The sequence below is a fragment of the Physcomitrium patens genome, chromosome 24 (assembly GCF_059467195.1).
Source record: "Physcomitrium patens ecotype Gransden chromosome 24, ASM5946719v1, whole genome shotgun sequence".
In the NCBI taxonomy this organism is placed as follows: domain Eukaryota; kingdom Viridiplantae; phylum Streptophyta; class Bryopsida; order Funariales; family Funariaceae; genus Physcomitrium; species Physcomitrium patens.
The window spans coordinates 10756759-10828847 of NC_143433.1; the positions used below are offsets into that span (position 1 = coordinate 10756759).

General features: G+C 31.7%; 4 protein-coding genes, 1 long non-coding RNA gene and 1 pseudogene across 13 annotated transcripts; 3 read left to right on the forward strand and 3 right to left on the reverse strand.

The window, feature by feature from the left end:
* Nucleotides 1-2157: 2157 nt before the first annotated feature.
* LOC112276616 (serine/threonine-protein kinase BSK5-like) lies at nt 2158-4947 on the reverse strand (annotated as a pseudogene). The gene is made up of 9 exons (XR_016500525.1): nt 4711-4947; nt 4402-4537; nt 4094-4227; nt 3793-3899; nt 3564-3649; nt 3196-3375; nt 2913-3060; nt 2703-2816; nt 2158-2603 (listed from the first exon to the last, which is right to left on the reverse strand). The product of XR_016500525.1 is annotated as a serine/threonine-protein kinase BSK5-like (transcript).
* A 1004-nt stretch (nt 4948-5951) lies between these two features.
* LOC112276379 (uncharacterized) lies at nt 5952-6960 on the reverse strand. The gene is made up of 2 exons (XM_024507650.3): nt 6608-6960; nt 5952-6276 (listed from the first exon to the last, which is right to left on the reverse strand). The coding sequence occupies exons 1-2, from the start codon at nt 6848-6850 to the stop codon at nt 6025-6027; spliced, it is 495 nt and encodes a 164-aa protein (XP_024363418.2). The 5' UTR covers nt 6851-6960; the 3' UTR covers nt 5952-6024.
* A 2859-nt stretch (nt 6961-9819) lies between these two features.
* LOC112276366 (uncharacterized) lies at nt 9820-13003 on the forward strand. The gene is made up of 2 exons (XM_024507613.3): nt 9820-11618; nt 11822-13003. The coding sequence occupies exon 1, from the start codon at nt 10283-10285 to the stop codon at nt 11441-11443; it is 1161 nt and encodes a 386-aa protein (XP_024363381.1). The 5' UTR covers nt 9820-10282; the 3' UTR covers nt 11444-11618; nt 11822-13003.
* Nucleotides 13004-28351: 15348 nt separating this feature from the next.
* Nucleotides 28352-32558, forward strand: LOC141044339 (U-box domain-containing protein 3-like). 7 transcript variants are annotated; one of them, XM_024508925.3, is made up of 7 exons: nt 28663-28804; nt 28978-29154; nt 29471-29523; nt 29806-29907; nt 30426-30550; nt 30844-30956; nt 31168-32558. In XM_024508925.3, the coding sequence occupies exons 6-7, from the start codon at nt 30927-30929 to the stop codon at nt 32125-32127; spliced, it is 990 nt and encodes a 329-aa protein (XP_024364693.2). In that variant the 5' UTR covers nt 28663-28804; nt 28978-29154; nt 29471-29523; nt 29806-29907; nt 30426-30550; nt 30844-30926; the 3' UTR covers nt 32128-32558. The 7 variants fall into 7 exon arrangements, with proteins under 7 accessions (XP_024364692.2, XP_090103148.1, XP_024364693.2 ...); XM_024508924.3 differs by lacking the exon at nt 29471-29523 and having other exon boundaries at nt 28352-28804; XM_024508926.3 differs by lacking the exon at nt 28663-28804 and having other exon boundaries at nt 29151-29271.
* A 9281-nt stretch (nt 32559-41839) lies between these two features.
* Nucleotides 41840-45046, reverse strand: LOC112277008 (glyceraldehyde-3-phosphate dehydrogenase, cytosolic). Its single transcript, XM_024508929.3, has 6 exons — nt 44214-45046; nt 43812-43975; nt 43580-43695; nt 43062-43467; nt 42632-42948; nt 41840-42465 (listed from the first exon to the last, which is right to left on the reverse strand). The coding sequence occupies exons 1-6, from the start codon at nt 44224-44226 to the stop codon at nt 42402-42404; spliced, it is 1080 nt and encodes a 359-aa protein (XP_024364697.1). The 5' UTR covers nt 44227-45046; the 3' UTR covers nt 41840-42401.
* A 5490-nt stretch (nt 45047-50536) lies between these two features.
* Nucleotides 50537-52978, forward strand: LOC149986433 (uncharacterized). Of its 2 annotated transcripts, XR_016500661.1 has the most exons (5): nt 50537-51240; nt 51423-51468; nt 51588-51768; nt 52051-52368; nt 52462-52978. It is a non-coding gene; the product is annotated as an uncharacterized LOC149986433 (long non-coding RNA). The 2 variants fall into 2 exon arrangements; XR_016500662.1 differs by lacking the exon at nt 51588-51768 and having other exon boundaries at nt 50546-51240.
* Nucleotides 52979-72089: the final 19111 nt, after the last annotated feature.

Consider the following 72089-nt stretch of genomic DNA (forward strand, 5'->3'; position numbering starts at 1 on the left):
CAAAGGCAAGAGTGGAAGTTTTGAGAGCCTTGAGGGCAAAGGTTGAGGGCATGGAAGACAGAAAGGTCAAAGACGAATTGAAAAGAAAGACCATAAATATAGTAGTGGTAGAGAAGGAAGATGTGACTAAGATTGCTATATGGAAGTGGATACAATTCAATATATAATTTAACATATAATTTAATATACAATTCAACATATAGTTCAAAAGTTTACATATTTACCTAAATTAAAAAATAGAACACAAAGAAAAAAAACAAGCTATAAGTTTTACCATTTAATGTACAATATAATTAATATAAATGATTTTATTATTATATTTTATTTATTTATTTTTATTTTATTTTTTCTTCTTTTTGATCAAAATTTCTTTAAGAGTGGTTAATTTTCGACTTAAAAATCACAAATTAAACTATAATTTTTTTTTTGTGGCCAACAATGTCAAGATAGAAAGAATTTGCCTTAAAAAATCACTAAGGTTTTGGATGTCTTTAATTGCTCAATCAGGCATCAAGTTTTAAAAAAAAATACCAATTTTATATATAAAGTTATTCTTTTAGGAACAATTACATCAATATATAAGCCCTAAGTATCAAATATCACTAAAAATGTGATAAAAATATTATAAAACCTTGTATATCTTTAAAGTGAAAATTTCTTGAATCTCAATAACTCATATCTTATGATCAAACTCTCCAAAAAAACCAAAATTTTACATAAAGTATTAATATACTTTTAACAACTATTACAACAAATTTCAACTACAAATTTGTTACGGATCTTGAGATATTATCAAAACCCCAATAGTAACTTCAAACCCTTACTAACATATACCTATGTACAAATTTCTTTATATTTCACAAACTAAATATTCAAAATACTATAAAGTCTAGATATATAGCTTTTTAACCTAATAACATATACTTTTGGAAATTTTAAGCTAAAAAATTGTTTGAAAACTCAAGATGTGGCTCCAACCATTACTATCAACAAAACAACTCATTTACTACCTTTGAATTACATGTGCCACCTTTATTACTCTAGAACTTCTTCATACAAATTCCAAATGCAAAAAAAATTTCACTAAAGATGTAGATCTTAAAATCACCCTTGTTTTCGTATTTCTTAATCTCCAAAATCTATCATAAAACTTCTTATAATAATATGACTTAAAAAAATACCTTAACTTTACATAGCTATAACTTCATCATCCTAATTCCAAATCCTCTAAAACTTATATACAAATTGTAATCCAAATCTTAAACCTTACAATTCTTACTTTTGATTCTTGAATGTCTCTTCTAAAGTCACTAAGACTCTTGTTATGATTGCAAGCAATCTGTTGAATTACTATTGGACATAGCCTTTGACCAATAGGGATGAAGATCTTTTCTTTTATCCTTCAACTATTCATACCTTACTTTTATTCCTCTAAATAAGTTTCTTAGAGGTTTGGATCTTTATCTTTGAGCCCCAATCTTCTCTTTAAATTTTATGTTAAATATCTAAATTTCATATAAATTAAATACTATAATCAATATAAGTAAATCTCAAAATAAATATTTTTACATCAACTCTCTTTAAATTAACTTACTAACTATTCTAATATACATGTATTTATAAATATATCATATATTTTAATTAATTTTTACATATTATAAATAAATACAATATAACAATAGCACAAGTTTCCACTAGATAAAATTATCAAGTACTATCAATAAAATAATAAATACTAATTAATAATAATGATTAATAGCATATTTTATCTATGATATGTCTTTTTTCATTAAAAAAATAATTTAAATTCCACACTACATTTTGTTTTTTTAGAAGTTTTAATTAAATAAATATTAGTAATTTATTTTTTGAATTTTATATTTGTATTTATTTATTTATTGACTTTAATAAATATTTAAATATCTTAACATACTTTTATGATTTTTTAATGTAATTTAATATTTTTTTAATATATTTTCACAAGTAGTTCTTTGAACAAAATTAACTACTTTTTTTGTATATTATTTGTGACTATGGCATGGTTTTACCAATCCTACTTCATAGCTGAAAGCTCCACTGTGTATTTTATTTCTTTTTATTTGTATAGTATTTGTATAGTATTTGTATTTGAAAAATATTCTTTAGCTCACAAACATATCTTTCCAAAATAGTTTCATTTGAGTCACACTTGACAACTACACGGGTTCATACAGTATATATGATTTCAAGAATGTCATCAATGTCGTCCTGTGATGGTTGTAACACAGCTCCAGCTCTGAACCGAATTCGGATAAGTACAACAAGCAGGGGCTGACAAACCTTGAACAATGGGAGAGGACGAGAGGCGGGCTTCAATGGTAGTAGTGGTTTTGTTGCTTCATGTCGAGTACAGTCCCTTCTTTCAACATGTTTTTGGCGTCCGTCCCCAAGCCAAGTGTGGACAGTGCTGCCGCTTGCAGGCAGAAGGCGGTTGGCCATTCGGGACGGACATATTCCGCTTGCATGGCATCATGCAGAGCTACTTCGGCTTGCCCGCTCAGCAAGTAAGCTAAGCTGCGGCGAGCGAGGACCGTCGGAGACATCATGGTGCCCACATCCACAAACTGCAACCTAATCCAGGATCAATCACTGTGTGTATGAGAGAAGGAAGCACAATAAATTTTTATCAGCTTCAAGTCGATAACATCGGAGCAGAAGATTACCTGTGTGTAACAATCAATAGCAGTTTTGAAGTCTTTGTCACGAAAAGCTACGTCTCCCCTATTCCTCGAGTTTAGCAAGTCTTGCATCTTCTTTGTCCACACTTGAAAAGAAAGCTGAAACAAGAGAATTAGTTTTTTTTCATACAAGTTGCTTCACGGCGAACAAAATTGAACAAGCTATGATATAGAGTATAGAGGGTAAAAGAACACCTCGTTATCTGCGCCTTCTTCGATTTTCACGAGAATTTCGTGCACCGCTGTAAGATCGTTCCGAGAAATCGCCTCGCCCAAGGATGACAATGGAAGAGGCGGTGAGATCTCCTCTTTGGATTCCCATCAACGTGTATGAGGGTATCTTCTGCATTCGTTTTCCACATCATCCAACTTCAATGAAGATACTTCAGCTTAACATTGGATGCTTTTTTTCTTGAGGAAAATTCTAACAATGACTTCGGTGCACAAGTCAGTCATCCAGATCCGTCAATTAGCTGACCTCAGCTCTCCCCTGCAGTGGAGCAAGTGCACTGACAAGCATCCTGGCATCCCGTGGCTCAAACTGCAAACATCGAGATGCAAGTCGAACGAGCTCTGCGCCGTCATCATTTGCGATCTGACCTTCTAAATATGAATCCATGAACTACAACATGTTCTTGCCACGAATCAAGTCTAAGGCCTGCACCGCAAAACAAAGACACTACCCGATTCAAATACCTTACCTTCTGCAAGAGCACTTGCTTCAGGAAAATATTAACGCTAAATAAAAAAAATAAAAAAAAATAAAAAAAAACATGCCATTGGTTCATCATAGATTACGATAAACAACACAACTGCGGAAATCAGGGTCACTATGTCAGCACTTACGTGACTAGGAGGTAGATGCTTCCCACTCAACAGATCTAGTAGAACAGTTCCATAGCTGTAAATAACACTTTCAGGTGTCACCCTACCTGCAAATTTGAATACAAGAATCTCAGGAATCCAAAGTAAGCATACTAAATCCAGGGCTGCTTTGAATGTTGGTAATTTTGGGTAGGTCCGTAATAATGTCCAGAATTGCGCAAATACATTACCAAGCTTCAGACTTCGTTACCAGTTCTTAAGTACTCATGGGGGGGTGTATGCCAAGTTGGTACTGTAGCTCTTTCCATCTTGGCTGTTCTTCATGAGGCCGAAGCAGGAGAGACGTGGATCCCCCTCCTGGCAAAGGTGCAGGAACTCATCAGTTTAGGTTGTACGACTTACCAGGTTCACTTCATAACCGGAAGAATGAATAACAAAACATAATCGAACAACTTTTATTCTGTATAGCGGAACTAATTCAGTAGTATGCTAATTGGGAAGGAACTCACAACACCACGATTCAATGCGTAGTCGTGACAGAATAGAGATACCTGATCAAACAAAACACGATAGGCGTTGAGGTCATTATAGAGACGAAGATTGTGATTAGCACAGTGATCTAAAGCTTGGGCAATGTACAAAGCGACTCGCAACCTCATCGCCCATTGCATTGGTTGATACTCCCCTGTAGAATGTTGATGATCAACAAACTGTCATTGTCTTTGCAAAGTGTGACCATGGTAGACCTCAAATCTCCGACTTAACAGTAAGAAATTGAAAAGCAACTTCCCTTCGTGCACAAGAGATGTTATGTATAACCCTCCACTCAAAATGCATGGGTTCAATGAGAGAAATTTACAGTGAAACAAATTCTTTGACAAAGTATCGTTCGGCATATACTCCGCAACAAGTAAACGCTCATCACCCTCATAGCAGCAGCCAATCAAGTTCACCAATCTTTCATGCCTTACTAGACCCACCTTCGAGGCCTCATCCTGCAAGCAAATCATAGCAAATCATAGCAAATCCAAACTTTCAAGTTTTTGTGAACGTAATACTCATACGCCACTTTTCTCATGCTAGAATAGTTGCTTGAATTAAATTAAACAAACTAAGAAACAAAACGAATGGTGTTTGGTAACTAGAAGTGCGCTATGAAGGAGTTTACCATGAAGCCTATGGCATCGGGCCAGGCTGCTGTAGGGAACCGTTCAACCCAAATATTTCGGTCCAACCGGCCTTCGTACACGAAATTGGGTGCTTTCTCTCCGCTCTCTGAAACTACCAAACCAATGTTGAAGGTATTCGTGGCCTTGGTCAGAGACTCTAAAGTATACTCTCTAAATGAGGGAACTGACTATTTCAACCCGTCGCCCATGTTCTGCAGCTGCAGCCGAATGTACATGTTAGTTGCCGTGTTTTTGTTTCTAAAGTGAAACGTTGCGCTCACGAATACAGTCTCTCAAAAACTAATTGAACAATCAAACTAACAACAGTTCCAGAAATTCACAATCAAATGTTTTGAATAGCAGCAACCAACTGAGACAATAAAAATTAGGACCAGATGGAGGACATGTTTTGCTATGCTCGTGGTTTGGCTGATGTACCCGAACTCGCAACCTCCACTCGTGCAACTGCCGCAAAGCTGGTTGCAGGGGCATCAGGATTCTTGGACAAGAATCTCCCTACGCCCGCCAGTGCGTCACTTTCGCAGTTAGCTCGCCCCCCACCCTTACTGTTTACGGCCTCTTGTTGCCAACTTGAACCTCATCCTCGGTAAGACCGAGCATGTTGCAGAATAAGAGTATGATTGAAATACCTTATGAAAGAGAACCTGAAAGAAACCTGTACACTACGTCTGAATAACTATGCACTCTTGAAGAAAGGTCCATTATGCAACAATCTGTGGTAGAACCTCAGCTTAGGACCTGCACCAAGAGCTTTAACAGCTCGTCCATAGACCCATTTCTCCTGTATTCTTAATCCTTTCGTTCAGGACTTGGAAACCGAGCTACAAGAACCTCTTAAAGGACACGTCTCTGGAGGAAGAGACGTCTCTCTTGCTCTAAAATGTCGCAATCCAAGCACGAGGGAACCGAAAGCAAGAATTCCTCTCCCCTCATTCTCCCTCGCTCTCTCACAATCGCTGAATTCTGAAAGCCCCATCGTTTCGAACATCCATTTTCCTCTCAAAAAAACCCCTGATCTCTTTCGTGACCAGCGTCATCGATGTATCCTTGACGAATTTAAGCATTCATGTATATTTATGTTCATATTTAACTTAGGAATCTTTCTGTGCGGCCTCTCAATGAATGTCTGCCAATGTAGGATGTCTGTCAATGGTGCTAAGTTACTGTTCGGTGGACATAGAAAACCCCACAACACGGCAGCTCGATTGTACACCCATAATTAAGAATAAATAAAACAGAAAGTTACGTAGCGCAGTAAACCCACATGCTGGTATCATGTCCAGCTGTGGACACTATCCCGCTCCATCGACATCTAGTAGGAGACCTCTCAAGATCGAAACTGATGGAAACTGTGCCTGTCCCTGGACACCCTGAGCCCAAAAACCTCGAACGGGACTCCGAAGCTTTAACGAATTGCCGCCACAGTCTCGCAGTCGATCATGAGGGAGGAGATGAAGCTGGAAGCCATGCGCAAGGCAGTACTGCTCTATCCATGTAGCCTGACACTCCACACCCAACGCTCCACACGTGCAAACCCGCAAAATCTCCAGAAGACCAACAATTCCTTAAGAGCTTCTCAGAGTTGCAAGATGGAATAGCAAAGACAACCCAATAGAACTAACCCACCACCTAATTCCTCCTCATCCTCCATAGCCACTAACTCTGCGTCACACCCCATGCATGTCAATCACCTGATTTGAATGGACCACTACTTCCTTGCACATCAAACAAACCTCAAAGACAACATCTGAGCTTGGACAGAAGTCCCACTCCGATGACAGTTGAGGAACGACTAGGAGGCGATACGAGCCTTGAATACCAAATGAAGAATCAGTCGTTCAAGAGAAGTTAACGTGCAGGCGGTAATGCGAATACCTGAATTGAGCAGTCGCAAATTGGGTCGACGGTCACATGTTCGCTACGACGGAGGCTGGGAATGGATCTCCAAATGGCGATCAAGTGCGAGTTAATCGATTCCGTTGCATCCGTCTTCTGAAGGATGCAAAGTTCAGGTTTTCGGAGCATCGTGACAAAGAATTGTGCTGATGAAGTGAAATTGTTAGAGCCAATTCTTCCTTTTTGCACATTTGAGATGCTTTGGAGGCGCAGTCTGCACATCAAATATGAAAGCAAATATCGAAACAGTTACTCTCGGCGTCGACTACATCAGCCAAACTGGCGGTAACCTGCGGTAGTCTGCGGTAACTCGAACAAAACACAAGGAATTTATTTACCAAACTAGATTATGCAAAAAAAATTGTCTTTATTCTTTAGACATGGTCAGTTTTAGGGACACAATATTTCCAAGACTAAATAATCTTATTTGATGTATCACAATATGCTGTGTGATATGAATTTTGAAATGCTTATTCTTTTTTGGAGAATCTCAATATATACATATATTAGGATGATTCAAAATTAAAATTAAAATGTTTAGGAGCTTTTGAAATGTCAAGATTTTCTTTGCTTACTTGTAGACCAACTATAATATAATAAAATTTAGCCACCTTCAAAGTTTGAGATTGCATAAATAATGCATATAATCTATTAAAAATTTTAATTTTATTATTTTAAACAAGGAAAAGATGGATTGTTTTGTATTTAATTTCTAATGAATTAGAATCTATTTTTTTCATAAAATCATATGCATATAAATTTATTTAGTTTAAAACTATATAATAATAAAATAAAAAAGCTAAGTATATATGAATAATTAAAAATCCAAAAAAAATACAAATATATTTTAAGAGTTCAAAGTACATCTTGATATTGCAAATAATTCAAAGTAAATAGAAATAGATTAGATAGATTTTTTTCCAAATTTTAAAAAATTATATATATATATATATATATATATATATATATGTATATATTCCTTATTTATTTTCTATCTAAAATATTTTTCTAATATATATATATATATATATATATATATATATATATTATTGAATATCTTTATAAAGTAAATCTTTTGAAACAAATTTGATTTTTTTGTATACAAGATGGTTAGAATATTTAGATATGTGTATTTTTTTATAAAGTTGAAGTATTGGGTTGCATCTACTTACCATCTTTTAAAAGTTAATAGTTGATATTATTATTACTATTATAGATGTAGAAATATAGAATCCTAAATTTATTGCTTAGAATACTTTTAAGTTTTATTTATGCAATTTGGATATAAAAAAAAATTAATAAAAATACTGTTTTCTTCCAATTAGTGTCTAGTAAAGTTACTAGACTTTTTTTTACCAAATATTATTTGATTCTTTTGTATAACTTTTATACAAAAGAAATTATATTTTAAAAAATAATGACTTTTCTAGCAACAAAGCTTATTTGTTACAAAGGCGTTAATCCTTAAAAATAAATCATGTCTATTTTTCTTCATTAATTTGTAATGGTTTTGAAGTCAAATTATTTAATTAAAGTTATCAATAATCTGAATACTTTTGACCATGATGCAAAAAATAATTATTTAACAAATCTAAAAAAAAATAATATTGTTGTATATCTTATTTTATAAATCAAAAGGTTTTTTAAGGTCAGCCTATCAAAGGATTTAAAAGTTGTTATCTTTTAACTTCCCTCTTAAGAATAAAGACCCTCTTTGATAAATTTATATTTGATTATAAAGACTTAAATCACAACAAAAAGTCACTAAATTTAGATTGTACTTAGTTTGATTAGAATTTATGTGCTCTTGATTTGTCTATTTAATTACTTGTATTTTATTTAAAACCAAAATAATTATAAATTCAATCTAGATCTCAATTTACAATCAATGTTTCTTAATAAAAAGAATTAAAATTAAGTTGTAGAAGACTAGTATGAAAAATAATGATTACAAACTAGTTTTGTGGGATACCACAAAAAACTTTTTGTACCAAATTCTGTATTATTAGATTGTTCAGTGGTCTTAATTATTGCTGCTTCTAACTAAATAGTTCAATGTGTAAAGATAAAATAGTTTGTTATTTGTTAAAACAAAGGAAAGAAAAGACAAAAATAATATCTAATTGGAACAAAGTTGTAATGTAATAATAAACTTTTGATTTGGAAGCCCTTCTATTTATACTATATTTTTAAAAATATTTTTTGAATTAAATCCAATATATATTATTGGATCTTGTTCTTACTTATTATTTAGTAAGTAGTATCTAATTTGGTAGATGTATATTCAATTAAATATTTCTATACAAGTAGCAACTTGATTTTTAAATCTATATTTAGATTTTTGGATTTAGATGATTATTCAGTTAAAATACAAAAATACAATCAAAACTTATTTATGTTTCATATTATGTAATAATTGAGATCAATCAAGAATATTTTAATAGCACTAGGGATCTCTAGAAAAATGAATCCTTTGTCCATATTCATTCAAAAAAATAAAGAAATCAAAACCTATTTTGTTGTTAATTTCATTAATCAATGCAAATAAGATATGTAAAATGATATTTTCTACAAAGCTTCCAATCACAATGTCACTCTAAAAAAACAAATTGATTTATTCTTGTATCTTGCTTGTATTAAAAAAAAACATATATATATATATATATATATATATAGCCTCAGATTTACAATTAGAAAAATCTTGACAACTTAACCAAACTCAAGTGAGGTTCTCACCTTGCTTTCTGCTTTGAATTGGTGGAAAAAATATGGATGGATCACTAAGATTAAGTTAATTTTAAGAATCATTTTGTTGGATAAAGATAGAAGAATATTAAATAGATCCAAGTTTTTACTAAATTTATCCAACCATCTTAACCATCGTGAACACAAAAATGACCTTTAGATTCATTTCTCCACTCTTAGATCTGCAATCAATAAAAACCAACCACATTCATAATGCTAACCATAAAAAGGTCTATTTATTTATTAAAGTATGGGTCTATTTAACATTCCACTAAAGATACGTCACCAGAATGAATTGAAGCAAACGTAGCACGCTGTAGCAACTCAAGAGGATTAAGATTAAGAAAGAAGAGGGCATCACAAACATGATAAAACATCGCACATTGACCTCAACGCTCAAGCAACACTGCAAGCCCTTCGAAGATATGCAAAAAATGCATACGTAAAGGTCATTCAAGTGTGTAGGCGAGCTCTCTTCCTCGAAATTATTTCATGTTTTTGTGTGTGTATGTGTGTGTGTGAAGAACCTCAATCCGTGTGCACTCATGGTGCCAATGCTGCCCAGTTCGATGTTCAGAACCAGATGGGTGCTTTTCGTAACGTCTCGATCTGAGACGAGACGAGCACAATGTTACTCCGAGCATGTCAGAGAATGATTCCCCAGTCTGTGCTTTGACGGTTTATCCGTTTAGGATTCTGCGAATGCTCGTGCCATGCCCCTCAGATAGATGCTTCGTTGTTTAACTGTGTAGCAGCATTCTTTGTGCCATCGCTTAATAGACTTGGGTGCAATCGATTTTGGGTGGTAGGAAAAGTGTGTCGATGGTTGTCCTTAGCGCCGCCCGAAGGTCGAGAGTTGGGTAAAGAAGGAGAGGAAGACAAGGGGATTCGGTGATTGTCGTGGCATTCATGGCAGTCTTTGCGCCAGTGGTCGCCTTTTCTCAAGCGCCAGCTCTAGCTCCTTGCGCTGTGGAATGTTGTACTTCTCCGTCAGCTGCATGGTTCGTCAAGCGGACAGATCGTATGCGAGTGTTACGAATTCGCAGGGTGGAGCGAGTAGGTGCGCTGCGATGCGTGTGCCGGGGTGGTGGAGTGAAGCCGGAGACCACGGACGGGGGACAGAAGCATGGAAATAGGGTTTTCATATTTGGGATGGGGTACACATCTCTAGCGCTAGCGAATAGTCTGAAGAAACAGGGGTGGGATGTGGTTGGGACGTGTAGAAGCGAGGAAAAACGGGAGGCGTTGGAATTGCGGGGATTTCAAACCCACCGTTTCAATCCGGACAACGATGGGGAGTGGTTGCAGGGAGAGGCAATCCGGGATCTCCATGCGTCCACTCACATTGTGAACTCTATCCCTCCTGTGGGCGACTTCGATTGCGACCCGGTACTGGCCAGTGTCAAAGTGGAATTGCAGCAAGCAGCGAGGGAGCGGTTGCAGTGGATAGGGTACTTGTCCTCCACTAGCGTCTATGGTGACTGGCAGGGAAATTGGGTGGGAGAGGAAACCGACCCGCGGCCGGTTGAGAGGAAAGCCGTTGCGAGGTGGGAGGCTGAGAAGAGTTGGATGCAATTTGGTGAAGAAACTGGAGTATGCGTGCACGTGTTCCGCCTCGGGGGGATTTATGGGCCAGGTCGCAGCGCTCTCGATACAATTCGGCAGAGTGAACAGAACAAAAAGCTCTCGACAAGACAGCAGCTGCGAGGGCACAAACGATTCACTTCGAGAGTTCACGTTGCAGATATTTGTCAAGTGATCGTTAAAACTATGGCGTCCAGGGATCGCGCAAGAAAAATTTACAATGTCGTGGATGACGACCCTAGTCCTCGTGCTAAGGTTATGGCGTACGCTCGAGGACTTCTTCTGGGTACTAGTGTGGAGCATGATATGGAGTTCCCAGAAGAGTCTGCCGGCTTCGTTTCAAGTGGTCATGTCTCCGAAAAGCGAGTGTCCAATCAACGTGTGAAGGACGAGCTCCAAGTTAAGTTGTTGTATCCTTCCTTCAGATCGGGATTAGAAGCAATAGCAAATGGGTTAAATAATCCGTTCGATCAAGAAATCAGATAATCTCTTTAACCTTGTTTTGTAGTTCATAGGATCATAGCAATACTTCTGCCCAGCCCGGGATTGAGAACTTGAACCATTTTTTCAGTCATGATCTCGGTGAGGAGTAGCATTCTTCAGCTTGAATGTTCACATCGCCTTCTGAGATCGACATATCTAAGGCGCACGTTGCAAAGACGTAAGTGAAGAGTAGCGCATGAGAAGCCGATCAAAGGTTATTTTTTTATGCATTTGTTTATAAATGTCATCTCTGATTCGTGTATAAGCGGCAGAAAGGAACTGCCATATGGAAAATCAATGGAAGTGCGTTCAGTGTAACCCTAAATAATTAACACAGTTTCAAGTCTTAACCATGCATTTCGCATTCCCAATGTGTTTCAGGACGATCCGACTTCGTTTTAGAAGATGCAGTTTTCTGAATTCCACACGTTTTCTCTAGCACCTCTGGGTCAAGCTTGGTTGCATAACATGAACCCATTTTGTGTTCCAATGGCTTCCAAATCATGTAACGTTACAAAAACACGATACACTGCACCCAATGCAATTCAGGTAGTCGGATGCCTTCTATAGCCATTTGATGTTTCAAGCAGTGAAAAGAGTTGGAGCATGGTTGCCAGACACATCACAAGTGATATTGTAAAGGGAAAGTTACTTACTCAAAAGTGACCCTGTTCCAAACCACGGAATGGATTGAGTGATACTTCACATTATCCCAGTGTTGAAACCTGAACAAAGGCTGGTTCCTTTGACTTGGAACATTAGCTGGCCATGTTCAAATAGGAGATGGTGGTGTCTGAAGGTTGCTAACTCCTTCAAGAGATACAGGAGGCCCAGTTTTATCTTTAGAAGCCAAAGGGTGATGAGATTTGCATAAGGAAAGGTAGCTGAAGTGAAGCCCAAGCAATAGAGTAGTAAAAATCTTAAACCAGCGTTACAATATGTCATAGAGGTGCAATCAATAGAGGAAGCTCACGAAAGTCTGTTTCTGCCCAAAATAAAATAAAATAAAATAAAAAACAATCAAACAAACAGCACAGAAAAACAACATTTTTGGGAGGGCAAGCGGTGCAGCGAGTTGTTGGAAAGTGACGGGGGGTAGTGGATGCTGGGCTGCCGTGGTCTTCCTACGGTAGTAGCAAACGGCCGTCAAGCGCGCATGCATGGGGGGCGAGGTTGGAAGGCAAGGTGGGTGGGTCACATCTTCGGTTTAGAACGGTGGCAGAGTGCGGTTAGTTCGGGGAGGGTGTTGTGCAAAACCGCTGGGCAGCATTCGGACATTGGGGCAACACAAGAGAATACGCGCGCATGGTTTTGTGATTCCGCAGGTAGTCTCTTGCAAACATGAAGCTTGGAAGGGCATAGCGAGTCGTGCGGAGGGCACGGTTGGTAGCCCGGAGTAATCGTGTGAGGCGTGCGCACAATGCATCGGTGGCGGCAAGTTAGATAGTTGTTCACATCCGTTTTAGTCTACATGGCTAGGATACTCGACTCTCACCCGAGCGATCCGGGTGCCTCGGCAATGGAAGCTCCCAAGTAAATAATTGGACTACATACCCTTTTCTATTTTCTTTTAGTCTTTGTCATTTCTACCAGGTCTGCCCTTCTTGTCTCATACTTCTCGATGAGAACCGAAGCAAGGGAGTGACACCCGCATACGGAAAGAGTGCCCTTCAAACTCCCCAGTTGACCCTACTTTGGCTCTCATCAGTTCCCAAGTCACCAAAAATCTCCAAATCTCCCAAGGAAGGTGCCCCTTCTAAACTCGCACCCAAACCAAGTTCCAAGCCACCTTCCCAAACCACCCGTACAGCAAGTGGTCTGGTGTAGAAATTTTTATTATGTATTTTTATAGAAATCTGGGTGGCATGCAGACATTAATAATAGAGGAGGAGGAGGCAATTTGTGCCAAAAGTGCCATGCTCAAATCTATGCGGCATGGAATTTGGGCACTAGATGCATCTAAACAAGGAAGAGTGATGATACCTTATCACATTCAAGGGTAGATTTGCTATTATTAAGAATACATGGGAATTATTGATATTTTAGCATATTTGAGGGATATATGTTTATATATATATATATATATATATATTTTTTTTTCCTAAAATCTAAAATTTTGTAGGTATGGAATATTTTTGTAATTGTGTGCAAAACTTTCCAACTCATGTTTGTAAATAAAGAAATATTTATTTTAGAGGTATTTCATTGGTTTGTCTGTTGTCATTGTATTCAAGGATAGTAAGTAGGCAATTGGTAAGAAATAAAATCTTTTAATTTAAAATCAATTGCTTTGTAATTATAATCTACTAGGCAATCTTTATTTGTACATTGAATTTAGAAAGTTGTTTGCAAAAGTGTAATTATTTTTGCTATAAAAATTTAACACTAAAATTAAATATAAAGAAAGATGCATTCTTTAAATTGATATTCATTTAAATATAAAATTAGATAAATCCATAAAAAATCAACTTATCTACTTATCTTGATAATTCATAATGTAAGAGCAGGTATTTTAAGTGTCACGGACATACACATATAAGGCAATAATTACATGTATAAATAGGTAGAAGTAAACAAAGTAGGTAAAAGTAAATTAATTCTATAGTATTTGCTATAAAAGCTTCCTAGAAGCTTCATAGACGCTCCTTTGACTTTATAGATGTCTTTAATTGACTTTTTGGATTAGAAACATGGTCAATAAGTTGGCCATGTGCCTCACATATTGTTAACTTGAAGACCAAGCTAACTATGTAGCCTACATGTAGAAAAATTTACTTTGTAAGTCAAGGCATGTGTCCTACAAAGTCAACACATATTGGAGGTCTTATAGAATGTCGCCACATAGCCCCTAGTTAGATAGTATATACAAAAACAAGAGTGAAGCCTTCTTCACTCTTGTCAACTCTTTTCTTGCTTCTAGTCTAGTTTCAAAGATCTCTAGTTTTCTTGGCTTTTGGTAATAGCTATTCCACTCTCTTTCTTAATATACATATCAAGTTATTTCTATTTTGTTATCTTTCTTTGAGAGAAGTCTCACTTGTTTATTTATTTTTTATCATATTCTTGTCCTTGATAGATTGACAAGAGTGCACTTACAATATCAGAGCTTTGTCTAATCTTGATTAAAAGTGGATTACCCCTTTCTCTTAATAAGACATAAGTATATTAGAAGTTACGGATTACCTTCTTTTAAACTGATATTGTCCTTAGTATTTTCTTTGTTCCCAAGTCCTCTCTTCTATTTTTCTTGAGCAATATTAGACATCTTCTCTTTTTTAAGTGTTATTATGGCAGAACTTGCTGAAATGAATAGTGCAATCGCACAAATGCAAAAGCAATTGAAGGAGTTAATGCTTGCGATGCATCAATTCAATTTACGACCACAAGGAGCAACAAGATTGGCAGGAAGTGAAGATATAGAAATGATTGGAGCTGCTTCAACATCTGTACTAAATCATCTCCCTTCTCTTATGGTGGAATGCCCTTCTACTGTTAGAGAACCAAGAATTACCGTGCCCGAGAAGTTTCATGGCACCAGATCAAAATTCAGAGGATTTATCAATCAAGTACAACTTGTGATTGAACTTCAACCCCAAAGCTATCCAACTCCAGGATCGCAAGTTAGATTCATTGCTATGCTTCTTTCAGATTCAGAATTATCATGATTTTCATCTTTTCTTGAATGACAAGATCTAATATTGGATAATCTAGAGGTTTTTTTGGCAGAGTTTTGATCCATGTATGGAGAATATGATGCAATTCGTGTGACAACCAATAAGATCAATACTTTGCGACAAAGCAATCGATTAGTAACGTTGTATGCTTCACAATTTTGATAACTTGCAACTGATATCAAGTGGGATGATGCTGCACTTATTAGCTAATTTTTCCACAAATTATAATATGAGGTAAATAAATTAATAGTCAACTTACTTGATCCTCAAAAATTGAGTCAAGAAATTGACTTTGTTGTGAAGTGCAACAATCGTCTTTTTGAATTTTCATCTGAGAATCATACAAGTGGACTTCAACGTTACTATAATTCAATGGCAATACCAACATCTCTTCAACACATACATTCGGAAGTAGAGGATATGCAAATTAATGTGGTACATTTCAAACCTCTTACTAAGCAAAAAAAGATTCATCGTCGTAAGGAAGGATTGTGCTTATATTATGGAGAACCTAAGTACACTTCTCAACATTGCCCAAAGAAGCAATGTAACCATAAAATGAGGAGTACGGCAATTATAGAAGATAGCATGTCGGAAAACAAATTTGTCCAACTACAATAGGGAACGTGCAGTTGGAACCTTGTACAATGACTAATGAAGGTCCTATCCTTTCCTCAGAATCTTCTCTATGTTTTATGATAAATGTTATTCTAGGACCTAAACATCACAAAGCCTTTGCCTTACTAGATTCAGGAGCCTCAGTATGTTTCTTAAATGAAGAATTTGCTAAAAGACATACCATATTTTTAGTAAAGAAAACTAAACTTGTTCATGTAGAAGTCATAGATGGTCGTATGTTGTCTTCAAGAGATGTTACTCATGAAATCCTTTCTATAGAAATAGCAACTAATGGTCATAGTAGCTTTGTAATATTTAATATCATTAGATCTCCTTCTAATCCAATCATTTTAGGTTTATCATGGCTAGAAAAATATAACCCTAAAATAGATTGGACTTCTCGTAGTCTTGACTTTTCTGAAAGTATAACTAAGAGCGTAGTTAATCAAGTAGAAAGTCATAAGTCTAATATAATTAAACCTATATTTATATGTGTAAGAGCTTTCTTTCATGTTACAAAAGAAGGATCGCCTTGTGTCATTTATGCCACACATGTTTCTATTGGTGGAAAGACTTCAAGTGGCATTCTAAGCCAATATCAAGATTTTTAAGATATATTTGAGAAAAAGAATGCGGATACTCTTTCGAAACATTATTCCTATGACTGCTCAATTGACCTTCAAAAAGGAGCACAACTGCCATTTGGACCAATCTACAATTTATCTCTAAATGAGTTGGCTGAACTCAAGGAGTATATTGAAGAGAATTTGGCTAAGAACTTCATACGTCATTCCAAATCTCCAGCAAGAGCTCCAATTTTATTTGTAAAGAAAAAAGACGGATCATTGTAGATGTATGTCGATTATTGAGAATTCAACAAAATCACTATCAAAAACAGGTACTTGCTATCTTTGATATTTGGACTCCTTGATCAATTGAATCAAGCTAAGATCTATACAAAAATAGATCTACAAGGAGCATACAATTTGATATGCATCAAAGAAGGAGATAAATGGAAGATTGTGTTTTGAACAAGGTATGGATATTTTGAATACAATGTCATGCCTTTTGGACTTACAAATGCACCAGCAACATTCCAACATCTAATGAATGATGTCTTTTGGGAGTTTTTAGATGACTTTGTTTTCTGTTATCTAGACGATATCTTAATCTATTTTAAGAACTCAGAAGAATATGAACTTTATGTTTGTTGTGTGTTACAAAAATTAAGAGATGCATGACTCTATGTCAAGATAAAAAAAAAAATGTGTATTTTACACTACTCAAGTCGACTTCTCAGGATATATCATTTCAAATGATGGACTTATGATGGATCCTAAGAAAGTTCAAACTATTATGGATTGGAAGATCCCAAAAATGGTAAGAGATGTCCAATGCTTTTTGGGATTTGCCAACTACTATCGAATCTTCATCAAAGACTTCTTTCAAGTTGTAGCTCCACTAACATGTTTGACTTGTAAAGACAAACTTCAATGGAATCAAGAAGTAGAAGTAGTATTTGAAGCTTTAAAGACAGCCTTTGTTTCTGCACCAATCTTGTATCACGTCGATTTTTTTGAGCCATTTTTTATTGAAACAAATACATCAGACTTTGCTTTGGATGCCGTATTGTCACAAATGGGAACAAATAAAAAACTTCATCCAATAGCTTTTCACTTTAGAAAATTTTCAGCAGCCGAGATTAACTACGAGATCCACCACAAAGAACTTCTTGCAATCGTGGATTTGTTTCAAGAATGGCGCCATTATCTGGAAGGTGCTTCTAGTCCAATCATAGTATATATGGATCACAAGAACCTTGAATATTTTATATCAGCACATGTTTTGAATCGTCGCTAAGCCCGTTGGAGTATATCTTTCTCAAGATTTGAATTCAAGATCACTTATCGACCAAGAAAACAACAAGGTTTGTCAGATGCACTTTCTAGATGATCTTACTTTGCACTAAAGGAAGGAGATGTTGTTTTTGATCAACAACGGACAATTCTCTTAAAGCCATAATATCTTCATCTTTGAGCAATGAAATCAATACTAATTATTTATTCAACTTTCATTAAGCAAGTTCAGTCAAGTATGTCTTTTGATCCTCTTATTCATGATATTAAGGAAAATCCTTCAAAGTCTCATGATACTTCCAAGTTTGAATTCAAGAAGAATTTACTATATTTTGAGAGATGCCTATATGTTTTAGAAGGTGAAGCTCGATTACGTTGTTGTAATACGTGAAGTCTTGCTTGAGAATGCTCCAAGCACAAGGAAGAATGGAAATTGCAATAACAAAATTCTAATTCTAATAGAATACTAACAATGCTATAATTAGACCATAATAATGCTAAGCAAGCTTAATCAAATTCAAAAAAACCTCAAAAAATTTCAAACAAATAATAAGAATTCTTAAAGAAATATTAGAAGGATCATAAATATCACTCAAATACATCTCAATTCAATCTTAATTTAATTCTAATTAAAATCCTATTGAACTTCATTCAAACTTTAGGCCAAACCTAATTAAATCTTAAATCCTAATAAAATCCTAAATCCTAAATCAAATCCTAAACAAACCTTAAACCAAACTCTAATTAAATCCTAATCAAATCCTAAACCAAATCCTAAACCCTAAATCAAACCCTAACCAAATCCTAATCCAAATCCTAAATCCTAAAACAAATCTTAAACCAAACCCTAAATCCTAAAACAAATCTTAAAGCAAATCCTAAATCCTAACCAAACTCTAATCAAATCCTAATCAAATCCTAAACCAAATCCTAAACCCTAAATCAAACCCTAACCAAATCCTAATCCAAATCCTAAATCCTAAAACAAATCTTAAACCAAACCCTAAATCCTAAAACAAATCTTAAAGCAAATCCTAAATCCTAACCAAACTCTAATCCAAATCCTAAATCCTAACCAAACTCTAATCCAAATCCTAAATCCTAAATCAAATTCTAATCCAAACCCTAAATCCTAAACCAAACCCTAAATCAAATCCTAACCAAACCCTAAATCAAATCCTAACCAAATCCTAAACCCTAAATAAAATCCTAACCAAATCCTAAACCAAATCCTAATCCAAATCCTAAATCCTAAACCAAATCCTAATCAAATCCTAAATCCTAAATAAATCCTAAAAAAATCCTAAACCAAACCCTAAACCCTAAATCAAATCCTAATCCAAATCCTAAATCCTAAACCAAACCCTGGTAATTCCTATAACAGATTTAAACCTCAATAACTAATGAATGAACTGTTGATTTTAACTCAAATTTTTTACACTTCTAAACAAATAAGTTAAAAACAAGTACAAAAAAATTAAAAAGGATCGGAGTTATCAAATTGATGATAACCTCAAAAATGTGCTCGAATATTGGCCGACCTCCTTCTCCATGTTTGATACCAATCTTCCAGAGCCAATATCTCTCTTTTTCACCATTCGATTGTTTTAAAAATTCTCACATACATAGAAAATTAAGTCTAATATCCTTTCACATAAGTTTTACTCCAATCCAATTAGTAGATTGCAAGGAAACTTAAAAACCCCCACTAGACCTAAAATTCTACTTTCTGAGACCTTGACCCTCCTAAACCTCAATATTCCTCAATTCAACCGTTAGATCGAGCTCAAATTCATAACACATATGAAACATAACTATAACCATAAACCCAAAAAATTTCACCCATAGATCTATTACAAAACTCTTGAAATCACCCAAAACGTAAAATCTTGTATTATTTCATAAAATCCAAGTCATCTGAAACAAACCTTGATTTTGCAAAGCTCTTACAAAGTCAAAAAAAATCTAAATCATCCAAAATCAATGCCCATAGAAACCCCATCCAATCTTCTATCAAACCTCATTCTTCGATCTGCCAAAGAGTCCTGGAGTCGTCATTGAGACTCGGTTTCATGCCTCATGGTCTGATTTCGACCCTGGTTCATAACCGGCCCTCTCCAAGTATCAACATCTAGTTTTTTTAAGTAATTTTTACTAGAATTCACTCTTAACTTTCTCTTGAAGATGTCTATATCATTTATTTTTCCAATCTATCTTATTTTACCTTATTTTTGGTCCTACAAAGTAAGTAGAAGCTATTTTTTCTAAAAGGGCAGCATTACTACTAAAAGTTTTACTACCTTCCTATCTTTTATCCATATTTTTCTACCTTTTCTTTTAACTTGGCTCTTCTATAATAAGATCTATATTTTTATCTTTCACCATATAGTCATGTTAAAATACGACAATATATTCTTCAAGCTCGTCATGACTTTCCAGCAATAAGACATTTTAGATACAATAAAACTTTGGAACTAATATCTTAGGACTTTGGTGGCCACAAATGTCGAAAGCAATCAAAGATTTTGTACAATCTTGTGATGTTTGCTCGAGATAAAAAAACTCCTCGTCATCGACCTTACGGACTTCTTCAGCCATTACCCATTTTAAAAAAACCATAGTCTTCTATTTCTATGGATTTCATCATGGAACTTCTAATCTCAGGTTCTTATGACTCTATATTCGTGATAATAGATCATTTTATCAAGATGGCACATTTTGTACCATGTACAAAATCTATCACAAGTGAAGAAATAGCTAAGCTCTTTCTTAATAATATCTATTGCTATCATGGATTATCTAAGGATATTATATCAGATAAGGGAACTCAATTTGTATCAAGATTTTGGCGGACTCTTTTCAAGATCCTAAAAGTGGATATAAAACTATCTTCGGCATTCCATCCTCAAACTGATGGACAAACGGAGCGTGTTAATCAAGTTTTGGAGTAATATTTAAGAAGTACCATTAACTACCTATAAGATGATTGGACAACTCTTTTGCCATTGGTAGAGTTTGCTTACAATAACACGATACATTCTTCTACAAAACAAACACCTTTCTTTGCCAATTATGGTTATCATCTACGACTTGATATTTTTGACTTTTCAAAAGTTGATAATCCTGTTGCAAAAGATTTGACAATTCATTTATCAGAGCTACATGCAACTATAAAGGCACAGTTAAAAGAAGCTCAAGAATAACAAAAGGTCAATGCGGATGTCTATCAAAAGGAACAACCACCATTCCACATAGGTGATAAGGTATGATTACTTTGTCACAATATCAAGACCACTCGTCCTTGTGATAATTTGGACTATCAAAGGCTTGGACCATTTTCTATTTTTGCATAAATCAATCTAATTCTATATCATTTGTTCCTACCGAAGTCAGTGAAAATCCATCCAATATTCCACGTGTCTCTTCTTGAACCATAGAAGATAATGGACATACCAAGAAGAAGATAAGCTCCATCAAAATCAAGATGAAAACCTTCCTTATAAAAGCAACAAGATCTAGACAAGATAACATTCTACTTTCAATCCTTGTTTATAGCTTCTTTGTAGTTGTGACGCTAAGGAGATGGAAGATCAATAATTAGTAGGTTGGCTGAAGAGCCTTTTTTTATTGACCTGTCAGACAAGACATTATAATTGTCACAACCTTCAAGTCAACACAATCGACATGAAGATCTTCAAGAACGACATGTTCTTCTTCAAATAGATGGCGAGATACAACACGTTTGGTATCACAACCTTCGAAGGGACTCTTGATGTTTGGTAATTTTATTAGAGGTAGGAACAATTCTTGATGGTGTTCCAAATGTTTTATTCAAAGGAAGTTAAGAAGGCTTAAAAAACGATCAAATAACTAGGTGGTCTTCATGCCCTGGTATGGAATACTATCAATGGTTGAGAGGCCCTATCAATCATCTTCGAAGAGAACAAAGATCAAAATATCTGATAAATATAATTTGTTACATCATAGATTTATTCAACATATGATGACCGCTCCTCATGGAACTCGTTTCTAGAAGGGAGGATAATATAACGAACATATGTATGTAAGCCAATAATTATATGTATAAATATGTAGAAGTAAATAAAAGTAGATAAAAGTAAGTTAATTCTATAATATTTGCTATAAAAACTTCCTAAAATCTTCATAGATGCTCATTTGACTTTATAGGTATCTTTAATTGACTTTTTGGATTAGAAACATGGTCAACAAGTTTGCCATGTACCACACATGTCGTTAGCTTGAAGATCAAGCTAACTATGTGGCATACATGTAGAAAAACTTGCCTTGTAAGTCAAAGCATGTGTCTTACAAAGTCAACACATATTAGAGGTCCTATAGAATGTTGCCACATAGCCCCTAGTTAGATAGTATATATAGAAATAAGAGTAAAGCCTTCTTCACTCTTGTCAACTCTTTTCTTGCTTCTAGTCTAGTTTCAAGGATTTTTAGTTTTCTTGGCTTTTGGCAATAGCCATTCCAGTCTCTTTCTTAATATACATATCAAGTTATTTCTATTTTGTCATCTTTCTTTGCAAGAAGTCTCACTTGTTTAATTATTTTTATCATGTTCTTGTCCTTGACAATACCAAAAAAACATCCAAATGTATGATAAAGTATCTTAAAGCCTTATATATCTTTTTGAGAAATATTTTCTGAACTTCATTAGCTCATATCTCACGATTGGATCTTCCAAACAATCTAAAGTTTTACATGAAGTACTAATTTACTTTCAAAAGCTTTCACAAAAAAATTCAAACTCAATTTTTTTATGGAACTTGAGATATCACCAAAACCCTAACAGTTGCTTTAAACCCTAGCTTACATACACCTACATGCTATTTTCTTTATATCTCATAAAATAAGTACTTAAATACCATGAAACTTTGATCTATAGCTTTTTTGCCTAATAATTCATACTTATAGATATTTTGAGTCAAAACTTCGTCTACAAACTCAAGATATGGCTCCAACCAATACTATCAATAAAATGACTCACTTACTACCTTTGGATTACATATGTTGTCTTCAATGTCCTATAACTCCTTCATCTAGACTTGGAATTTATCAAACAATATATGTAAAGTATAATTAAGAAAGTGTTTTCTCCATCTTTAGTTGCTGAACTTTCATTGCTCTTCATACACATATGTTATGCTTCAAAGAGTGACAATAGGTACAAATTTGATACCTTAACTTTGAACACCTATATCTCCTTCAAAAAAACTCGAAGTCATACAAATTCTTTACCCAAATTGTATCTAAAACCTTGAATTTGCTGATCCTAGCCTCCAAAGCTTTAATGAATCCGAACGTGAAATCTTAATCCCTAATAAGCCCTTAGGCAGCATCATTGAAGTCCATTGGGCATAACATTCGACCAATAGGGATGAAGGTCTTCACCCCTTGCCTTCATCCAATCATACCTTGCTTTCATCCCTCCCAATAAGCCTCCTATTAATTAAAAATTTCTTCTTTAGGCTCTAATTTCCTCTCAAGGCTTCATACTAACATTTAGGTTCTATAATTTTTTTGAAATGCTATAATTATAAAGATAAAATTCAAAATAAAGTTTCTTAAATCAATTCTCTTTAAATTAATCTATTAACTATTCTAATATACACCAAGATTTATAAACATATTATATGTTCTAATTAATTTTTACATACTATAAGGATTTTTAGTATGACACCAAAAAGATATTCTATTGTAAGAAAAAAGACATGAATGGATGTAGATGTTGAAATAGCTCCAATCATATCTATATCTTCACTTCCTACCATTTTTGATGCTCCTTATGGTAGTAAATTGAGTTGATTCATCGCAAGTATTAACTCCTTCAATTACTCTTGTATTTATATCATTGCACTCTTCATTTCAAGAAGTTGTGCCATGATAATACTTAAAAAATAAATGTCTAATATTGCTCAAGATAAGTAAAAGAGGAGACTTAAGAATAAAGAAGATACTAAGAATAATATTAGTTTAGAAGAAGGTAATCCACAAGTTCTAATACACTGATGTCTTATGAAGAAAAAATCATAATCCACTGTTAATTAAGAGAAGACAAAGCTCTAATATTATAAGTGTACTCTATTCAATCTATCAAAGACACGAACTAAAAGAAGATACATAAACTTCGGAAATCTTTGTCAAAAGAAAAGTGACAAAATAAAAATGAAGTAATATGTATATTAAAAGAAAATTGGAATGGCTATTGCCAAATGATAAGGAAGTTAGAGACTCTTAATTCTAAACTAGAAGCAAGAAGAGAGTTGACAAGAATGAAGAGGGCTTCACTCTTGCCTCTATATATACTATCTAACTAAGAGCTACGTGGCGATGTTCTATAGGACCTTTAATATGTGTTGACTTTACAAGACACATGCTTTAGCTTACAAGATATATTTTCTATATGTGGGCTACATAGTTAGCTTGTTCTTCAAGCTACCAACATGTATGGCACATGGCCAACTTGTTGACCACGTTTCAAACCTAAAAAGTCAATTAAAGATACCCATAAAGTCAAAGCACTGTTTGTGAAGTTTCTAAGAAGCTTCTATAGAAGATATTATAGAATGAATCTATTTTTACTTATTATTATCTAAATCATATAGTTAATTATTGGTTTACATGTATATGTCCATGATAGTTTATTACTTTAAAATAATGTATTATTCATGTAATAATTTAATAAAAAAAGATGTATAAGCCATTTGCTTATGTAAGGATTCAAACTTAAGATTAAAATTGCATTAATAACCTTACAACCACTACTTATATTAGAATCTATAACTATTGCACTTAAAATATAATCTAAAAGTATATATCTAAAAAGAGTTTGTCTTTTTCTTATTGTTCTTTGAGTTTAAGAGTGAACAAGTAAAAAACAAGGCTTTTTGCTTAAATTTTTTCTATTATGGATGATGATCTATGATTTAGTATTAATTCACAAAGTATAATTTAAGAATCATTTTGCCAAAAAGATCATTGTAATAATATATTCCTTATAATTTTTAGGTGTGTAAATAAAAAAATTATTATTTGTAGAAAAGATAGATTTAGAAGCATAAATAGAGATAATTCAACAATCTATGTATTTAAGAATAAATCTAATTTCTACCTTTGGCAAATAAATTTTCTTTGTACATTACTTTAAAACCACATCTTTTATTTGCAACAAAAAGATGTTATTAATATATATATATATATATATATATATATCAAAATTTCAACTAGATGTTTATGATTATTTAATGACATAATGTTGATAGTAAATTCCAATAAATAAATAAAAATAAAAAAATAAAAAATCTTTTATTCTCAATAAAATTAAAATATATAGGTAGAAATTTAATCATCACCATAAGAATAATTTGTCACACTTTTGTTTTTAACTTGCTACTGGTATTCTTTTATTACATTCACAATAATATCAAACTTATATCTAAATTGGATCTTCTTTTCACATTATACATTATATTTTTGAATTGCCATTTGTGAACAAGATATTACATAATGCTTGAAAATATGACAATATGTTGTTTTCAACAATTACTTAAATATTTCTAACCTTTATTATGGTATTTAAAAAAATCTTCTTCAGAATTTGTTTTAAATAAAAATAATATTTAATTATATAATAATATTAATTGAAAAAATATGTAATATATATATAATTTATATACAAATATATTATTAATAATCTAAATATTATATTTTATGGATTTAAAAAAAGATAAGATTGTGTCTTACAAATTTTTTTATTTTTGATATTCTATGTTTTTGTTTTATCAGAGACAAAATCATAATATATATTTTATTTTTTATTTTTATAATTTGAATATAAATAATTTGTATTTTTATGTTGATTAAAATTCATTAAAATATTACAATAATATAGAATGACAAGAATCTGAATAGTATAAATTCTTTATTTTAATTAACTTGTATGTGCAACTTGTTTTAATAAATAATTAAAGTTTAAAATTTACTTTATCATGAAAATATTCTTTAATTAATTTATTAAAAGCAAAAAAAATATAAAAAAAACCCTTTCAAGAGTAAAATATTTCAACTATATGAATAAAATTTTAAGGATATGATCTACCTTTTTTTTTATCTATAATTTTGAACCGAATAAAAATTGTGTTATTTCGACTAAATATTCTATCATTTTAAGAATATACTTTTAAAGTAATTTAGTTTATATAATATTATTTATCCCAAAACTTTACTTGAATTATGTAAAAGGCATATTTTTAATTTTGACATGCAAACTTGTGTCTTTGAATTTTTGTATTAGAAAGAATACATTTTTTTATCTACTCTTTTATATTTTTATAATAAAATGGTCTCATTTAAATAAATAAAATGAAAGATAGTAGTTTTTGATAAAAGAAATCTAATAATTCTATTATAATCTACACTCATTTACAAAAACTTGTCTTTATTTCTTGTCAAAGATAGGTAATACTCCTAAAAGAGACATTAAAACTTATAAAATTTTGGACATTATTCTTGTTAAAATTATTTTGAGAAAAATCAATTTAGTTTGTGTTAGGTTGAAAATTAATCCAAATATTTTTTACCAGTCAAGAGTGCAATTTCAACAGCAATACTTAGATATGATATTGACACATATTTATTTATTTCAAATACATCAAATTTTCTCTCATATTTCTTAGATTATTCCATTAGAGGATTTACTCAAGAAAAGAATGGATGTTGCATAAATGATGTTGCATGAAATTTTAATTTATTTATAGCTTATACAATTGCCTTTGTTCCAGGTAATAAAGGCATAATTTATTCTATATATAGTAATTATTATTAAAATTAAATAGAAAATAAAAATCTAATCTATCTAAATTTTATTCTTTTTAAATTACAATAAACATGTAATAATAGATATTTTTTAAAATTGATTGTAATTTTTTGATCACATACAAGTATTTTGATATAACATATTCCAAATATAATATCTTTAGAAGAAGAATGTTGATTATTTACAACTCCTCCATATATTAGTTAGGTTTTGGAACCAAAGGTATGTTTTAATTCTTTGCAAAGTCTTGATTAATAAAACAAGTAAACATATAGGATTTAATGAAGCTAGAGATTTCAAGGCCTACATTCTAAGTCTTAAACTCTAACTTGTGTATTATAATGGAAAACACATTTAGATAACAATATATAACCTTTATAAGTTTGTGTTGCAAAGATATTTAGTTATACAATATTTGTTATAATTAGAAAAAAAAAAATTTAAATTTATCATTGAATAGGTCTTTAGAAAATATGATAATTTGATATGAAAATATGATAATCAAGTCAAATAATCAAGTCAAATTTATCATTGAATAGGTCTTTAGAAAATATGATAATCAAGTCAAACAAATGATTTTCATATCAAAATATGACAATATATTCAATATTTTTAGAATACAAGTACAATTCTTTTAAAATTCTTTTTCTTATAAGGTATTTTTTATTTATTTTTGTAGTATTTATTTGTACATATTCTATTTTTGAAGTAAATTTGGATTAATAATAGTATTTTTTACTAAAATATAGGAATATTGATGTATAATTGTTTAATACTTTAAATACAATCTATATAGTCAATTCTTGCATTTGATATGAAAATCATTTGTTTGACTTGGTTTTAAACAATTAAAAAAAAATCAATAGTAAGTTTCTTTATGTTAGATTTCAATGTATAAAGAAACTTATTAATAAGAGCATTTAATATTAATTTCTGATTACTGAATTTTTAAAGCACATGTAGATACAAAATAAAAACAAATAAACATAACAAACATAACAAACAAAACAAAACATTTAAAAAACTTAAATTTTATTAATTGTTATACAAATTGCATTATATTTATTACAAACATACAGATATTTTCCTGTAAATGCATCTGAGTTGTTTATTATCAGATGTTTTATTTTTATTTTTATAAATGATAACATTTATAAAAGAAACCCATTTATTGAATAGTGTACTAAAAAACCTAATTTAAAATACATAAGTTAAATAACTTAAAGAATAAATTATTAATAAAAAAATCTACTGAATTAATAAATTCTTGAAACCTATACCTACTTCTATTTAATTTTTCAAAAGAACAACTTTTACTTTTAAAAATAAATATTAATGCATTTTCATAATAAACTGCAATAAGCATAATCACTTGAAATGATACACTAGTTTGTATAGAAGAAATTTATTCTGTTTTTGTATCTTCTAAACTAGTCATTTTTTATATTAGCTTGAGTAGTAAATAAAAATTGCCACATTGCAGTTATATATCTTGTAGACAACATTACCTTTTCATTTCTTTTCTCTCTTAAAAAATCACATATCTCTTGATTTCCTTCTCTGAAAAGTACACACAACCCCTTGCTAACAAATAGTGACAAAATATCCTACAAAATCCCCAAAATAAAGTCCGAACAACGTGCACATCTTTCAACCACGAAATTGCATCAACAAGGCGACAGTCGTCGGCGTCGAAAAACCAACGATGGTCGCAAACCGGGCGATCGTCGTCGGTGTTGGAACGAAAACGATCGTCACAACGCCGGTGTCGCAAAACCAACGAGCGTCGCGTCGCGATGAGGCGACGGCGCTTTGTCGTCGTAGCGACGTAGGCAAAGCCAATATCGCAGTGTCATGGCGAGGCATGGCGCAAGAATTAAGGCTGCAACTGCAGTGACGGCGACCTAGTGGCTGATCTCCCACTCGCGACGAAGAGTGCAACAGAATGCGCCGCAGTAGTTGAGGATTTTGCCATCAGAGTGGGGCGGCTTGTGGTGACGATGGCGAGAGGGAGGATCGCGAGGGCCAAACAGTTGGATGTCGTTCATCGTCATCACGTGCGTCAGGTGTTGGATCCAGGCACGCCATGGTCTGCCTGCATCCCTGCTTGCCGGAGAATATTCTATGTGTTCGATGACGCTGTCAAGATACAGTGCGGATGGGAAGAGCTCGGGTGGAGGATTGGAAACGGGGCTGGACTAGGAGGAGACGCCTCCAGCAGGATATGCAGGAGGTGGAGGAAGAGGAAGAGGAGGAGGAGATCAAGGACTGACGAAACGGGGAAAAGAAGCTGAAAGGAGTGGAGGAGGGCATTTACTCTGTGGCTCATTGAGGAACCAATGGAATTGATTGTTCACCTTGTTGGATGCAGGTTCCAATTCTGTCATTTCGACTTTGTTTGCGTTTTTTTTTTTTTTTTTTTTTTTTTTTACTTACTGGGTGTTTTGTTTTTTTCTTGTTTTATTCGGGAAATGAAGTTGTATGGGTATTCGTTCTCGTGGAATGTTAGTATGCGTTGCCTCTGACTTGTCTCGGCATTGGAAGGGGCTGTGCTGCTGCTGCTGCTGCAGCCGTTAACTTGATGAGGAAGCACCTGTTTCTGCTATTGCCCATGCTGCTACGATCTTCGAATGATTCTCCCCAAGGAGCGATTGTAGGAAGAGTGGATTGCGCTTATCGAAATTAAAACGTGGAGGGAGGATTTCAACGCCGGGTCGCTTGGTAGGCGCTCGACGAGCAAATCTTGTTGCTGGCGTTGTGTCTATTTTGTTTCTTTGAACACCATTGGGTCAGCTGGAGTGCGTTGTTTACACGATGCTGTGGAATGCCAAGCGTCTTGTAATTCCATCGGAGTGGCTTGGTTTTTTGAGGAATTGATTATGTTTTTTGAGTTTGGCTGGTCGACATAATTTCGTCTTTGTTTCATGAGGGTTTGGTTAGGTGCTCCTGTGCAGAGCATTGACCATTATGATCTGCTTGTTTATTTCCTTCTATTTTTAGTATGGTGAATGCTTGGTGTCCTGCCTTGGTTGCGCAGGGAACAGATTTGAGTTATAGTGAAGTATTGGTAATTGATCCTACGGTAACACAGTGCGTAGCGATTCACTTCTATTCTATTTACAATATTTCTGATCTCTTCGGTTTCACCATCGTTTCGAAGCTGACTTTTTTGTGTTGTTTGCGAAGCGTGTCCCAATTTGTTTTTGTTGATTCGATCTCGAGACCTTAAGTTCACGCTATCCTCTTAGAGTTCTATACCTATTTTGTTTAGAATTAAGGGGAATGTGCAGTTTGAGTGGCTTCCAAGTCCAACTGTGTGTCCAGAGCTGCCATCCCAGGGGGCTGACAGGATTTGCACTGTTGGGTGCACAGGGGAATAGATTCTATCAAGAACTTGTGTGAAGAAGGAAAGGCGGGCTTGACTATGACTCCGCGCACTGCAACTGCGACACGTTACCTGGTTTACGAAATTGGGTACGACTTGCGGAGCATCAGTCGAGGGTCGAAGAATTTTAGAAATTAGGAGTTGTCAGGGTTGTGAGGCGTAAGATTCGTGAATCTAATGTGTGAAGTTGGGCAACAATGTGAAGCGTCGGTCAATAATTGCACGGTTCTTGAACTTCGGTTGTGCGGAGAGTACGAAAGGTTTGCTATCGAGTGAGAGCGTTATCTGGGTTTTTGCTTTGTGGCGGTTGAGTGGCGGGGATCATGCAGCATATCTGCAAGCTTGTCTCTAGAATAATATGACCAAACAAAGGAATTGGAAAGCTCGAAGCGGATAGCTGATGTCCACTCTCCAGAGTTGTACCATTTTCTTTCCTACAGCATAACTCTCCGCGATCTCGTGGGAGAAGCTCAACGAGCCTTGAGGATTATCACTTGCGATTCAGAGACAAGCAGGAGAGGGCATTAGAGTTTTTTTTTTTTTTTTTTTTTTTTTTTTCTGCGGACGCTGTACACTTACGTGTGGTTTCTTTTTATAACCACTCTAGGTGGGTCCGATTCAATGACCGAGGTATTCTTATGGAAGAATGAGTAGGGAAGTAGTCGGATCTGAAGGCGGCTCTCTAAGTTCTTGCAATTGTAAGGGCGAAGCGCATCAGTGAATTAGTAGCAGGTTCGTTTTTCTTAATTTAGATTTCTTGGCACAGCCTTGATGCAGTTAGTTTGCCTGCTTTGACAGTGGCGCAGTGTTTGCTGCAGTCGTGAATTTTCGAGGTTTTCCCGCAGTTTAGTAAGGAAAAGTAATTATGATGGATCACTGTAAAGGAAAAGTAATTCTTAAACGGATCTCTGCCGTCTTGCATTAGGGTCAATTGCGACCAATTCCACCCTGCAGAGCTTATTTCATTGTGACGGAACAAAACAACTGCGCTTGAATTACGTTCTTACGTGTGGTTGACTTGACAGATAATCCATCCAAGCATCATACTGCTGAGACTTGAATGCTGTGAAGAAGCCATTGCTACCGATTCTGTGTTGTGATTGCTACTATGTGTAGCCCCGGCTCTGGCTCCGAATCGGTAAGCATAACCTCGAGGCTCACTTCTCCTGATTGTCATGATTTCCCTATCATCAGGGCTAGTTGATAGATCTACATGGACTTTTGTGAACTCACATTGATTGCCCTAAATTGCGCGGTTGCTGTCAAAATACAATCCATCATAATAATGGGTGATCGCAAAATCGAAACACTTGTTTTTTTAAACTTTGGAGCAATTTCTGGATGAGCAGTTCGGGGAAGGTGAAAGGAAGAAGAGTAGCACTGGGGAGATCACTGAAGTAGCAATGGCAGCAACAGACGATGACAAAGGAAGGATAGACATCTGGGTTACGAATCTGGCCGAGTCGAAGAAGAACGGCCACAAGGACGCAATCTGGGGATTGAGATCTCTCACAAGGGAGAGCTCCATGAACAGAGACTACATAGCCCATAAGGGTGCAATTCCAGTCGTAGTGGCAGTCCTGAAGCGATCCCAGGATACTGAAATCCGGAAACATGCAGTCACTTTGCTGTTCAATCTCTCAATCAAGGCCCATCTTAAGGACGTGATTATGGCAGCTGGGGCGGTGGAGCCCATAGTGGAAGTCTTAAAGAGCGGTGACAATGAAGCGAGGGAGAACGCAGCTGCAGCTCTTTTCAGCCTATCATCAAAGGGACAAAATAGAGTGTTGATTGGAAACCACAAAGAAGCCATCCCGGCTCTTGTGCAGCTGCTGATCGATGGTACTCGGAGAGGGAAGCTGGACGCACTGAACGCAATATTTGACCTCTCAATCTCGAACGAGAACAAAGCCAAGGCTGTGGAAGCTGGGGTAATACCTCCCCTTGTCCGACTCTTGACAGACAAAGACCTGAATCTGATCGATCAATCTCTTGCAACGATTGCTTTGTTGGCAGTGCATCATCAAGGACAGGCTGAGATAAGCCGCGTGAACTGCTTGCCAATCCTTGTGGACCTTGTTGCAGAGAGCAATGCACAGAACAGAGAGAATGCGGCTTGTATTCTCCTGGAGTTGTGCTCAAACGATCCCAACAACGCCTATAATGCTACCAAGCTGGGGTTAGCGGGGGCATTGGGGGAGCTTGCTAGTACAGGGACTGCTAAAGCGCGGCGCAAGGCAAAGAAATTGTTGGAAATCTTTCGTCATGCCCAGCACCTGACAGGTCCACCTGGGGCTAGGTCCATTTGATATCTGGTGGCCAATGTGAGTTACCTCCCGCCGAGGAGTGTGATAATGGCCTTCAGCGATGCAAGCGACAGTTCGATTTCGAAGCTTCAGCGTGTAAATATGAAGAGCTGGAATTGGCATGAAGGGCAGTCTGTTACCAGAAGTGGACGCCACGCCTTTGGCTTGTAAGACTGGTACAATGTTAAGATTACAAGTAGATTAGGCTAATTAAGTTAATCAGTCAGTTTGTATGTAGTTAGCGACGGTGAAGCAAGCGGTGACTTGTCGGGTGACTTTCCTGTATCAGCTCTCGACTTGTCACCCCCTGTGGAGTGGCTTGGATGAGAAAATCCTCTCTTTTCCTGTAGAAAGAAACTCCAGTTTAAAACCCTCATGCTTGTATAATTTCCCAATTTTGCTTAATAAGACCGTGTCCACCTGGTTTAAAGTGAGATGATTCCTAGTGCTATGCCGATTAGTGAGTGGACGATGTCACAACAAGGGGGAACGGAAACAAACTTTTCGATATCAATGCCCCTACACCAGGCTGGATTAAGTTCATTCATGTCATGCAGAGACTTGATTAATTATTACTCGGACTATTCGACATCGCTCACTCTTCCTGTACTGTGCGTACTAAATTCCTGTCAGTGTCATTGTGTTCCATACTTGCCGAAGTAACTGTTTGGTGTTTTGTTCTTACGCTCATTCAGACTCCACAGGATTGCAGGCCCGTTCAGGACTGTTTAACTTTTGACAAAGTCAGCAGTTTCACAAGGTCATGCAAGCCCATAACCTGCTCACGTTCATGGCCTCGGAAACGAAACATCCTGTGGTTGTAATGAAATCTTGTCCCAATAGCCATGCCAGCTGCTTTTAGACCAACGTCTCCACGGAAGCAACTTGTGGCATGCTTCCGAAGCAGCTTTTGCCTGCTTTGCAGAATCATGCCTACCGATGCACGCGGCATTTAGAGCAAATGCAATCCAATCAGTGGGGCTGTTAACAAGTGCATTTAAAATACACAGATATCTAATGACAACCATGAAGCCAGCGTTCACTTCACGACAGTGGAATCTGAATTCTCGCTGTGTAAAAACTAAGTTAAATGAGATAAAACATTGACTCTGAACGTTCCAGCTACTGTTCATATCACTCACTCAGAGGATTAACTGTACACTGCATTCCATCAAGCAAGGCTAGGATATTATAGGAGGGATTGGAATTGGCAACTTTTCTAATGCAGTTGATGTCTTCTTCTGGCGGTCTAAGATAATGTTGCACTGACTTGATATTATCTTAGACCACCAGATGAAGGGCATCGACTGTACTACTACTGTCTTGAGAAGCTAGGTTGCAATGGTAAGAATTCTAGCAGTGTTTATGAGTTTGCTTCACCAATTCAGTAAAGCTTTGGATAATTCTTGCAGTGTTTAGAGTTCGCATCGTAGAATTATCCAAAGTTTGTGAAGTGCATGTTTGAGCATGAGAGAATTCAAACTTTTTAGAATCATCTTAAACTTGAGGCATTTAACAATACTTGCTTGAGATAAATATTGGTTTTATTTATTTGTTTGTTTGTAATGCTGTTTTTGTAATTAAAAAATAAATAAATCACATTCTTGGATTTTAAAATTTTGATTTTAATTAATGTGAAATTAATTATAGATTTTTAATTTATGAATTATTATTATTTTTGCTTCTCATTGATGTGTTTTATTTGGCCAATAAAAGAATTCATTAACTTGAGAGATTTAGTGAGATTAAACTTCTTAAATATGTTTGCTAGAAGTGTGTCTAGATTTAGCTTGCAAATGAATATGTTTAAGTGTATTATCATCCATAGAAAGATGAAGTCTAAATAGATATTTTGTACTTGACAAAGGTCACCTAATTGCCTTCAAATTTAAATACAATAAGTATACAATTGGCAAGGATTATAATACTTTTTTCAAAAAAATTACCTACATTTTGAAGAAAGTGTACAATCAAAAGAAGCTCTTTATTTACTAAGAATACATTATTTTAGCAAGTTCTTAATTTTAAACTTGATAAGAAAAATCATTTATAATTATTTTCATAACTTGATTTACCAAACCAAACCATATTACTTTTCTTAAGCCATCTTAACCACATATTTTTTCAGAAATTTCTCATAATTCTCTAAACACCAAATGATTTTAATACGTTTTTGTTTTAATGTGTCTAAATTCTTAGTTAAGATGAATATTCATTAAAAATGCTCTCCCAATATCTAATATGGTAAAAAAACTCAATAGAACTTTTTAAAATACATAAAAATTTTATTTAATATAGCCTTTTATGGAAAATATTATTATGATAATACTATGATAATGTAATTTTTTTTCAAATTTATTAGACCATATTTGAATACAAATAATATCTTATTTATTAAATATATTTGTAGTCAAGTAACTCATATATTTTAGAATAAAATTTTAATTTCATATATTCTTTAATTGATAAAATAAAATATTTTTTATTTTTTATTTTTTTTAGTTATAAAGTCAATTAAATTCTATTAATGCCAAACAAAGACATAAGTCAAATGATTATATTGATTATATCTGATAAGAAGAAATTTTAATGCATTTGAATATATAAAATAGTTGACATCAAAACATAAAATATAATTTAATTATATTTCTAATAATACTTTACAAAAATTTAGTAGAATAAATAATCCTAACTAAAAATAAATTTTAAATACTCCATCATATTTCAAAACAATATATCTTATAGTGTTTTTAAATTAATATTCTAAAATATTATACAAGGTATATTTTCTAATAGTTTTATATAAATTGTCAAATAAAATGGTATCATATATATATATATATATATATATATATATATTATCTTAGATAATGTTATTGGTTCTATATATTTTCAATATTCACAAACCAAAATTAAAATTATACTTTAGATCACAAAGAATTTAAATAATGTATTTTAAGGTCAGATATAAACATTGGAAAATATTTGATAATTAAATTATTACTATAATTATAAGCATTGATGTTAAGGGTTGAAAATGAAGGAGTAGGGCATATTGTGTGAGAAAGGTAAGCTGTTGGACATTGAGAAGTTTAAGGCTACTATGTCTCTAAATCAGGTTCTACATTTGATATTGTTTGTAAAGAATAAGCAAAATGTCTTAGTGAAAAAAGAGCTTGAAATACACACTCTGAAGAAAATCAAAGGTAAACTTAAAGAGAAGAAGTTTGTGGTATTGAAGGTGGTGGATGATAAGAAGAAATCAACTCCTAGCAAAGTGGAAAAATTTCTTAATTGTTTGGATAGAAGCCACAATCATCATTAATATCAAATTTTCCATTTGAAATTTGGATATTGTGGATGGCTTCACTAGCCAAAATATTGTAGGCTAAGTGTCCAAATCCTTGTAATTATTATTATAAAAGAACATAAAAAACAATAAGCTCAAAGCTAATTGAATTTTACAACTATAGGTCAAATTACTCTTTAGGATATTTTAGCATTTTTTTTTTTTTGAGTTGAGTGAGCACGTGTTTTGGAATATTTATGTGTATTATTACCTTTAAAAATGCATATGGTATGTATTTGACTTCTACACTTAAACCAACTGCCTTAAACGTTTTGTTATGGATATGTATAAATTATCTAAATAAGAAGTGTAAAATAGAAGATGAATGTTGGTAGATTTGATAATATCTTGTAGTGAAGCTCTTTAGAAGCTATATAGGCATGGATTTGATTTTAGACATATTTGAAGTAAATTGCTAGATTGAAAACTTGGCCAATAAGTTGGTCCCACATTACACATGTTGGTGGCTTATGATATAAGTTGACCATGTTGCACACATTTGGGAGATTTTTCTTGCAAATTAGACATGTCTCTTATAGATTGATACATATTAGAGGTCCTATAGAATGTCACCATGTAACTCCTACTTAGACAATATATATATGTAGGCAATAGTAAAGCCTTTTTCACTCTTATCAATTCCTCTCTTGTTTTTAGTCTAGTTCTAAGAGTCTCTAATCTTCTTGACTTTAGCAATAGCCATTCTAGTCTTAAAATTATACCATCTTTGAGTGATTATCATTTCTTTTTTAGTAACACAATAGTGAATTGATCCTTTGGTTCTTTATGATTCATATCTTTGACACTTTTATCCAAAAAATTGATTTGAATGATTCATCACCCATATATAGCATTAGTTTATTGATTTTTTATTCCCTTTAAATCTCATTTGTATCTTAATACATAGGAATGTTGGTGATATCCTTTGTATCTTAATGATAATAATTGCATCAAGATATAAATGAGATTTAATTACATGTGAATATTTTTTTGTTTAATTAAAATAATAAATTCATATTTTTAATATTTTCATAAGAATAAAATTTTAAATTTTAAAACTTTGTCTTTTTAAAAAATAAAATAAAATAAAATAAAAACTAAAAGATATTAAATTAATTTATAATTATCATATTTTTATTTCATTAATTTAATTTTAATATTAAAATATTTATTTTATTATATTTTTAAAAATAATTAAAATAATTTTATTGAATTTTTTTGTTTAAGAAAGTTTTAGTTAATATTATCTACTTCTAATCTAGATCAATATATACGGAAGGACAATAAACTATAGATGTGTCATTTGCAACCATAATTCATAATTTTTATAAAACATTTTTAGAAGTATTTACATGTACATTTAGAATTCTATTTTTTTTTAATAATCATCAAATTTAGCTATTATCCATGTTGTTAAATTTCGAAAAAATTGTTGTAAAATGAATTTAGACAACAAAGCCTTAATCAATTACTTTTAATCTAATTGAAAAAATATCAAAGATCTATTGTTGATAATGCTAAAAGTAGATTTATTGGAAAAAATTATTACTTAAAAAATTAAAATTAATAGTTGACTATTTAAAAAGTTTCAAGAAAAAAGATTTAATTGGAGAGGAAAAAATCAAGTTAAGACAATTACTTCTAAGTCTTTAAAAAACTATAATTTAAGATCAAAACCTATGCAAATAGATACAATCCAATTCAAGCAATTAATTTAAATTAAAAATATAAATACCTTAATAAATAAAATATATTTATATTATACAAATCAAATCATAAAGTACAAGATTATTACATTAAATTTACTGGATTTATGACGTAAAATAAAAACTTAAATATAATAAATTTTTAAAACAAAATCATACAAATATAATAAGAATCTTGCAATTAGACAACTCTAAACTACAACCATCAAATATAAATTTTTATACTACAATTACATCCTATATATTGTTTTTAACTTCTTTTAATTATTAAAAATCAAATTTTAATGTTTTAGCTCAAGCATATTTAGACATCAAAGTCTCAATTTGTATTATAGATAAAAACTATACACTTTAACAAAAACTAAAATTCTTAAAGAAGATTCGATAGGCTCTAGTAGAAGTTATTAGACAATAATTTACATCTAGAGGAGATATAGAAGAGATCAAGTTGTTAAAAGTAGTATGAAAAAATTAAATAACCAATCCTATATTCAAATCTTGTGATGCTTGGCAATTCTTGGTTTGATATATATAAATATGATATTGATTTACAACTAAAAAATTATTACTTTGAAATTGAGTCTAATTACCAAAAAATAATTTCAAACTTTATTTATTGAAACTAAGGCATTTATACATGAATATAAATATATATATATATATATATATATATATACAACATCAATTTCTTATTAGAACGGAGGTTGTATTAGAATCTTAAAGCATTATAAGGATTTTAAAATATCTTTGAAAATAAAATATTGATATATTGGCAAAATATCAACATTATGATTATGTAATTAATCTTTAAGAAGGATTTTATCCACCATTTGGACCAATTTACAACTTGTTACATAATGATTTTGTTACTTTGAAATAGTTATATAGATGTATAACTTACAAAAATAACATTTTAAGGTTTAATAATAGTTTTTGCATTGGATCCTATCTTATGCTACTTAGATTTATTTAAATCATATTTTATAGAAATAAATGAATCATATTTTTCATTAAGTGTAATTTTATCTCTAATCATTTTAAATTTTAAAAAAATATCCTATTATATTTTATTTTAAAAAATTCTTAATAGCTAAATTTAATGTTAATTTTTTAACAAAGAACTTCTTGATTTTATATATTCACTCTAAGAATAGTATTACTATCTAAGAAGTGGCTATTATCAAATCAAAATGTAACTTAATCACAAGAATGTTGAGCATTTCATATCAATATGTGCTTCAAATTATTACCAAGATTGTCAAAGCAAATCTTTCTTATTTTTTATATTCAATATTATATAAAAAAATTAAATTAAATTAAAATTAAAATTAAAAGTTAACTATACTAATTTTTTTAGAAGTATTTTTTAGATATTTTATCTTATAATAGAAAATGATATGCTACATAAGATCAACAAAAAAATACTTTTTTAAAACCAAAACAATTTTGTCTTGAAGCTACTAAGTCAACAACCATTAATGAGACTATTTTTTTTAATAAAGTATATTCAAGTACTTTATTAGATCTATTTTTTTGTGATATTGAAATTAACCTTCATAATAATTCTAAAAAAAATAATTTCAAATTTAACCAATTTTATTTTAAAAGATATTCTTATATTCCATAAAAGTTAATTTCAATTATGTGCACTTCAAGACAAACATGACTTTTTAGCAATACAACATTTTGGATATGATAAAACTTTGTAAATTATTTCAACAAGTTTTTGATGGCTTTAAATGTAAAATATTGTCAAATATTTATTTAATCTTGTAATACTTATTCTCAAACAAATACTCTACATGATTGATCTAATAGACTTCTTTAACATCTATCTATTTTAAAACAACTATGATTATTTGTTTCTTTAAACTTCATTATAGATCATTTTAATTTTAAATTCTTACAATTCTAATTTTTTGATAGTGGATTTTCTAATTTAAAAAAATATATTTTATATCTTATAAAAAAATTATCCTAGGTAAAGAGACAATTAAATTTGTTTTAGATACTATTTATTAATATTAGACATCTAAGTGAAATTATGTTCGATCAAATATACCAATTTGTATTGAGATTTTAGAAGATACATTTTAATATATTAAAAATTAATATGAATTTAACTTTAGCTTTTTATCTTTAAATTGATAGATAAATAGAATATATTAATAAAAAATTGGAGCAATATTTGTAATGTATTATTAATTATTAATAAAAAAATTGACACTCTCTTGTTATAAACAAAACATTTATATAATAATATGGTACATTTTTCTATCAAAAAACTCTAGTTTTTTTTAATTATAATTAATATTCTTAATATAATTATTTATTATTCTTTTAATTATTAAAAATCTAATAACAAAGGATTTAACAAGTAAAATAATAATGTTTTATACAGAAATGAAGATAAAATTAAGGAAGGTTTAAGAATGACAAAACACAAATGCTAATTTTTTTAAGAAAATATAATCTTTGTGTAAAGTTGGTGACTAGGTATAGTTATTTTATCACAATATCCAGATTAATTGACCTTGTGACAAAATAGATCATTCAATACTTGTAGTATTTACAAATTACAAAAAAAATCAATTTACTAGTCAAGTTTTTTGTTTGGTTATACCATTTTGATCTACAAAGTAGTGTGTATGATTTTAGCAATATCATGAAATTTGTAATAGATCTATGGTTGTTTATTTTATAGATTTGTAGATATACTTGTGCAAAACGAGTCAAGATCAAAAGTTATTGAAATTCAAGTGAATTATTATATTGGCAGTTGGTAATTTGAAAGTGAGTAAGAATATTGGCATGTGATGTAACTTTGAAGAATCATGAAGTCTTGAGGAGTAGCGCGTGTGATCAACGGAGGTGCTCAACAACAGCCGTAGCAAACCATCCACTACTCTAATTCTCGATGCAATCCAAGGAATCAGAACTCTGCAACACCATGTGAATTTGTGTGTGGATTTGTGTGCGGGTATGGGTGTGAATTTGTGTGTGGATTTGTGTGCGGGTATGGGTGTGGTTGGTGTTTTGGACCGACCAAGGACGAGGCAAGCTCATCTCACGTCGCGTCGTCAGGGGATGCTCTGCGTCGTTGTCGAACTGATACGCTTGTCGAGATTGCAGGTGCCAGACTTGGAAGAAGGAAGACAAGGGATCATAATAATGAGAATAGAATGGGGAAAGGGGAAATTGATGAGCTTTCTGCCGAAGCCTGCAGTGCCGGAACGAGACGATGCACGCGGATCAGTCCTCGCAGCGGTGCGCGGGGGCGGAGTTGCTAGAAACATTTATGAGCAATTTCACAGGGTTGAGAGTTTATTAAAATGTTTTTGTGCGAGAAGCCGTTTGAATTTTTTGTTCATCGAGTACCACGTACCAGCTGGGTATCTATTCCTCTACGGCCACATAACATATCCCATCAGCCATGTTTAATTGAATTACCAACCAGTCTACACCGTTCCCGTTTTTCATTCACGGGGTCTGCCCTGCAGATCAGAGGCCCCAATGGATGCAGTGATTTCTAAGGCTTTTGTTAGATATTTTTTGACAATCTGGTACAGTGTGTGCCAGACCTGCGGTGACAAGGATTTGAGATGGTTGCTGAAGGACACTGAACAGTCGGTGGACGGCGTTATGCATTCAATTTATGCTTGCGAATCTGACTGCCATACCTGGCACTGTTCTGATTTATCTCTTGCTGGTGAGAACCCTGGTTTTCTTTTTACTTTTCCATTATGGTTTTGAGGCCAAGCAAACTTGATTGTTGTGTGTAATGAGTGATAGGCAGCGCTCTGGAACAAGATTTTTTAGAGGTATTTATCTTAAAGGTATAGTGTAAAAGTTCCCACTTGGAGGCACCTCCAACTTCTTTACTAATGAAGAATAAACTAATAATGGTAAAAGCAGATTATTATTGTACATGTTAATAGTTTCAACTATGGTCTGACTCCCGCCTACAATCAACCCCTAGAGTAGATGTTCGGGAAGATGAAATTTTGAAATTTTTGTTCAACTACATGAATAATTTGGGTAGGTCAAAAACGAATTCAATATGCTTGTTTCAATTGGGAAAACCAGGGTAATAATAGCCCATGCCACAACGGCAAATGGGACATAGGAAGTTATGAATGAAATATGTTTGACTGTGGTAAACATGATCTCATCAGTAGTCGACACATGGCTTCTACAAATTTAGAGTATTGCTAATGTTACCACGATTTTTGCTATTGCCATGTCAATCTGATGAAAGATTTAGTCAGAATTTAATAAAAAAATATATTTTTGTTACTTCCACCACAACCAATTCCTCATGGACATATTAACAGTTTTTTTTTATTGTAATATAATAAACTAAAGAAATATGTTAAGTGACTAACAAATTATGGTGACAGTAGTAAAAACTTTGGTGGCTTTAACTAATCCCCAAATTTAAGATGCAGTTGAAAAGACGTCGTTTTTTTTCTCCAAGTCTAACTTAAATGTGTACAAGGCATTTAAGGAACCCAAACTGTTTTAACCACACAGATTCTGAAGTTTGCACCATGCGATGACTAAGCCTGTAACGCAAGTAATCCATGATTAAAAATTGAATTTCGTTGACCTTGAAAGACAGTTTCCACCTCCTAATATTCACCGAAATTTTAAGCATAAATTCCAAATAATAAGCACGGGCAAAGGCTCCATGCAGAATTAAATAGCTTTTTTGACATCTTAGGGTGTAATTTGCACTTCTGCAGTAAGAACTGCGAACTCCTAGGGCTTACAGTATAAGAGGAAAAAGATTTTCCTCATTCGCTTCTGTGCAGAAGCTACTCTGCCTCGGTTGAGACAGTAAGTTAACTTGAATAAAAGAGCAGCAGGATACGCCGCAGATTGACGTGCCGACGCACTTCGGATAGTACCCACTTTTGTATTCTACAGGAGAGAAACGAAAAAAAGGCTAGTAGCTCTCATGATCCTGCTGGATGAAACAGGAATTCCAACATCTCTGCCCTCCTCGGAGGTGGACTGCTTCGCCTCCTCTAGTGACTGTTATAGTACAGTTTGGCAGCTTTTGTTGCTGCGCTTCTCGAGTCTGCTTACCCTAGTTATTACTACCTACGTGAATGACAGGGTGTGTGTGGGTTTCCATCGCAGCACTGTCCCTAAGTCAACATTCTACAGTTTCACGTACGGAAATGTATTACATGTCTCTACAGTTTTCGACCGAGGTCTCAAAAATGGTATCGACAGTGCTGCACGGAGGACATGTGCATGATGAGATCCACCACCCGATGACTGCAAATTTGAAAAAATATGGTAAGTCTTTTGAAATGGATAACGTGAAGTACAACACTCCATACATCGCTGACGAGGATTTCAGATGAGACTAAGATTGTGAGAGGGTTGAAATCGGTTTTGGAAACGATGGTTCGGACTCTAAGAACAGAGTTTAGGATGGTACCTGTAGCCCCACTCATTGTCGTACCACGCTACAAGCTTCACCAATTTGTCGCTCAAGGAAAATCCTGCCTTGGCATCAAAAATACTGGATCGGGTGTCGCCAATGAACTCATTGGAGACATGGTCCTCATCGTTGTAGCCCAGGATGCCCTTCATCTTCCCCTCCGCCTCCTCACGGATTGCCTGACAAATCTCTTCGTAAGAGACTCGACTGTTAAGACTCACTGTCAAGTCTACGAGCGAAACATCCGGCGTGGGAACTCTAAATGCTACGCTTCGGATCTTTCCGTTCAAGGTTGGAATTACACGACCGATCGCCTACATTCGGGTGATTCCACAAGGTCAGTAAGCTTGATCATAGAAGTCTGATTATTGACCGGACAAATTTTCAAGGCGTAGATTGGAAATTGGCTACGGCGAAGTACACTTACTTTAGAGGCACTAGTGGAGCTTGGAATGAGATTAAACCCCGCGGTGCCACCACTTCTCCAATCTTTCAACGATGGACCATTCAAGGACTTCTTCGTAGCGGTTTGAGAATGCACGGTGGTCATCAGAGCCTCCGCCATCCCGAACCTGTCATGGAGCACCTTCACAAGGGGGGCCATGCAGTTGGTTGTGCAGCTGGCCATAGCCACGACATTGTGTTCGGGTCTGTAGTCGCGTTCGTTCACGCCAACCACGAGCGTGGGAGCGTCCTTGCTGAATCCGGTTATGATGACCTTCTTGGCTCCACCTTTGAGGTGTGCTGCCGCGCTGTCTTTGTCAGTGTAGTTCCCCGTACACTCCACGACGTAGTCAGCTCGATATTTGCCCCACGGAATCTTGGCTAGATCTCTGCAAGGTGGAAGGGAACGGTCCTGTTAAAAATACATCGCGCATCTGGAAGCTTGAAAAACGTGAGCTTCACAATTACTCAACCTACGAAGCATATTTCTGAGATACTTACTTTTGTCCAAATACTGCGACCTTCTTGCCAGCGAAGGAAAGCGTGTTCGCGTCCTGAGCATAGATATCAGATTTGAAGCTTGTGCCATGTACAGAATCGTAGGTGAACATGTAGGCCTGCATTTTTCCCATTCGGTAAGTATAGTGTCCCTTCATAACAGCCCTCTATTTCAACATTCAGAGACAGAATCATAGCACTACAGCAATGGAATAAAAATGATGAGTTTCCTAACCATGTAATCCGTGCTAATAAAAGGGTCATTCACGGCGACCAGCTCAATGTCGTCTCTCTCTAGAGCGACTCTTGCCACCAAGCGTCCGAATCTGCCGAAGCCATTGATACCAATTCGGACTTTCTCCTTCACAACAGGTGAATGTTTGACCGCGTTACCGGCACCTACACCAAGATACACATATCGTACATCTTCCGTCAGGTCTTGCATGTACAGAAACTTGAGGACAGGCTCTCGGGTTATCAAAATCCGCAACTCCAGCAAGACATGTTCACTAGTGCGTAAATGTGAGAGTAAGTAAGGATAGACTATTTCCACGAATCCTCGCCTAGACTAGTGCGTATGAGTTCCACAGCAAAGAACTGAAAACGTGATCACCGAGTTAGCAGGTTGGATGTGTACCTGTTCTTCCCATCGTCAAAGCCTTCGAAAAGCCACTTCACCACCAGAAAACGGACACTCTATCAATCGTAGCAATGTTGTACTCTAGAGAGGTCACCCGTAAGTACGCTTTAAGTGCATCTGCTTCGTACGATGACTCTCCAAATACTAGCATGCGTGGATTGAAAGGCCAATAAAACAAACGCCACCTACTTCGGATTACGCTCGTCAACCTGCAGATTCAGTGACGATCTCTTCTAAAACGCTCACACTTGCATTCAAATGCCTCACATGGTTTCTTTCGAGATGGGAGTCGGTAACAAACACTCTCCTGTTGCCACTGCGCCTCAAGAATTATCTCCTAGAATACACACGACGTCACAAGTGCCATTGCAAGACTGCTTGCACCTGTTGTCCAGCGAACCATCGACTACCCCGAATGACAGCCACAATTTCGCTTATACTACACAACCTCCCGCGCTCAACACTCATGATCCCGCCAACCTAAGAATCTCTCCCTCCAAATTGCGTGGACACGAACAAATCGGTCACGCATGCGTTCGAGCCGTTGTCAATCGCACATTGACGACACATTCAAACCAGGAGCCTCCACAACGGCCACCATACACAGTAGTACCGGCTAGTTGCGAACCGTCAACTCTCCTTTGATCGGACAACGCGAAAAACGACAAGCACCTGACGCTTTCCAAGAGCGTGGGGAACTTTGCCCGAAAACAAACAGTCTACGGAGACGATGGAGACAGAAGAAGAGAAACGAGGCAAGGATTCGTTCAGATGGTCCAAGTCGATGAAGAAACACACCGTTGCGAGGCGATTTCCGGAAAGGGATTGCCACACGCAGCAAGTATTATATTGGAGCCGTCGACCAGGACCCTCCTGCTCGCGCCGTGTGTCCCGCACCACTTGCGGAGTAGGTTCGGAGATGGCTACTGGCAGGTCTGGATGGCTTGGGAAAGAGTCGGAGGCTGTAAATCTGTAGGGTGGCGGTGGCAGCCTTGGTGAGATGGGCTCCCGAGGCTGGGCGCGGTCAAACGGGCGCTGCGTCCTCAAGACACGGTAGAAAATGGATTGAAAAGTCCGCGTCCTCGGCACTGCAGCCGCTCCAGCCGCATCGCAAGGGAGCGGAGCGGGGCTTTCCTTCTGGGCAGACACTGAATCCAGCTGAACCGGTCAGCGCCAGTGCCAACTACGCAGATTCCTTGCTTCTCTGCTGTGTGTTCGATGCCGATGCTTATAACCAGGAAATCTTTTGTTCAAGAAACGTTGTTATTGTCAAATCTAAGATTAACTGAACATAGGTCGTATGAATGTTGAGCACTTGCATTGGAATACTTATCATGATTTGATGCATTCTTGAAATTGTTTGAGCACTGAAGATCCAAATGCTATGTTGCATTGTTCCCAAGACTCAAAATCCAATCAGTTGTTTTGTCAAATGGGATTCTTCTTGACAGAAATAAATCAACAAAAAATTAAATTACAATATTACCTCTACTAAGTACTAAGTTATCTCCCAATAAGTTATAACCCCCAATAAAGTATACAAAAATGGAGAAACCGACTTGGTTCTACCTGCAGATAAGTTATAATTCTTGTAAGTTATTGGTTTTGGACTTGATTGAAGAATATTACTTTGGGAAGGGAAAAAAACAACAAAGAATCTAGCCTAACCAAGAATCTAGCTTAACTTTGAGCATGCTTTGTTGGAGGTCTTTTATATGTAACTTCTGTTGAATATTGCAAAGAAACTTGTGGATAGCATATTCACCCACATCCCTAATGTCCAGCATGGAGATAACAACGAAAAGACTCTATAGATTCTCCATGCACATGAACAACACTTCTGCTAAATCTTCATTGAGGATGTTGTCAACACCTTTGTCTCCCTCTGCTTGTTGATGACAAATAAGCTCAACAATCTTGTGATCATCTAGTTCAATATGCGTACTATTTTCTTCAATTGGATTGAGCATATTCTTGATTGACATTGGATTTCGTATTGGAAGACCTTGAATTATGCCCACCAACTCCTCTTTGATTGTTTCTTCACTATTGTCAATTTCTACAACTTTAGATGCTTGCTCAAACAACCTTACATGCTTGAAGAAGTTTTGTATTATTGTTGGAGATAATTCTATCTAAGCCTTAAGTGCCCAATATATTATTGTCAACTAATGGACCTTGTATAAGTTGAGCTCATTTTGCTTGTCTCTGTCGAGCGCATTTTGCAAATGGAAGCACCAATAGTACTGCTTTAATGCCATAATAATTCTAGCATCTATTAGATAGATCTTCAAAGTAATATTTGTAAGAAGGTCATAGATTTTGATGTTAGAAAAAATCTAGTCATTTGTAATGTGCAATGGTACATTGTCCATGAAAAAAAAGATTTGCCAATGCACCCTCTCCATCTCTTCATTAAGCAAATTCATGATCTCTGAAATATAAATTAGAAGAGGTTAAAAATTATTGAGGTTATGTTCCATTTCTCGATTGGATCTACAACCAATAAAAACCAACCACATTCATCATGATTACCATATTCTTCATCATGGGTGGGCATATTTAGTAAAAGCATGGGTCTATTTAACATTCTCCTATCTTAAACTTTGAGTTTGGTTAGAGATCTCTTATGAACAAAAAATTTGTCTCATGCCAACATGCCCTATTATATATCAATTAATCAATACCAGATAAATCTATACACTTTTTTCTTTTGTCCATCTTTTTGCCCAAAATTATTATTGCTCTAGTGCTCCCACAACAGACCAAAAAAACATCCTCCAACAATTAGCAACTACATGGTCTTCATACCAGCATATGTTATTCAGTATCAAATACAACATAATAACTCCAAAACCAGATTTAATTAATCAAAATTTTGAACCTCATTTTTTTGGGTGTTAATTTCAATCATTAACATTCTCGTTTTTATTTATTTTTTGTTCTTCTTCTTAGGATTGGAACACACCATTGTGCACGTAAGTGTGTGTTTGGGCTATACTAAATGGGAACACAAAAATGAAAAAGCTAGTGATATAGATTTTTGAAAGTTTGTGCATCTTCATTGGAGAAATCAACAAGTTGATAGGAAAGAATATGCAATACGTCCTTTCAGAACAGAGACAAAGCTTGGATTGTGGCCAAGGACTTCGATCCACAAAGACGGTTTGCTGCATCCCCTTGGATCTATGTTCTATATATATATATATATATATATTTATATATATTTGAGAATGTGAATTGACCCTTACAGAAAATGAGAAGGTTTAATAATAATACAAGCTAGGCTCATATAGTAAAGATATCCTGATTTGAAGCTTATCCACTACAGATTGCATTCTCGGGTGCCATGAAATGACACCTCAGCTTCCACCAAGTTGCAGCGCCTGCCATTTGCTCGAGAAGATGGATGCAAAATCCGCCCACGATGGAAGAACGCATTTCATTCATCCACATACTTCTACTAATATTAGTCAATCTCGGGGTTCGATAATATCTGGAGGAATAAAAGCAAGCAGATCTCGCCCGGAATGATGCTGACATTGTCTGCTTTGTCCCAACAGTTCAGAAGTATGTCCTTACGCTCACCAATTCCAACTGGAATCCCCCTTGGCCTCTTTCTAAGGGATGGCCCCTTTGTGGAAGGGATCTTTTCATGAGGTAAGAGATTATTCTACCCAGACCCCATCATTAACATCTCTCCTCTGGGGGAGCCTGGTCGCAAAATATTAATACCATGCACTGATGAGAACTGGGTGTGACCATTCCTGAACAGGCTCAGATTGCCGCGGACGGTTACACCTGGAAAATGCTGGATGAGCTGCATCCAACGACCAGTCATTTGTCAGTTGCGGCGGACTTTACATCCTCTGGATGGAAACCTTGTGGAATGTGAACTTCGTCTCTTTCGTGGACTTGGTTGCATGTGGATGAACGCCGTAGGATGAATTCGATTGGGTTGTGGCAGGCATTTGGGTACAATGGGATGATTCTTCCCGTGAGTTACATCCAAATGGATGAATGGCTGGGAGTTTTAAATTTATTTGGATGGTTAATACTCTTCCTTTTTTCGTTTTTGAAGTTTTAATACATGAACATTTCAAGAAGAAAGCTTTTGAAAATATATTTTCATGTATACTTCAAATTTGCATTGATTCAATCCCAAGTATATACACATGCACACACACAAGCACAACTAGATTGGTAATCTTTGAAGTAATTTATTTGCATGTGCATGAGATTGGGATGGATATGGAATTTTGTCATACATAACTTAAGAATGTATAGGAGTAAATGTGCATATACACATACATGCACACACTCATATATTGGTAGAATAAGGTTTGATGGAAGGATCATTGGGTGAAATGTGGCATGTGTTTTACAATTTCTGACCTAGAAACTTCAGTTTTTAGGAAGACAATCATTGACAAATAATGGGAGAAAACCAAGAGACTCCAACATGAAAAAAAAAAATGTTCATTTAGTTCCAATCCTGTCTCATTCCCTCACTGCTGAAGAGGGATTAAATTGAGTTTGTCTTGTTGGTCTGGATCTAAAATTAGTTGCCCTGTTTCTGGTTTTCTCTTAGCCACTAGCAGCATCATTATAAAAGTGAAGAGCATGTATACAAATAGCAAAGAAAAGGCACAAAAATGTTGTGGACATCAACAAATTAGAATACAACCCTTGACATGCATCAGTAGATGTGGAGGAAATAAAAAAAAACAAATGAAGAAGGAAAACAAGAGAATACAATAGAAAGTGAATTTTGAATGGGGCTGGGCAACATAAAATTAACATAATGAGGAGGGTGCAACATAGGGCTGGGATGCACACATAGAACTTGATACAAATCAATTCTGTTATTAATATTTCAACATTTAAAAAAATGTTTGTGACATTCTTTATGAGCACTAGGAAGATATACATACATATATTTTGGCTCCATACGATGGTAACATTATATTTTCATACCATTGACTTATTTTTTGTTTTTTTACATGAAACGGGGTACATCTGCTACAAAGTTAATTGAAAAGAAAGTGAAGTTTTTATAATGCATATTAGGTCCTAATATGATGAGCTTAAGGTAGACTCACTAACTAATACAAGGAACATAATAAATAACAATCACATGTACTACCCATGAATGACATGTATTAGTTTCATGAGAGATTAAGTCACAAAATGAAACCCTTGAGTTCCTTTGGATTTTCATACCAGATCTTGTATCTATCAACTCTTAGCCATCCACAATTTGCCCCATCATCTAACAAATTATACTAACAATTCTATCCAAACTCATAATGTCAGTAGATAAAAGGTACCAAATTGTAATATCTGTCTCTTTTCATGAGATTTGGAATATATATTTTATGGTGGGATTTTGAGTTTCACTCATAGAAGTCTTCCTAAATCTCCAATAAGTCACAACTTTACTTTCATATGGTCTCCAACAAATAAAAAATATTTATAAAGACTTAATAAATTGCTTAGTATTAAAAAGTTAGATCTAAATATCTACTCATTCTTAACATTGGTTATATGTGGTCTTTCTATTAGAACATGATATTTCCTTTAAATAGATTAACATATCATCCAAACCACACTCTTAAAAGAAAGCAATGTTCACCTAGTTGCTATGGCATAAGTAAGTGGCTATTAATACATGGGAAGAGCAAGCTGGTTCAAATAACAACATTCATTGTGCTCTTTGTTCCTTCCAAAAGTTGGATACTATAATACACAAATTTTGAGAGTATCTTCAAATGTAGAAAATTTGGAACTAGACCACCTTACTCCTATACAAACTAACATCTTAAAAATGGAGGACTTAAAATGCTTTCATGTTAAAATAAGTTATCTTTGCAAAAAAATATCTCCTCTCTCTCCACATCCCTCTAATTTGAAAGCCTCCATAAGATCTAATCATTAATAAGACAACTTTGCTTATAAACCATCTAGATTTAAAGAAACAAATATGTCTTTAATAAGGCAACATGGACTGACCTCCATATTAGAAATATGATTTAAAAAATATTAATCAAATATGGTCAAAAAATTTTAAAAACTATAAAAGAAGAAATTAGAAAAACATTCAAAATACAAAACTACTCTGTTCAAATAATAGAACAATTCTTGGATGACAAAACAACTAATTGCCACTAGATTAGACCAGGTTATTAAATAGAATTTTAGAACACCACAATGTGGACTCATAATACAAAATAGAAACAATAAAAAAAAATATTAATGGTTATTTCACTAAGTACTCCTACCTCCACCTTCACAAATACTAGGAGTTAAGATGTAGTTTTTGTATCTTGTTTTACTCTATCAATGCAGGTACACCCCGTCTTTGTGAAGGAAGGAAGGAAAAAACAACAAAAAAAACATAAATCAAACTGTAATAGAGTCGACACATTGATTAATCCACAAAGACAGTATTTCCAGACACACAGAAACCCTAATTTCTACAAACCCTAACCTTCGTTGTAAGTTTTGCAATGTAGTGCTTTGCGGATTGAATCCGACTGTGTTGTTGTGGAAAGCACTCACGTAAGCATCTGCAGAGCTACTCAAGAGATGACCCTAGACGCGGTTAAAGCAAGGAAGAAATGAGAACGACAAGTCCTCACAAAAGCATCGCATCTCCTCCATTGACAGAACACCGCCGAACCTCTCACAGACGGAAGCGTGATAAGAGCCATTTTAGCCTCCTAGATTTTGTGCACGAATGTGTTCATGTATGGACATCGGGGGGTTGATTACACCAGGCAGACGGAACCCAAACCTGGGTCGGCCTTTTTCGGTCTCTCGGAAAATTAGCCAGGCGGAGGCTTCGTGAGTCTTAGATTGAACTGTGGACCACCTTTGTCCAGGTAGAAGCATTTTAGAACGTCGTGTCCACGCCATCATGTAATTCGCGTAACAGTTGTGGCGGAACCAACTGGGGTGGAACGGAGATCCAGGTTCCAAGTTGTGGGGCCATGGATTCGGACGGGGGAGAGAAAAAGCAGCGGTATGGGTATCCACGACCTATTCTCTGTCGATGTGCTTCTCAGATTCAATCTTGATTCCGAAGTCCTTGATTCAGATATTTGTTTAATGACTGATTGTGGCCTTTAGAGTCTTGCAATCGCTAACTTGGACACAGGTCTGTTTCAACCACAAGTAGAAACGTTCTAAAATTCGTTTTCTCAGTTGGGAAGTTGTGCAAGGTACCGCCAATCTATTCGCCCCAGTGATGGTAAGATCATGTACGAGAGTCTCGTATGGTCCGAGATTCTGACTTCAGTGATAAAGTCGCCACCGTCACACTGAGCAGCACATGATGGTAGAATTGAACGTCTTCGTTTCTCTTTTCAGATTGACATCATTTACGCTAGGCAATATGCAACGCTTCATGCTGTATCGAACGTGGCCGTTTCGAAACAGTGTCAGTCTGATTTTCCCAGTAAACGACCTGGGAAAAATGGTATAGACTTTGCAGTGAGAAGGCACATCAATTATTTGAATGGAGCACTTGACGAAAGTGGGGGACCATTAGGTTGTTTGCAAACCTAACTTAGTGGAATGTGAGGCGTTCCCTGCTAGCATGGTTTGATTGAATTGCTCGCCATTATTCTACCAACTGTATTTCTTATCTTCGTTTCAGAATTCGGTTGTCCAATATCGAATAATTTTAATTTTTGAGTTTAGACAAAGAAATAATTTTCAGGAGCATGGCGAGGACTCAGTCATCGAGCTGCTAAGACTGAAACGTGTGCAGTCCAAGAAAGAATGTCATAAAAATTCCGGTGTTACTGTTGCTTGTTTCAACTTCATGCAGCTTCGAGATGCCAGTGAGACGTCTCGAGAGCAGGGCGGAATCACCACAATCTATGAAGCAACAACCCAACAGAGTCTGTTCTCCACAAATTCTGGCAACGCTTGGGAGCTGTGGAACTCATTGGGATTGGCATACGTAGATTAACACATCTCTCAATGTCCAGAGATGAATTGCAAGATCCGGTCAGGGTGTGTTGGACACCAACATAAAAGAAAACGCTGGAAAGCTTCGACATGGAATTGTTGGCATGAATATGAACAACCACAAGTCCCAACCCAGAACCTCTGAGGTTATCAAATGCACAACTTTTACGATGAGGTGGGTCTGAACTCAAGGTGAATGATTCATAATTTTTGATCTGCCTGTACATTGAAATGTACCGAGACCAATAGCTTGAACTGTGTGCTGCAGGTCTGTATGGTTCGACCTCTTCTCACAGCATCTTTACACTCAAACGAGACAGTAAGGTCCTGATTTGAAGGCAGTTTTAAGTGCACAAGGCTCAATGTTCATTTACAACAGAGGCCGTGATACAACGTGAGGCGTGTTTGTCTGTCTACCTTGTAGTTCGTAGTTGTATCAGGTTTAGGGGTTATTTCAATTAGACATTTTCAATAGCAATATAAAATAGTTCTATTATTTTTAGGGTGCAAAAGGGCATGAGTCATTAATAACATTACTTGATTTTTTTTCCGTGTCATCATTGCAACTTTTTAATGAAAACTAAACTAGATTAGAGTAGATTAATTTTTTCCCTAATTTTATTCCATATAGAAATCAACTTTATGTTAAAATTTGGTTAGAATACTTTATCCTAATTTGTGATGTGGGTAGAAATATTGAATTTGTATTTTTGTAGTAGTTTTAATTTAATTGATTAACTACTTTTTATATTAAGCTTTGATATAATACATAATTGTTTAGTTTATTTATTGTGTGAGTTTATGGTTGTGTTTTATTTATATATATATATATATATATATATATATGCTTTTGAATGTCTTTTTGAAGAAATAACTTGTTTTTCTTGTAGAATGAATATTTTAGATTATATTGCATAATATCAACAAAGATTCTTTCATCTAGTCTTATGCTTTATCTTTGGAAATTTAAAATAAAAACTCTAACTATTTTAGTTTGTTTTTTTGGTAAAATCCTATTTAATCATGAACTTGAAATTTTAGAAGGACCTTATTGTAGAATATTAATCTAATATTATAATATTCGGAATAATACAAATCTCTCTACATTCCATTTTGAAGGAAATAAGTTGAAATTTTGTAATAGTTTATTTCAAATTTCTTGAATTATATAATTATTTACACCATAAGTCTCTAAGCTAATGATTTTAACCTTAACAAGTTAAGATGTTTAATTACTTGATATTTTATATTTTAGCTAAGTTTATTTTATAGGAAAAAAAATTCAAGAATAGAATAGAAGTTTTTAAATTGGATATGTTTCAAGTCTTAAGATAACGATTTTTAAATATTATAAATTATTTTTTAAATCTTAGAACCAATACGATATATATATATATATATATATATATATATATGTATATTATTTTAATCTAATGCATATTTTGTGGCTACTAATTGATATAATTAAAATATTAAGTGAATTGAGATATGTACTTGATACAGTTTTAAAGATATATATTTCTTTACATAAATACTTTTAATTCTTAAGTTTTAGCCAAAGCATTCAGATTATTAATTTTTTATTCCAAAATATTTAGATCCTTGTGTTTTATACATTACCTTGCTATTTACAATAGAATTTTAGCTTTAGCTTTAGATTTATTTTTAGTCTATATATATTTTTTTAATTGGTTTCTTTGTGGTTTTTATAGCTTTAATAGATCTACTTGTAATATGATAATGAATAGAGTAGAAGCTATGATTATGTACGTAAATCAATCTAGATATATGTGACATATATAATTGAATTAAATTAAGCTTCAATACTTTGGCTCTTTCCATATTGCTTCTTATTAATTTTGAGATTAAGATATAGGTATAGTATTCATTATGTTAAATTATTAATGACCATGCCATAATAAGTCAATAATATTCTTGTTATAGTAGCATGTTTGAGCAAGTAAAATCATTTGGGGACTTTGCTTTATAATTCTTTGGAGCAAGCAATGTGGTATTTTTCGACCATATTCTTAATTAGCTTAGAACTCTTGTAGTGGTGTTGACAAATCAATGTAAGAAATTTCTTAGATTGTGTAATAAACCTAGTATTAAGACTTTCATTGATTACCATATGACTTGAAGAGATCACCGAGAAATTGATAGATAAAAAAAAGAAAAAAAAAAAGAAAAAAGAAGAGTGGTTAAAATAGGCAAATAAGATTTATATAATTTTTTTTTAATTGGTGAATAATTATTAAGATTAGATTTCAAAATAGCCTTAAATAAAAAAATTATCATTTCAATTGATGTGAATTTTTTATTTTTTATAATTCTTTTTAATTATTATATAATAAAGAATATTTTTTAGTATATATATATATATATATATATATATATATTAGTAAAATTAATTAAAATTAGTATTTAAATATTAAAGAGCTGTACCAATGATTACAGAAAATTTAATAATTTATTAATATGGAGATAATTAAATATTTAAATTTTGAGATAATTATACATTAGAAGTGATGCTTATAAATCTCACCTTTGATGATTCAAATTTGGTAATTACATATATCTACAATATAAAGTACCAAAAATCTTAGATGTATGAACTAAAGAAACTATCTTAAGGCAATCTTGGTTGGTAGAGTTCTTGTATTGAATAGTAAAAATGGACAAATTATAAAGACAATATATAAAAAATTAAGCTCCTTGTTACTTACATTTCAAAAGAACTATACATTCAAATTTGGAAATAGTTTTAATTTGATATTGATATTATATATATATATATATATATATATATATAAATAAGGATGTAAAAGTGATATAGTTGTGTAATTTTTTTAAAAATATTAGATTACAACATGTTTTTGAAGATTTTTATTTATTCTTCTTGAAGAAGGTTGAAAAAATCTTTGTTATGAAAATTGATTAGCTGGTCTTAATTTTTTAAGTTCATGCTAATGATTTTTTATATAAAAGAAAGATTATTTATTTTTTATTATCTTAGGTAGTATTCTAAATGGTGGTCTTTGAAATTAATGCTTAATTAAAGATTGAGTAGAATCCTAAAATATTAAAGTCAATTGAAGATATGATTTAATTTAATTTAATTTTCACTTAAACTTACGATTAGTTTAGATGATGATAAATAATATATTATGTATTTTTTCTAACATAAAAATTATATATCTAATTTGGTAGAAATTCTTTATAACTTAAAAAATTTTATTTCATTTATCTTTTTAATGAAATCATAAAGGTGCAATATTTAGTTAGAAGGAAAATTAGGTGGTTTTTAATTTAGGCCTTGTTATTGTATAAATATGTTTCTAAAAAACTAATATATATATATATATATATATATATATATATATATATATATATTTATGATAAAAAATTCTTACTTAATTTACTTAAACATATATGTTTATATTTGTATACTTGATTTTACAACACTTTCTATTAGCAATTTGATATAATACAACAATTTTCATATCATTCAATGATTGAATAATTTATAAACTATGAAGAGCTTAGTAGAAGTTAATTTTAATATTAAATTAAATTAAATGGCCATCTAGTAGTCTTAAGAAGGCTAATTAAAATTTAAGAAATATTAAAAGTATAAAAAGGGATAATTAAAGATTAATTTAATATAACCAAGATCTATGGTTTTTTTTTGTTGAACTTCTTTATTTTTTAAAAGTCTTATCAATAAATATATTTGAGAGCTTAGAAATAAAGCCTTGATGGTTTGTATCTGATGGAAGGTTTATAAAATAATTATTCTAAGATTTCTCTTATTGCTCTAAATTTTAGGAAGTCTACTTTTGTACTAATTAATAAATACATTGATATTTTAGTTTTTAGATTTTATTTTTTTTATAAATATTTGTAATATTAATAAAACTTTTAAAAAATAAGATATGTATTTTTTTCAATAAATATACATGCTTTTTGCTAATTCTAACACACACACACATATATATATATATATATATATATATATATATATATATATATATATATATATATATATATATATATATATATATAATTTATAATTTAAAAAAATCTTTTTCATAATTTGTTGCTTGATTTATTTAAACTAAGGTTGCTTAATTTTGCTCTTGTAAAATAAAATAATAACATGTTATCTTCAAATGCCTAATAAATTTTAAAATTATATTAAATTTTAAAAATATTTTAAATCCTCTCATATTATAAAACAAGATCTTTAATTTTATGCAATTAAGATAAATTATGTAATAACATCTTATCTATACTTAATTTAGATATTTTCAAATAAGATAATATAAGATGGCTTATATTGTATATTTGAGTCTTTTAGAGGAATGTTTTATAATGCTCTAATAGATATTGAGTTTGTATATGATCTATCATAAGGTGAATTAATCTTTTTTTATTTTTATATAAATAATATTAAAACTTTTATGGCTTCAATATATGAAAAAAGACATATCTATTTAATGGAGTGGAAAAATAACATACAAAGTGTGGTGGTTCTACATCCACATCAACTAAGCTATTAAGCGTTGTTAGGGTTGGGTTGAGTTGATTAGGTTTTGGTTAAGATTTGGTTTAGGATTAGGATTGGATTAGGATTTAGGATTTAGTTAAGGTTTGAAGATTAGATTAAGATTTAGAGTTTGATTTAGGATTTCCTTAGGATTTAGAATTTAAGATTTGCTTAAGATTTAGAATTTGATTAAGATTTGATTAAGATTTAGAGTTGGATTAGGATTTAGGATTTGGTTTAGAATTTTCTTAGGATTTAAAATTTACTTAGGATTTAGAATTTGGCCTAAAGTTTGATTGAAATCTATTAAGTTTTCAACTATGATAAAATTAGAAATTAGTTGAGATTTATTTAAGATATAATTGTGATTATTCTAATATTTTTTAAGGATTTATTGTTGATTTCTTTTGAAATCCTTAAAGATTTCTTATTGTTTATTTTTTAATTTCTATAAGATTTATTTTAAATTTGATTAAAGCTTGCTTAGTATTATTAAGGTTTAATTATAGTTTATTTAATATTCTATTAGAATTAGGATTTGAGTTGAATTTGCTAGTTTTTGGTTCTCTATCTCCTTAATGTTGTCATATTTTAACATGAATAATAAATGAAAGAGCAAAGAAAATATTATTTTATAAAAGATCTTACTTAAAAATATTATAGTAAATTATCTTAGAATAATAGTAAAAAAGATAGTAAAATTAAAAGATATTATTGCTGCTTTTTATGAAATAAGCTTTTATTTACTTTGTAGGACCATAATTAAAGAAAAATAAAGTAAATTAGAAAATAAAATTATATAAGCATATATAGGAGGGAATTAAAAATAGAATTTAGCAAAATTTACCTCAAGAAGCCAAGAATTGATATCCAAAGAGGACTAGTTGTCAACTTAGGTCGAAATTAGATCTCAAGGCACAAAATCATGCAAATACTATGACTTTGGGGTTTTTTAATAGATCAAAGAGTGGAATTTGAGAGCAAACTTGATAGAATTTCTATGAGCATTGGTTTTATGTCATTTAAATTTTTAAAGACTTTATAAGAGCTTTACAAACTCAAGGTTGTTTTGAATGACTTGGATTTTTGAGAAATAAAATAGGGTTGTCATTTTGAGCAATTTTGAGAGTTTTGTAGTGAATCTACAAGTGTAATTTTATGGATTGGTGAATATAGTTGTGCTTGATGTGTGTTGTGAATTTAAGGTCAATTAAATGGTTAGATCAAAGTGTAAAAGTTTTTGTGGATTGAGGTCTCAAAAATTTGAGTTTGAGGATTAGTGAGTATTTTTAAGGTTTTTAGTAATTTTTTAATTTGATTGAAGTAATATTTTTTTGGATAAAGACTAGATTTGATTTCTAATAATTTATGTAAATTTTCAAAGAAATTGAACTATTAAAATATGAGATATTGGTGTTAGATGTTCAACATTTAGATTGGAATAGGAGACCAGCCAACATCCAAGTAGATTTTAAGATTTTTCTTTTATTTGGTAAGTGCAATTATATTCAAATTTGTTGTATTGATTTTTAATTAAGAGATTGAGAGGTATGTGAATTTTTAAGCAAGATCAAAAATTTAATCAATAGATATTGGGATTCTAATCTGATTTAGAATTGGTTTGAATTTGATTTAAGATTTAAGATTTGTTTATGGTTTGATTTAGGATTTAGGATTTCTTTATGAATTTGAATTTGTCCAAATTTTGATTTAAGATTTAAGATTTAGTTAGGATTTGACTTAGGATTTAATTAAGATCTATTAGGATTTTAATTAGAATTAAAATAAGATTTAGTTGGAATTTTTTAAAGATTCATTTTTTTTTAAAAAATATTTCTTTAGAATTTCTTTATGTTTCTTTTATAATTTCTTTAAGATTTCTTTTGGATTTGATTAAAGATTGATTAATATTATTAATATTTAATTAGAATTTATTTAAAATTCTATTAGAATTGTTAGGATCTTATTGTTGCAATTTTCCTTCTACCTTCCTCAATTAGATGCTCGGTGCATTCTCAAGTAAGTCTTTACATAATACAACAATGCCACAATTATACAAAAACTACAAACAATGATAGAAGATAGAATGCAATCTTTTCTAAATTGTATTTCTTTTATCGCAAAGGTTTTCTATCTTTCATTTTGATTTTGATGGATGTCGTTGATGAAAAGTTTTGATCTTCTCTGCTGAATTTGTAAGATTTTTTGCTGGCTCCTATGTACATTTGCTAATATCGTATTTATGCCAATAAATAAGATATTCCAACCTATTTCGGTGCCATCCTAAGTCAAAAACTTCTTCCACCTCAAATTCTTGATTATTATCCACTTTTATAGGAGGCAATGGTATTTATCTTCTTTTTGGGATATTCACAATCTTATATGACTCTAAAAGAGAGATATGAAATATAGGATAGATTTTCATAGACTTTGATATATATAATTGATAAGCAATTGGATTAACTTATTCACAAATAAAAAATGGTCCAAGTCTACAATAATCCAATTTGTCACAAGGATAAATAATTTTAATATTATAATAAAATAACACATCTTATCACCAAAATAGAAATGAGGTTGTTCCTTTTGATAAATATTTAAGTTGCTCTTTTATTGTTCTTGAGCCTCTTTTAGTCGCACCTTTATTATTATATGTAGCTCAAATAAATAATTTGTAAAATCTTATGTCATAAAATTATCAACTTTTGAAAAGTTAAAAGTATCAAGTCATGGATAATAACCATAATTAGAAATTATGAAAGGTATTTGTTACATAGAAGAATGTACTATGTTATTATAAGCAAACTTTACCAATAGCAAAAAAATTATCCAATTATCTAATTGGTAATTGATGGTACACTTCAAATATTACTCCAAAACTTAATTTATATGCTCTATTTGTCAATTAGTTTGAAGATGGAAAGCCAAAGATAGTTTAATATCCAGTTTTACAATCTTAAAAGGTATTCTCTAAAATCTTGATACAAACTAACTTCTCTTATATAATATAATATTCTTAGATAATTTATGATAACGATAGATGTTGTCAAGGAAAAACTTGGTTGTTTCTTTACTTCTGATAGCTTTTATATATGATACAAAATGTGCCATCTTAGTGAAATAATCTACTATTATGAACATAGAGTTATAAGAACCTAAGAATAGAAGATCCATGATAAAATCCATAGCAACAAAAGACCATGGTTGTTCTAGAATGAATAATTGTCGGAGAAGTCTATAGGATTGATGACAAGGAGTTTTTGGTCTTGAAAAAAATGTTACGTTATTGGACAAAGTCTCTCACTACCTTCCATATTTGTAGCCATCAAAAATCTTTGGATATAAGTTCTAAAATCTTGTATCCAAAATGTCTAATTGTTGGAAAGTCATGATGTACTTGAAGAAGACATAAATATGCTTCTTCTTTTTGAATGTATAGGGGTCCTTCAAAATAGAATAGGTTATTTTTGAACTTGAACTTAGAAGCATAATTAGACTTAGAAGAAGGATTCTTCATATTATAAATAAGAGGATGAGAGGACATACTTGATTAAATTTATTTGACAAGGATTGAATCAACAATCAATATTGATTTTATTTCTTGAAGATGAAAATACTTTGGCTTGAAGAAAATCATTCTTTGTTGATCAAAAGATGCATCTCTTCTTTTTGGTACAAGATAAGAACATTTAAAAAGAGCATATGATAAATCTTGTTGTTTTTTGGATCAATAAATAATTTTAAAATCAAATCTTGACAAAGATATGCTCAAACAAGCTTGGAGACGATTCAAAATATATGTTGACATAAAATATTCAAGATTCTTATGGTTAATATATACAATGACTAAATTAGAAGCACCTTCTATATAATGGTGCCATTCTTAAAATGAATGCTTAATTATAAGAAGTTCTTTGATATGAATCTCATAGTTGAATATGGCCATTGAAAATTTTCTTGAATAAAAAGCTATTCGATGGAGTTTATGATCTATTACCATGTGTAATAATATGATGTCATATTACGTCTTGTCTTGCTTGGGAATGCACCAGGTACCTAGTTATAGAAGGTGATGTTATATTTTACAAACATCCAAGAAATCTTAATAAGTTTCTTCCATATGAGAAGAATATAATCCAAATTTTGATTCAAAAGTACTAAAAATTCTTTTTAGTAGCCTCAATTACACATAAACCTCAATTACCTTGTTATTTTCATATTTAAGTAATTTAGATTTTTCTTGTAAGTCCCAATTCTAATTAGTGAGCTTTGACAAGCTGTAACTTCTAATTTGATCATTCACTTAATGTGAAATTTTGCATAAAATTTTCAATATAAGTCTTCTATATGCTCAAGAATTTTCAGTCCAATCCAACTTATAGATTGTGAAAAAACCTCCAAAAACTGTACTAATGTCACTCGGCTGCCAACTTGAAAAGTGTAGCAAAAGTTCTGGTAGTGATTTCTCCTTCTTCAACCATTAACTTTGACTTAAAATTGGTGTATAGCTTGATCTTCAAGTCTTTTAAGACCATGCTAAATTTTTACCTTAATCCAATTAGTAGATCTCCAGATATCACAAAAGTTCTATCCAATCTCAAACTGCCAACTTTTAATATGTTCTTATATCAAAATCCAAATATCGCCTAATTGCATCATTGGATTACTACAAAATTTCACAAACACTTAAAACACCTAATTATCGAAATATTTTCAAAATTTGAACTATAGATGTGATATTAATTTTACAAACTAGTTGAAAGTGCTAGCCCTAATTTCATTGCATAAATCCCAAAAGCCAATACAAATCTTGACTTCCAATAACAATTTTCAACTCTTCTCAAATCCTACTAAAACCAACCTTACATCTTTGGAATAAGCTCTAACTTAGCTTTCAAATTTTAATCTCTGATCTTTGATTGAATTCCTATTTTGCCCTAGGTTGTTGTTTTAGTAGCCAAAGATTTGATTTTGACCCTGTCTCACAAATGGACGACCCTTGGGTATCAATCTAATCTATCCTAAGGATTTTTTAGCCCAATCCTACCCTCAACTTAATCTTAGTATCAATTATACTAATTATTTATCTCTTTTAATCTGATTTTATCAATTTATGGTCTTTCTAAGGTAGTAAAAGAGTCTCTACAATTAGAATGTAAAATTACCAATTAACCTTCAAGCTACTAACTATTAAGATAAGAAAATAATCCAAGAGGATTTTATAAAAGCCATTTTTAGATACCTTGAATTATTATTAGATCAAGATAATTAGATATTAATTAAAAATTTAATTTTGATTATAGTTTCACTATATAGTCGTATTACATCATGACAACAACATTCAAAGCAAAGTCGGATGCATCTATTTTCATAAAAAATGACTTAGAAAAATTGATATGATATAAGATTGGTGCAAAAATAGTGATTGTCTTTAAAGCTTCAAATGTTGCTTCTGTTTCTTGATTCTATTGAAGTTTATCTTTACAAGTCTATAAACCCTAAGTAGAGCTACAACTTAAGAGTTCTTAATGAAGATCTGGTAGTAGTTGGCAAATCCAAAAAAAAATTGGACATTTCTTATTATTTTTGGAATCTTCCAATCCATAATAGTTTGAATTTTTTAAAAATCTATCATAAGTCCATCATTTAAAATGATGTATTTCAAGAAGTTGATTTGAGTAGTATAGAATAGACACTTTTTTATCTAGGCATAGAGTCTTATAACTCTTAGTTTTTGTAACACATGACAAACATGAAGTTTATATTGTTCTATGTTCTTAGATTAAACTAAAATATCTTCTAGGTAACAAATAATAAAGTCATCTAAAAATTCAAAAAAAACATCAATCATTAGATATAAAAAATCTATTGGTATATTTGTAAGTCTAAAAAGTAAGACATTGTATTCAAAATGTCCATATCTTATTTGAAACACAATCTTCTATTCATCTTTTTTTTTTTTGATGTTTACCAGATTGTATGCTCCTCATAAATCTATTTTTGTATAGATCTTAGATTGATTCAATTGATCAAGAATTCTAGATATCAAAAGTAGTAGGTACCTATTTTTGATGGTGATTTTTTTGAGTCCTTGATAATCAACAAACATCTGCAATAATTTATTTTTTTTCTTCACAAACAAAATTGAAGCTCTTGTTGGAGATTTGGAATAGCATATGAAGTTCATGGCTAAATTTTCTTGAATATGCTCCGTGAGTTCAGCCAACTCATTTTATGATAAACTATAAATTAGTCCTAATGATGGTTGAGCTCTTAAAGATCAATTGAGCAATCATATAAACAATGTTTTGATAGAGTATCTACATTCTTCTTCTTAAATATACCTTAAAAATCTTAATATTGGCTTTGAATGCCACTCGAAGTCTTTCTACCATTACAAATAGATGCAGCATAAATGACCCAAGATAATCCTCATTTTTTAGTATGCTATAAAAGCTCTTGTATCTACAAATATAGGTTTAATTATATTAGACTTATGACTTTCTACTTGATCAACTATACTCTTGATTATACTTTTAAAAAAGTCAAGACTATAAGAAATCTAATCTATTTTTGGATTATATTTTTGTAACCATGATAAATTTAAAATGATTGGATTAGATGAAGATTTAATAATAATAAATATTATGAAGCTACTATGACCATTAGTTGTTACTTCTATAAGAAAGGTTTCATGAATAATATTTCTTAAAGACAATAGATGACTATTTATAACTTCTAGATGAATAGGTTTAGATTTCTTTACTAAAAATATGCTATATCTTTTAGTAAATTCTTCATCTAAGAAATACACCAAGGCTCTTGAATCTAATAAGATAGATGCTTTTTGATATTTAGATCTTGCAATAATATTTATTGTAAAATAAAGAGAAGATTTTGAAGAGAGAATAGACCTTCATTGAGTGTTGTATAAGGTTCTAATCGCTCAATCCCTATTATTGCTAGACAAAATTGTTTTCCAACATACTATCTTCTTTGATAGCTATACTCTTCATTTTGTAGTTGTGTTTCTTCTTTAGACAATGCTAAGTAATGTGCTTTGATTCTCCACAATACAAGCTCAATTCTTTTTGACAATGATGAATCTTTTCTTGCTCAATAAGAGGTTTGAAACATATCCCATTAATTTGCATATCTTATACTTTCAAATATGCATGTTGAAAAGATGTTGATAATATCATTGAATTGTAATAGCATTGAAGTGTACTTGTGCAATTTTCAGATCAGAATTCAAAAAGTCGATTGTAACACCTCACAACAAAGTCAATCACTTGACTTAATGTTTGAGAGTCAAATAAATTGATTATCAATTATTTTACTTCATATAATAATTTATAAAAAAAAGGCTAATAAATGAAGCATCATCTCACTTGATATTTGTTGTAAGTTATTAAAATTGTGAAGCATATAATGTTACTGATCAATTGCTTTGTTGAAAAATATGGATCTTATTGGTTGCAACATAAATTATATCATATTTTCTATACGTTATCGTGTTGTAATACAAATATATGATAAAAGATGATAATTTTTATTTTATTATAGAAGAGCCAAGTTAAAAGATAAAGTAAAAAAATATAGATAAAAGATAGGGAGGTAGTAAAACTTTTAATAGTAAAGTTGCCTTTTTAAAAAAGTGACTTCTAATTACTTTGTAGGGCCATAAAAAAGATAAAACAAAGTATTTTGGAAATATAAATAATATAAGTATCTTTAAAAAGAAGTTAAGAGTAAATTCTAGCAAAAATTATCTAGAAAAATTAGATATTGATACCAAGAAAGGGCCGGTTACAAACCAGGGTCAAAATCAGACCCTGAGGCACAAAGCTGAGCTCCAATGACGATTCTAGGATTTTTTTGGAGATCAAAGGATAGAATCTAGGAGCTGATCTGATAGATTTTCTTTAAACATTAGTTTTGGGTGATTTGGATTTGTATTGACTTTGTAAGAGCTTTGCAAAGTCAAGGTTTGTTTTGGATGACTCTAGATTTGTAAAATTAAGTGGATGATACATTTTGGAGATTTTTGTAAGTTTGGCAATAGATCTACAAATGAAATTTTGAGGATCTTTGGATATATATGTGTTCAATATATTTTATGAGTTTAAGCTTTATTGAAGAGTTGGATCAAGGGTTATTGAGGTTTAAGTGGATTGGGGTCTTAAAAAGTAGAGTTTTAGGTTCAATGAGGGTTTTTAAGATTTCTTGCAATCTATCAATTGAATTAGAGTGAAAATTATGTATGTAAATAGTAGACTTATTTTTCTACATATATGAGAAATTTAAAATCAATTAAATAGATTAACAAAGAGATATTGGTACTGGAAATTCAACATTTGGATTAGAGAAGGAGGCCGGCCAACATCCGAGCAAATATTAGGATTAATCTTCTTGTTTGTGAATTTGAGCTTATTCAAAATTTTTGTGCTTGTTGTCAATTTAATTTTTAAGAGGTGTGCAAAATTTTAGTTAAAATCAATGGTTCATTTATTAGTTATTGAGGTTTAAATTTGTTATAGGAATTATTTAGGATTTGACTAGGATTTGTTTAGGATTTGTTTAAGATTTTTTTAGGATTTGATTAGGATTTGTTTAGGATTTGACTAGAGTTTGTTTATGGTTTGACTAGGATTTTTTTAGAGTTTGACTAGGATTTGTGTAGGATTTGATTAGAGTATGTTTAGGATTTGATTAGGATTTGATTAGGATTTGATTAGGATTTGTTTAGGATTTGACTAGAATATGTTTAGGATTTGATTAGAATTTGGTTAGGATTTGTTTAGGATTTTCCTAGGATTTGACTATGATTTATTTAGAATTTGATTAGAATTTTTTTAGAATTTGGTTAGGATTTTTTTAGGATTTGACTAAAATATATTTAGAATTTGATTAAGATTTGATTAGGATTTATTTAAGATTTTACTAGAATTTATTTAGGATTTAAGTAGGATTTGATTAGGATTTTTTTAGGATTTGATTAGAATTTGATTAGGATTTGATTAGGATTTTACTAGAATTTTATTAGATTTTGATTAGGATTTAATTAAGGTTTCTATTTTAATATTTTATTAAGATTTTTATTTTAGTATATTTTAAAATTTCTATGTTATTTCTTTTTGATTCTTTAAGAGATTTCTAGGAATATTTTGTACTTCTTATATAATTATTTTGAAATTTTGATTGAATTTGATTGATGTTTGATTATATTTGTTAATTTTTTATTGTAATTTGTTTAAAAATGTATTAAAATTGTTAGGACTTTTTGTTGTAATTTTTCTTATATCTTCCACAGCTAGGTGCCTGGTGCATTCTTAAGCCAAACACCACATATTATAACAATGTGAATCAAAATTCTACCAAAAAAACCTCCAAATTATCTAATATTGGATCTCGTCACTCAAGAAATGATGAAAACTATGATAATATTGAACCTAAAAGGAGTATACTAATGAATCTAATTTGTAATCTTGGAATTGAATAGATTTGGAGTTGAAGTTCAATCACAAGTTGTATTTGATTGATATATCTTTAAAACTAATATCTTGTGCCATCAAACTTCTCAAGCAATACAACCCTTGATTTATCTATGTGGCAATATTCTATAGGACCTCCAAAAATATGTTGAATTTGAATGATATGTATTTTAACTTGAAAGACAAGTTTTTTATATAGACAAAATATAATTAGCTTGTTCTATAAGCTATCAATATATGTGGCATGTGGTTATCTAATTGACCAAGTTTCTAACCTACTAATCAATTATAAATACATATAAAGTCAAAATAACATGTAGAAAACTTCTAAAAAGCTATTTTAGAAGATATAATGAAATTAATTTATTTTTACTTACTTCTACTTATTTATACTATCTACATTATAATTATAGTATTTATATATTCCTGATATAAAGCTAAATATAATAATATAAGTACAATAAAAAAAAACTTAAGAACAACCAAACAACAATATAAATGCCAATTGCAAAAAACATGAATTTCACATAGACAACAAGGTATAATTATTTTGTTGTAATATCAAGAATAATTAGCCTTGTTACAAGTTAGATTATTATAGACTTCAATTATTTCTTTTTTGGGAACAAATTAATCTATTTGCTTATAAATTATTCCTATTATAGTCTATAAAAATCCATCTCATGTTTTATGTGTCTCTTTTTAAACCATACAAATTTATAGATATATTGAAAAGAAGAAAAATGCCACCTCTTCTTATAGAAATGGGCAATAATGAAGAATTTGAAGTTGAATTTTTTTAAAACTCAATGTGGTACTAGAATAGATTGGAATATTTTATACATCTTATCAAAAAGTTTTGTAGAAGATTCATAGATGTAAATTTGATTTTAGACGTGTTTGTAGTTGATTGGTAGGTTAATAACTTGATGAATAAGATGGATATAAATTGCATATATTGGAAACTTATAGTACAAGTTGGCCATATGGCATACATGAAAGAAACTTGAATTGCAAGTTAATTACATGTTGGAGGTCCTATAAAACATTGCCATGTTATTATATAGTAACACAATTATATAATAAAAAAGATAAAAAATTAAAATATTGATGTTATTGTAGAAGAATCTAATAGAAAGGTGTAGTAAAAAAACAAGGATAAATGATAGAAAGATAGTAAAGTTTTTAGTCTTGATGTTGTCTTTTGTAGAAAAAACTTCTATTTATTTTATAGAGGCATAAATGCCTCAAATAAAAATAAATAAAAATAAATAAATAATTTACATATATTTATAAAAAATAAAAATAGATTTAAGAAAAAAAAACTTCAAATTATCAAAAATTGATATTCAAAGATGACCAATTATAAATTTTAGTCAAAATCAGACCTTGAGGCATAAAACTACACACCTACAACAACTCTAAGGTTTTTTTGTCATCTTTTGAGCAATTGAATAGTTCAATGAAGAGAAATCTTTGTTGAAAGATCAAAATTTAAGTTGCAAAAGGAAGGTGGCTAATAATTGAGAGGTTTTGAAAACTTTTCTTGTAATTGAAAAATCCAATTCTTTTCAAATTTTGTGTGCTTGTTAGTTGCTTGTTGATTGAAATTTGGATGAAATTTTAGTCAAGATCTATAATTCAATTAATATTTATTGACATTTCAAACAGCTATAGTAATTGATTAAGATTTTTTTGGAATTTTCTTAGGATTAGTCTAAGATTTAGGACTTGATTAGGATTTGAGATTTTTCTAGGATTCAATTAAGATTGGTTTAGAATTTAGGATCTTTTTAAGATTTTATTAGGATTGTTTTAAGATATAAAATTTGATTAGGATTTATGATTTGATAATGATTTAATTAAGATTTGATAAAGATTTCATTAAGATTTTATTAATACTTGATTTATGGTTTAATTAAGATTTGATAAAGATTTCATTAAGATTTTATTAATACTTCATTTATGGTTTAATTAAGATTTATTAAGATTTTAATTAGAAAATTAATTAAAATTTAATTAGGATTTGATCTAAGTTTTTATTAAGATTGGATTAGGATTTATTTAAGATTTATTTAAGATTTTTATTTTTAATATTATTTTTATTTATTTTTATTTCTTTAAAATTTTTTATTTTCAATATTTCTTTAAAATTATTAGTATTTCTTAAAGATTTTATTTTTATATTTTTTAAAGCTTTCTTTGTCATTTTTTTTGAGATTTAGTAATAACTTCTTTTTATTTCTTTTTAAATTTCTTAAAATTTTATTTTGAATTAATTAATGTTTGATTGGGATTATTAGAGATTATTTAAATTTTATTTAAGATTCTATTAGACTTGATAGGATTATTGTTGTATTTTTACTTATCTTCTAGAATTAGGTGTCAAGTGCATTCTCAAGAAAGAATAAATATAATATGATATAAATAGTAAATCCAATATGAAAGCTTGACATAGAAGGTATTTAAATTTATTCATTTTTTTATTTTTAATTAATAAAAAATGAGAATAAGAATTCTAAAGGAGCTATGGCAAGAGCTTCAAGTAAAAACTTTATTAAAAAATTAAGATATGTATATGAATCCAATTATTTCAAGTATATTTAAAGCTTTTATATTATTTATGTAATAACAACAAAACAATGATTGCAAGGAAGCTTTGACAACCAAAGCATTATAAGAAATGATTAACAAAAGTAACTAATTTGATAAAAGAAATATTTCAAAGTATTTAAGATATTATATGTAGAAAATAGAATTAAATTAGATTTTTGAAAAGAAAATGACTAAACTATTTAGACTTGCCATGATACAAGAGATAAGAAAAAATGTTACATTAATTATGAAGCATTATAGGAGTTTATAGGAGACATTTTTACATGCATTAAAAGATGAATATTTTTTAAAAGACACTGATTATGTTATTAAAAAATTATTTTTATAATAGATTGAGTAGCCTATCATAAATTCATAAGCAATAGAATTATTAAAAAAATTTAAAAAGAATTATTCTTGATTATTGGAGGTGGAGAAGTTAAAATTGGAGCCAAATAAGATTAAATTATTTCTTTAAGCAGTTGATGGAGAATTATAAGAAAAATTGGAGTTGCTTCTTGAAGATAAAGAAAAAGATGAAGGATTGATAACAAAATAGAGAAATATTGAATATGTTGTGGATATGCTTACAAAAAAAAATTATGATTAATATTCTAAGAGTAGTACAAGTATCTAAAGCTCAAGTATATACAATACAACTAACAATGCCTATTGTTCAATCTCCAATCTTTACATCAAAAAAAGAAGATATGGGAGTTGAAGAGATTATACGTTGGATGTAAGATATGAAAATCAAACTAAGACTTGAAAAAAAAACTTAGATAAATAATTTGAAGGCTATTTCTAAACAAAGATATATACAAAGATGCATTTGGTATGATAGTTCTTCTCATATTAAGAAGGATTGCAATGAATTTAATGCCATAGTGCATCAAATAATTATTTTTTGAAAAAATAGAAAGATGGCATTAAAAGATACAGGAGACCTTTTTCAAATCAACTTTGATAAAGGAGGTATAAGAGCATTGATTCAAAAACTATTTAATAGCACATAGAGAAGCAACATGAAAAAGTGCAAGTTATGGTACTAAGGTAGATGATGACTTTGATGGAAGAATAGAGACAAGTGGATTTTGGACTTTTGTCATTTTTGCAATACAAAAAAAAAAGATACATCAAAAAACATCATTAAGAACTATAAGTATAATATATTGTCATGTAGTAACACAACTATATAGTAAAAAATAAAAATATGGATGTTATTATAGAAGAGCCTAGAAAAAAGTTGTAGTAGAAAAATAAGGATAAAAGTTTAAAAGGTAGTAAAAGATTTAGTCTTAATATTGCTTTCTTGTAGAAGGAACTTCTATTTACTTTTTAGAAGCATAAATAAGCCAAATTAAAATAAATGAGATTAGAAATTCATATAAGCATGTTAAAAATAAAAATAAAAATAGAATAAAATAAAATTTACCTCAAATTACCAAAAATTGATACTTAGACAGGACCAATTACCAACTTGGGTCAAAATCAGACCCCAAGGCATAAAATCGTACCTATGTAACAACTTCAAGGTTCTTTGGTAGATTAGAGGATAAAATTTGAAAGCAGACTTGAGTAGAGATTTTTTTAAGCATTGGTTTTATATTAATTGAATTAATATTAAATTTTTGAAGAATTTTCAAAGTTAATAATGTTCTTCATTGGTTTAGATTTTGAAAAATAAATATATGTTTAAAAATTTGAGGATTTCTTGAGTTCTATGGTATATGTATAAGTGAATTTTGAGCAAAGTGTTGATGTATTAGTTATAAATATATATAAATATTTTGAGATAAATCAAACAATTATATCAAAGTAAATGAAGGTTTTTGTAGGTTGAGGTCTCAAAAATTGGAATTTTAGGATCAACATGTATTTCTAAGATCTTTAGCAATCTATCAATTGGATTGAAGTGAAATTTTTTGTATAGATACTAGATTTGATTTTTAATGTATAGGTTAAATTTAAAAAGTAATTCAATGGTTCAAGAAGGAGATATTAGTACTAGAAGTTTAGTATTTAGCTTGGAGAAGGAGGCCATTAAAAATTCAATCAATTATCTTATATTTCTTTTAATTGGTAAGTGAGATCAATTTCATCTTTTTTGTATTTTTTTTTAACTAAGGTATTAAGAAGTGTGAAAATTTTAAGTTGATATCAATAGTTTGATCATTAGTTTTTGAAGTTCCAATTTTCTATAGGATTTAGTTTAGGATTTATTTAAAATTTAATTAGAGCTTAGAATTTGTTTAGGATTTTATTAGAATTAGGATTTACTTGAAATTTGATTTAGAACTTAATTAAGAATTGATTAGAATTTTCTACATTTTTTTCCATGATTTAAGATTTTATTAGGATTTTATTAGGATTTAATATAAGATAATTGATTAATTAAGAAATATAAGATAATTAGTTAATTAAGATTTTATATTGAATCTTAAGGATAATTGATTAATTAGGATTTTATATTGAATCTTAATTGAATCTTAAGGATAATTAGGATTTAATATAAGATAATTTGGTTAAGGTTCAATTAAGATTTCAATTAGAATTTGACCTAGAATTTGATTAAGATTCAATTAAGGTTTCAATGAAGGTTATTTTAAAAATTCTATTTTTGATATTTCTTTAGGATTTTTTATTTTTTCTTTAAAGATTTCTATTTTTAATATTTTCTTTAAGATTATTGTTATTTTTTTTAAGATTTATTTTTATATGTTTTAAAGATTTCTTATAATTTTTTTTTGAAATTAGTTTGAAACTTCTTTGTATTTCTTTTATAACTTCTTTTAAATTTATTTTGAATTTATTAAAGTTTGATTAGAATTATTTAGATTTACTTTAGATTATTTAAGATTTTATTAGAATTTGTAGAATTATTCTTGCATTTCTATTTACCTTCTATAGTTAAGCACTTGGTGCATTCTTAAGTAAGAATATATGTAATACAACAACATGGTGCAATAAGTTGGAAAGATGTTGTAGAGGTTGTTTTAGTTCATGCATATATTATTAAGAACCAACATGAAGCCTTGATGGAAGAAAAAGAAAGACAAAATTTTGATGATACAAAAGAAGGAAACTCTTCAAAGAAGTAAGCTTAAAGAAACAAGCTTCAAAATAATTGTCCACAAAAGATACTTCACTAATATTCGAAGAAAAAAAAAAAAGATAAAGAATAAAGATAAATTTATAGCTTATAAAATACTCTTTGATATTGAAGCAATATTAGATATAAAAGAGGTGTTAGAAGAA

What these genes read in the sequence shown, in the direction of transcription:
- LOC141044339 (XM_024508924.3), top strand. Translation starts at nt 30,927, where the DNA reads ATGTGTAGCCCCGGCTCTGGCTCCGAATCG. An exon ending in CCGGCTCTGGCTCCGAATCG is followed by an intron (nt 30,957 to 31,167) that starts GTAAGCATAACC and finishes CTGGATGAGCAG; the next exon opens with TTCGGGGAAGGTGAAAGGAA.
- LOC112276379 (XM_024507650.3), bottom strand. Translation starts at nt 6,850, where the DNA reads ATGTGCAGACTGCGCCTCCAAAGCATCTCAAATGTGCAAAAAGGAAGA. An exon ending in TTTGCGACTGCTCAATTCAG is followed by an intron (nt 6,277 to 6,607) that starts GTATTCGCATTA and finishes GGTCTTCTGGAG; the next exon opens with ATTTTGCGGGTTTGCACGTG.
- LOC112276366 (XM_024507613.3), top strand. Translation starts at nt 10,283, where the DNA reads ATGGCAGTCTTTGCGCCAGTGGTCGCCTTTTCTCAAGCGCCAGCTCTA.
- LOC112277008 (XM_024508929.3), bottom strand. An exon ending in TTATTAGCACGGATTACATG is followed by an intron (nt 43,696 to 43,811) that starts GTTAGGAAACTC and finishes GGAAAAATGCAG; the next exon opens with GCCTACATGTTCACCTACGA. An exon ending in GTCGCAGTATTTGGACAAAA is followed by an intron (nt 43,468 to 43,579) that starts GTAAGTATCTCA and finishes TCCACCTTGCAG; the next exon opens with AGATCTAGCCAAGATTCCGT.